The sequence below is a fragment of the Sinohyriopsis cumingii genome, chromosome 12, assembly GCF_028554795.1.
Source record: "Sinohyriopsis cumingii isolate HCF-2022 chromosome 12, ASM2855479v2, whole genome shotgun sequence".
In the NCBI taxonomy this organism is placed as follows: Eukaryota; Metazoa; Mollusca; class Bivalvia; order Unionida; family Unionidae; genus Sinohyriopsis; species Sinohyriopsis cumingii.
The window spans coordinates 102915994-102988082 of NC_142972.1; the positions used below are offsets into that span (position 1 = coordinate 102915994).

A 72089-nucleotide genomic window follows, 5' to 3' on the forward strand; every position below is an offset into this window, starting at 1 on the left:
CTAAACCTATTCCTTAGGGCCAGCCTAAACTCTTAATTCACTTTTGGATCTTTCAGCTTGGCCACATCGAAGCGCTGATTCCTGGAGACCCCTATCCTAACTTTCCTAAGCTTCAAAGTCACCTTGGCCAAAAAAAGACTATGGTCGCTGCTGATGTCAGCGTGCCGCATCACTCGCACGCCCTGCAGGGAATGTTTCCATCGGCCGTTGATGATGATGTGGTCGATCTGGTTCTGAGTTCTGCCGTCTGGTGACGTCCATGTGAGCTTGTGGATGTCCTTGTGCTCGAACAGGGTCCCTTCTATGACCAAGTCGTTCTCTTCACAAAAGTTGACCAGTCTTTCCCCGTTGTCGGCCATCACACCTACTCCATGGCGCCCCATGGTCCTCTCTCTGTCTTTATTGTCGCAGCCGACCCTAGCGTTGATGTCGTCAAGTAGCAACAGTACGTCATGTCGAGTGATGTCCTCTAAAACGGCTTGAAGAGCGTCCTAGAAGGTGTCTTTGTCCTCTTCTTCCGCGTCATCTATTGGTGCATAGGCCACAACTGCAGACAGCTTGGCGTACTTGGAGTTCATCCTGACGTACAGCAGGCGCTCGTTGACTGGCTTCCACTGTAGAACGGTATTGGTCTTGTTCTTGCTGATAATGATGGCGACCAACTCCCGGTGGTCATTGTCCTTCCTTCCGGACCAGATGATGACTTCTCTGGAGTTCAACTTCTGCTTGCAGGCACCAGTCCATCGTGCTTCTATTTACACCCATGAGGGTCAAGATGTAGTGATTCAACTCGCTCACTGCTTGTGCCAATGTTCCAGTTTGGTAAAGCGTTCGCACGTTCCAGCATCCAACTCTGATCCATGCTTTTGGCGTCAGAAGTTCCGCTATCGGGATGGGGACGTCCTTGCGGTTTTGTTCTCCATCCGTCATAAAGCCAGTTGCCTGGTCTGCTTCGCTCCCAGCGCCGGTTGTCGTTTGTTCCCTTGATGCTGTTTCCGTAGCAAGAGTTCTTTTAAAGGGTTGGGGTTGCTAGCCCCACGCCCAACCCTCCAAATTCGGTGAAATGCTCTCCACAAGAAATATATCAAAACATATGAATTTATCTAAATGTTCAAAGCATCGTAAGTGCACATGCACGACTGATTAAGTTATACATTCTGTTCACTTAAAGTTTCTCTGCAAAAAATGACAGTCGAATCTCTCCGTATCATTTCGGCTATTTCTACGATTGGATTGCCTGTATGAATGATCAAGAAGGTGAGAATGAAAAAATAGTTCCATGCATTCGAGACTTCTTGGTCAATTCTTGATTCGTTAATAACCGAGGTGGTCACAATGACAAGATCAGCATGCAATCGGAACATTCTTCACTTTTTCCGTCAACTTAAGAAAGAAACTTCGGATTTACTTCGTTGTCATTTAGAACTATACTCTGAACTAACTTCGTTCACATGGAATAAAATAATGGTGAAAAGATAAAAAGTCACAATCTAAACATTCTCCACATTTTACTCTAGTAACACTCCACCTGATGAGGAATCGCCAAATACATCAAACTGGGGTGGGGTCGTAACAACATTGCCCTACACCCGTCACTCAGGACAGAAAAAACAAAACAAAAAAGATACAAATAGTTGAAAAATTAGTGCTTTATTATTATCGACTGAGTTTAGAATTCGAACAAATATCCAGCGACCTTGTAATGAGGATTTAGCCTCTTTCTATTGCACTACTTTAAATAATCTCGACCCAAACTGTTGAATGACTTATCATTATATCTTTGTATATGTCACCCTTGTCCCAGAAGAAATTATTCGTGTGACATCGGTGTGTGTGTTTTTCGATATATATATATATATATATATATATATATATATATATATATATATATATATATATATATATATATATATATATATATATATATATATATATATATATATATATATATATATTTATATAGTATATATATATGTATGTATATATATATGTGTGTATATATATATATATATATATATATATATATATATATATATATATATATATATATATATATATATATATGTATATGTATATATATATGTATATGTATATATATATGTATATATGTATATGTATATGTGTGTATATATATATATGTATATATGTATATGTATATATATATGTATATATGTATATGTATATGTATATATATATGTATATATATATATCTATATATCTATCTATCTCTATATATATCTATATATATATATATATATATATATATATATATATATATATATATATATATATATATATATATATATATATATATATATATATATATATATATATATATATATATATATATATATATATATATATATATATATATATATATATATATATAGATATAGATAGATATATATAGGTATATATCTAAAGCATCTGAATCCAAGGTGCAGTTGGACCATCTGAAGATCTGCTCACCACTGTAAAGAAACACATATTAAGATGGCACCTCATCTTGGCTATGAAAGACAATCTTACTACTCAAATTAAAAGGAAAGAGAAAACGAAGCAGACGGAACCAAGACGGAAATATAACCTCAATGATTGGACAAGCAAGGACTTTGTAAAGTTCCAAAGAGCAGTATAGAACAGGGCAAAATGGAGAGTGATTGTCGCAAAGTCGTCAGTGGCATCCTTACAGCTAGTTAGGTTACGGGAGTAATGAATGCAAAAAGATGATTAAATGAATTCTCTATATTGTTGGAAAGTGGTCAAGAATTACGACATGTTCAAAAGATGTTTGTTTATAATATCATGTAAATATGTTGGCGGTATGTGGGATTTTTTTCATCTATGTGTATGGACCCATCTGTCTTACCTATTCATGATAAAACATATCAAAAGCTTCGCTTATTAAAATTAAATTTATGTGCTAATTTGCGGTGATCACGTTTGTGATCTATGTAATTAAGCAAATAGAGGACTCGTCGTTTCATTATTTTATTTACGAGAGAGAGAGAGAGAGAGAGAAAAACAAAGTGGTGATTCCATTATAAAATGACACAAGAAACAACTTGCTTTATCTACCGCTATAAAACTATTAAAACTGCTTTTCTTAAACGACATCACATTACGTTTTATTAAAGCCATTTCATCTCATTCACAGCACCAGTAAATTATATTGTATTATTATGGAACGCCAGAGATGTTTTACGATGAGAATATTTATTATACGCTGTGCTTTTGTACTTATATGATGTGCAAACTTCTTTATATGCTGTGCTTTTGTACTTATATGATGTGCAAACTTCATTATATGCTGTACATTTATACTTATATGATGTACAAACTTCATTATATGCTGTGCATTTGTACTTATATGATGTGCAAACTTCTTTATATGCTGTGCATTTGTACTTATATGATGTGCAAATTTCTTTATATGCTTTGCTTTTGTACTTATATGATGTGCAAACTTCATTATATGTTGTGCTTTTGTACTTATATGATGTGCAAACTTCATTATATGCTGTGCTTTTGTACTTATATGATGTGCAAACTTCTTTATATACTGTGCAAACTTCATTATATGCTGTGCTTTTGTGCTTATATGATGTGCAAACTTCATTATATGCTGTGCTTTCTTCCTTATATGATGTGCAAACTTCTGTATATGAAACTTCATTATAATGAGATGGCCGATAGCTGCCGCCAGAATACAACATCAAAGTAACATGAATCTGTCATCAACTTGTTATTAGCAAGTGTGAATTTCATTCATGTCAAAATTAATTGCTTTTAGACTCCCAGCTAAGTGTCCAGCTAGAATGCCCCTATTTTAGTTCCCTGTGTTTGAAAGCTAGCTTTAAATATGGGATTTATATATCGTATTGTAGCTGATATTTTGTACCAAAATAAGATTAGCTGACCGTTATTGTGATGTGTTTGACCGACAGGCACTCCACATACATTGTCTGAATAGTGTTGTGATTTTTTTTATACAAGAATACTTAGGTTTATCTTGAAGACACGGAGTATGTAATATAATCAAGAATTCCAAGAGGAAGAAATGATAAGAATTCTATATTATTTGTATTCAGTATTTTGTAATATCACATATTCAGTGTATCACATACCTACACATACTAATGTGAGCCTCAGTTTTATATATATATATATATATATATATATATATATATATATATATATATATATATATATATATATATATATATATATATATATATATATATATATATATATATATATATATATAATTGTAGAAATTACATAGCTTTATACCACAGTAATTTGTTTTCCATATATTATCATATAAATTAATGTGAATGCGTCAATATCCATACTCATGCTGTAAATCACTATTCTGATTTGACACCTGATCATATTTGCACAAACAAGCTCTAGTTTTAGACGAGAAAACTCCTACGTACGCAATGTTATTAGCAATGTTATCAGCTTGAACAGGAGCTTAATGTTAATTTTTTTGTTGACATTTCGAAAAAAACAAGAAAAAGGAAAGTAAAATTAATTTTTTGAAAATATATGCAGTAGAGCCCATTTAATTAATTGGTAAAACAGCTCCCGTGAGCACGCTGTTGTGTTATATGTAAAACAATTTCTCTCACAAATTCACAGTTCACGCTTTTCTTTGCTTACTGCCTTAACATAACTACCGGACATGCCATATGCGTCCCTGACACACAGTAACGACAAGATACAAGATTAGATATACTTGAAAAATGTACACGCAGGCAGGCCTTCCCGTAAACCGTTGAGCTTAAATAAATGACCGAACACTCAAATCAGAAAACATATTTTGAAAATGCAAATAAAAATGTCGAGATTGAAATATTCGTTAAGTATATCGAGCGTGTTATTCAGCAATTTGTAGAAGAACGCAATAAGACCTATTATCAAGCATGTAACTTTGATTTAGTCTTCACGGAACGTCTTCAAACATACTGAATCACCTGTAATTCAAATTTCAACACTCAAGGTAATCCTAATTTGAAAATTTTGATAAATCACCTACTCACCTACTCACTAAATCGCTTTTAATATTCATTGATATTCATGCATCCGTGAAAAAATACGGGTATCATTATCACTCTCCATTCTACTGTACAAGAAATATCGATATGTTGCCTTTCTATAACAATAATCCGTCTTCAGGGATAAAATCACGTGCGAGCTCATAATGCGTTGGAAGATGACCTTAATGAATTGGAAGATGATCTTAATGCATTGGAAGATGATCTTAATGCGTTGGAAGATGACCTTAATGAGTTGGAAGATGACCTTAATGCGTTGGAAGATGACCTTAATGAGTTGGAAGATGACCTTAATGCGTTGGAAGATGATCTTAATGCGTCGAAAGATGATCTTAATGCGTTAAAAGATGATCTTAATGCGTTCGAAGATGACCTTAATGCGTTGGAAGATGACCTTGATGGGATGGAAGATGATCTTAATGCGTTGGAAGATGATCTTAATGCGTTGGAAGATGATCTTAATGCTATGAAAGATGACCTTAATGAGTTGGAAGATGATCTTAATGCGTTGCAAAATGATCTTAATGCGTTAAAAGATGAAAAAGGAATAAAAAAGATGATTTTTAGTCTAATTCAAAAACAACTCTCATTTAGTTATATTTAGATGACTAAGTTCTCGTTGTTTTATATGCGGCTTGGTGGGGTAGAGGTAGAGGTGGGTTGGGGTGGGTTATCAGTATATACCAAAGTAGATAAAGAATAACGATCGATCTGATTGATTTATTAACATCGACGAATATTACATTTCTGTCCGAATACATTCAAGGAACACTAGTAGGAAAAATTGGTTTACGTCTGTCGTAGTCACATTTCGCTCAGTTTGGAGCCTAACTCTTTATGATACTGGCATACATTTCCACTGCTTTGCTCTTCTGTTGCTTTATATATTTCTTTTTCCACATCAACCATACTGCGCATGGCGTTAATTGCATCTTATTCTAGTGTATATAATCTGGTTAGAGCAAGGTAGTTTCATATGGATATTTTACTTATTGAAAGTTTGTAAAAGAAATTATATACATTCTGTTTTCTTTGTTTTATTAGGATGAATTACCCGTTTGATATTTTCTTTTGCATCATGAATGTCAGGTATTTTACCTAATCGATATGAACATATCAAATGAATGATGCTGTGTTTGATATGAGCATACCGAATGAATGATGCTGCGTTTGATATGAACATACCGAATGAATGACGGTGTGTTTGATATGAACATACAGAATGAACGATGTTGCTGTTTAAAGAACAATTTTAAGATAAAAATCAAGTGCTGAGGAATGTTAGGCAAGACCCATGTTTGCAACACAGTTGTATAAAATAATAACAAATAAAATAACAGTTTATTTTAACATTGCATTGACTACAGATGATAACTGTAGATTTATTACTTTCACTGTGATTCGCTGTAACAAAATCTAAATTGACAGTCTTCATACCGTTGAGACCACAATTACGTACACAGATATACACACATGACTAAACGCAGCGTAAAATTATGAAGCAATAGTGATTTCTGTGGTAAAATTAATGTTGTATTGCAAGTATTTATGAATGTGTAGGCATATTATTTTCGAAATTGTATTGAACATTGGATTTACTTCTTGGTTAATGAAAATAATATAATATACAATACCTGTTATTTTATTTTCTTCTTCTGAGCAATGTAGACTCTTTGGTTACCTCCCTTATGACGGTTCGTTTACAATAGTAAATCAACAAAAATGAATAATTCAGCCTGTGTTGAAACCTTGCAGGATTTAACTCTGTGAAGTCTCAATATGGCCCACACTCGAATGATTTTAACACATAGTGATTCATCTAGGAAATTTGTATTTCAATCACGAAGAAGAAAAACTTTTAGTGTTTCAATTAATGATCAACTAGACTAATTCATTCAATCCTGGATGGTCTGTTTTTCTGCACCTCCACCCATCAAACATTGTTAGGCAACCTTTCTTTTATAATATACCTCCATATCGGATGATTATTATTTTTTACTTTACCTCTTCCTCAGCTATTCCAACGTTTTCTTACTACAGTGATATAATTTTAAAGGCCCGTTCCCTACAAAATTCTTCATTTACTTCACCACACCAAAGTAAGCAATTAAAGTCGCATACTTTAAAATGGTAATTGCAGTGAATGTAATTAATTCGAAATATAATGTTAATTCACTTTCAGTTTTCATATTAATTCTCGTATGAACTATTACACGAGGATATTAATTTGGAGTGAAATGATTTATTGATTCATCATGTTTCAAGAAGTTTTACTACATCGAAACAGATGCATGTTGATACAAAAACTGAAGGGTCAGAACAAAACAATACTAAATACAGGCTTAATTAACATTCAGCAGTCAATTATTAATCATTTAATACTTTTAGTCATTAAATCTGAATTCATTAGAGCTGTAACAAAGACTATTAACAAACCCACTCCCCTTATATAATTAACCCAGAACGTCAAACTTGCATGGTTTAAAATTAGCCCCTGTACCAAATGTGTGCTGTATTGTTTATCATTTCAGCTCAGTCAAATGCAGGTTACATTTATCAACATTCAGGAGATAATCAAAACTGAGCTGAAATGAAAAAACAATATAGCAGTCTCTGAGCTTGCTGACTGTATAATGTGAGGCCTCTCAGAAATTATTCTGATGTATGTTGTTAATTTAACTTCAGTGGGTGCCAAATGTTATTAATATAGTTCATGAAAAGTCTTTGACAGGTGTCTTTGGAAATAAAAGACACTAGTCAGTACCAATTAACCAACAGGAGTATTTCGTTTAAAGAGTGATCAGTATCAATCTTGACAATACAAAAGAAATCTGGCATTAACACAAGTGTCTTTTATGATCTCCGGTTTACTTGGTAATTACAGGGGACCAATAAATATTTGCTGCTCTGCAAATAATTAATTTGATACAAAATAAGTGTCCTCAGTTTCACAAATTGGCCTTTCTGACATGTAATGAATGTCACAGATTTCAGGTTGATTTGATACAAGTTAAGTAAATGAATAAAGTATGTGTTCACAAATCTTTTAGTTGTGGGTATACATAAATTGTTCAAACGTTATAGTTTTGAAAATGATTGGTGTAGTCGTTAAAATGAGCTTGCAATTCATCTCCAGTTAATCAAGCACAAAACGCAAGCCTGCTTAAGTTGGTAGAGTAGCTCTACAGCAAAGATTTACATTGTCTAATCATATAGTTGTAAGGTGCCAACAAAGATTAAGACACCAAAAGTTAAAATAAATAGAACTCAATTTCCTTAAAATATCCCGTATTTTATTTGTGTTTGTTTCGGTTTTTTAATTATGTTGGTATATCATGTTTGGGAAAAGTTAATTTCTCCAAGGCATGTTCCCAGAACAAGCTGACTAGCCTGACTTGTCCAGTGTTTAAATCCCTGACTGGAACTGGCAAAATAGAATTCTCCATGGAGAAAAATGGAACGTCATGATGCAATTCATGATTAAAAGAATGGAGCATAAGGAACAAAAGTGGAACAATGGATCTGTTTAACACAGATCATGCTGACTTCAGGTGCAACCAGTGCATAGTGTATTCTGTTTTGGTCACTCTAGTGGTAACGTTTCAAATAACTTGGAACAAACTTATTTTGAACCTGTTTAGCAAACTTGATATACATGTATTTGATCTAATGATGGAATACAATGTTTGTTGCATTCTATAAGTTCTATGGACTAGTATTTTAACAAACATTTGGAACTATGTTTTTTGGTTACAATTAGAATAAGATTGGTACCTTAGAAAAACTACCAAGAATGCCATGCAACTAAGTTACCTATTACTATTACATGTAATTGAATGCACAAAGAATGCCAAGTAACGAAGTTTTAAGTGAGGTTAATATACATGATGTGTGTAAATAGGAATTTAATTTACTGCATGCTTTGTTTGAAGAGTGTTTTTGAACACATTATGGGGCATCAAGTGTAAAGCTGTACCGATGTCAGTTATTGCCGATCATGCAGATGCCGCGTATAACCGATTATAAAATTGCCGATACCGATTATGAGACCTATTATTTCATTTATTGGTTGTTGTATAATAATGTCTGGTTCATAAACATACACCTATTAGTGTAATGCAAGCATATATTTTGCCGTGTGGTCGTTTATGCGGCAAGTGAATTTGAACTTCTAATAAAAAACAAACATAAACCGGATAAGAACTACCTTGATATTTTAAAAAAACAACGATTCCACAAACATAAAACTTAAAAAAACTTTAAAACTATCACCTATAAAACTTATGGTTTGCCAATTCAAGATATGAATGAATGAAAATGTATTAAGGAAGTCTTTTAGCTTACATTCATTGACGCAGGTCGCCATAACTAGATTTAAAACATGACTAAAACTACTAATAATGATATCCCAATAATAATTAAAATTAATAATACACATGCCTTAAGACTGAAGTTAGACGCCCCTGAACGCTAACTGCAGCTAATACTGAAAGCCTAGTTGAGGTAGGCTGTATCTAAGCAACAGTAACATTTCTCCCTTCTCGCCAAGTAACGATCCTCGACGATCCGAACAAATCTGGCCTGCGCCACTAAACAGCTGGTGCAGACAAACAGCGTCTAGCTAATTTGGCCAAGATGTGGAAATGAAACCTGTGAGCGTTCCACCAGCCGTATATGTCTTATTCTTGTGGAAACATAGGGCTGGCCAGATACAATTCAAGCATTGGGTCAACGGCGTCATACAAGTGGGTTGTTTCATTGACGGTACGGACAGGTTCGTCACATTCCACATACAACAAATCCCAGAGAATCGACCTGGATAGCCCAGTTGCGCTTGTTTCATTTCCAGTCTCTCTTTGTTTGGTCGGGGGATCCTCCTGCTTATCTGCTGACGCAATTATGATGCATTCTGTCACAAGTAATTCTTCGCTGAATAGGCGATGTTTGAATCCCATGAATCGCTTCATGCTCTCGAGCCAGCAACATTCACGGCATTTTCAGCATAGGAATAATGACGGATACTGATGTTTGGCTATCACTTAAGTATGTGGTAATGTCCGCGAATGGTTCTAACGTGTCCACAATATTGTTAATCAAGATCCATTGTTTGGGCTGTTACACTAGGCAAGCCATAGATAGTAGCGTAAGCCCCCAAGACTTGTTTTTGTTCATATAACGAAACCAACATATTGTATTTAGAATTTCAGCGTGTCTGGACATCCTGGATGACTTTCTTATGGACAACGCCAAATATTTCCTGCTGATCTGCGAGATGCTGTTGTACCAGGATGTAGTACCGGAATTTGCTGACTATGGATCGCGAGATCGCCAAAATATATATGACAGTTTGTAGCAACAGCATTCAATCACTGACAACGATCTGCAGCGTGTGTGCAAAACAGCTGATGCTCTCGATTTCAGCCAGACGCATTGCTTTAACCATATTTGCACCTCCGTCACGCAGAAGAAAATGGATCTGAGTTTTGAGAATGATGTAGTCCTCGCATAATTTGTCCAGTTTGCTCGCCAAATATTCTCCTGTGTGTGATTCATCGAGAGGCGTTGCTGCTAAAATAAACTGTTTCCGCTGCAAGTCTTCCGTCAGGCAGTGTGCCGAAAGACTCTGCAAGCCTACGCCGGTGGATGGGTCTGACCACGCATTATAAGTCAAACTAAGGTCAGATTGGGCAGAAACTAAATCAAGCACCTTGCTTTGTATCGCCTTATGCATGTCAGGTATTAAAGATATGGAAAAGTACTTCCGACTTGGAATTTTATAGCGCGGTTCTGCCTTGTCTATCAGACTTCGAAATCCAATGTCTTCAACAACGGAAAATGGTTGCACATGGACTGCCATGACCTCTGCAATAGCTTTGTGCCAACTAATAACTCTCAGATCGTCAAATGCAAATGGCTGTTTCCGGTCCAGTATGGCGTCAATAATCAGAGTACGAGGAGTTGCTTCAGCTGCTGAGGTTGAATGTGCAGCATCCTTTTCGTTTTGATCTACCAGAAACAGGCCATTTTCAACGATGCGCTTGCAGCGCAAGTGCTAGACAAGATTTGATGTCATATAGTTTTTAGAATCTTTTCCGCCTCTGGAAATGCATGATTTGCAAAGTGTGCAATTTTTTTTGGACTTGTCAACTGCACTTACTTGAAAGTAATTCCAGACTGAACTTGAGTGTTTCAAGTTCGACATTATGCATAGGCTTTGTAGTATATTTAATAGTGTACAATCGATAGTAAATATTAATAATCCTATCGATTCGCGCCCTTGAAACAATATTGTAAATCAAGAAAGTTACTATGAAGTTGTCCACGTGGCTGGATGGATGCAAGCTCCACGGTGCGAGTCGCGCGCTGAAGAAGCTCAGCAGCTAGGGGATCCAGGGGTAACGTCGCTGGCTCTGCCATGCTAATATTAATGCTGCATAATATTTGTATGTCAGCGTTCCGCTGCTTCAGCGAGCGACAGCTATTCGTTGGTTAGCAACATTGCATGACTGGCTAAAGAACAGATTAACTATAGTGAGTCATAGTTTCGCAGTCGTTGAAAATTTCGCTAGCTATCTAATCTGGCTAGCTATCTGCTAATGTGTATGCTGGAAGTTCAACAGCCACACGAGGCCTCACTGCCTGGTTGGCTGTTGTGACTGGGATGAGTGCATGAATGGCATTGATAATTTGTGTGGAGACAATCAGCGGTAGTTTACAGCTGGTGTGTTAAAAAGTATTTACTTTTAAGATTATATTGTCTTTCAATTAAACCCCAAATCAAATGTTTATTCTGTAATTTTCACTATTTAATTCTAATTTAAAATTGAAGCAATGTCAAGATGAATGTTATGACTGAATTTATATTTTGGAAAGTTGTTTACATCGGTACCGATTATTTCTGCCGATACCGATTATAACGATTGTTCTAATAATCGGCCCGATTATAATTTTACTTGCACAAGGAAACTGCTCTATTTATTCTGCTTTGATGATAACACTGTACTATCTTCTAAACTTTAGGGAAGATATGAAATGGGTAATACAATATTTTAAACGGATTCAAGAGCATGGTCATTAAAATGAGTTCTTTACCTTAGGTAATGGAACAGCCTGAAATGGCCTGAAAGGCAGAATAGAAACATAGACATATCATTGCCATATTGCTTCTGTCCATGTGTGTTTGAGTATTGGGAACAGATAATGTCAATATCTGAGAAAGTTGCCAGTAGCTTCCTGTGGGTCAGTTGTTCCTACCGGTTATTTTCTCTTCTTCTTAGTTCTTCCGCCACCAGGGATGCTGGGTGTTTTATAGAATGGCCTATCGTGTGCTGGGAATTGGCATTAAACCCTCCAGAATGAACAAAATCATTGAGATGTAAAACAGGTAATCTGTTCAAACGTATATTTCCTTTTTTTTTTTGGGGGGGGGCATGGATGACATATGAACAGACTTTATAATTTGTTAAATTACATGCCACCTAATCCAAAATAAATATTTCTGAATAAAACCTGCTTTATAAATTCTGTTAAAATTTCTAATTAAACATTTACAATGTTAGTACTTTGAGTACATGAAGCGTAGCAACACCTTTTAGCATACATGCTTATTGTTTTCTGGTTTCAGTAATAATAATAATAATAATAATAGCATGTATGAATTAATAGCCATTTCAAATTTAGTCAAAGAGGTTGTGAGCTTGCAACTGCGAAACTATACTCTTCAGGACTATGTATATCAAGTTGTCCGTCTATTATAAATAGCATTTATTTAAAACTGCATTCACCGTTGACGAATTCAATTTTTCCAAAATAAAATACAATACTCTGAGGGAACAAGGTTTGGTTTAAATTTTGTAAGTTTAAAGAGATTTTCTTTTTGAATCATCTGCAGTATTTGTTCATCTCTGTGCTAAGAACAACATACATTTTCAGCTTCGTCTTTTCGGTTTGCCATATAAGGCCACTGCATCCTTTTTAGAAACGTAAACATAGCTTATTAAATATGGCGAATGACGCCTCGTAGAATATCCTAATATGGTATAGCAGGCATTAGACTGGTCCCCTGTCGTACTTGTACGTGTGACTAAACACTATAGGAATACTGTATACATACGAATAGTGCAAGACGTTGTACCATACGGTATGGATTTTGTTTAAATTTGACTTTCAAATGGCGATTATTCTGTTTATTTTGTTTGATTAGTTGATAAATATTCCTTGCAACAATCCGTGTAGAGTCGCTCCATAAACATCAATGCTATGAAAACTACGTCAAAATACGTGGGAATGATGGACGCTGTGCCCCAATACGGTGAACCGGTCTAAAGCGGATTCAATGTCGCGTGCAAGACGATATGAATGAAAGCGCCACCTTCTGCTAAAAAATGTGGTTTACGCTACAAGTATAATGATGCGAGTTAAGTAGCCTGCCGCCATTATGATAGTCAGTGGAGATTTTAAAATTTTATATCAATATTTTGTGATGACAAGCAAGTTATGCAACATTGAAAAACTATTAATCAATAGACTTGGGTACACATATATTAGTAATGAATTTTAAAATCAACAAATTATATTTTATTTATACTTAACATGAGTAAAGATGCTGACGTTGCCGTACACGTAAATCAGAAGAATAAAAAGTGAGTTATTTATTCCACTTTTTTTCTTTTTACATCTTTAAAACATGTTTATCTTAACATGTTTGTCTTAAAGCTATATGTGCAACATTTATAATGCATATTCAAATCCTTCATGACTGTAAATAAATAAAGTAGTGTTACGTCTGTTTGCTACAGTTCTTTCAGACATAACATATTCTGGGTTCTCCTGGTATTGGATTGAGGTGATATGAATGCTGCATTTTGTGTTTGGTGTTTGTATTGATATTTCTGTACAATGAAAGGCTAGAATGACAGGGGAGATTATAGAGAAGAATGAAGAAATGTGTGTTGTAAATAAATACAGAATAAATTATGTTTTACTTTTTATTGTGTTCTCTTATTTCCTTTTTCTAATACTCACATGATCACAATTACATTGACATACACAATAAAAAAATTTCTTCATGACCATACATTTTCTATACAACATACGCCAAACAAGATTTGTTTTTAATACACAAGTTTTCATGCATACTTTAAGAAACCATAATTTTAGCATAAATACTTTAATAAACTAAATTTGATATAATGAATATTATGTTTTTATAACATCAAAATATAGTTATATTGGTGGTTAATTGTACAAACCCTATTTATAGAAATTCTGTAAAATAAAACCTTTAAATGAAGTCTGGGCAATTCCGAATTTTTAGACAAATCCGAAATTTGTATAAATCAAAATATGGGCAAATCCGATATTTGTATAAATCAAAATCTGAGCAAATCCTAATTTTGGACAAATCCGAAATTTGTATAAATCAAAATCTGGGCAAATCTGAACTTTGGACAAATCCGAAATGTGTATACATCAGAACCTGGGCAAAGCCGAATTTTGGACAAATAAGGATTTTTATAAATTAAAATCCGCAAATGTTATATTGTAATAACATAACACTTTCAGAGATGATTTTTATCTGAATAAAGTAGTCATGACTGATACAAATTTGGATTTAGAATTTTGGTCCGAAGGGAGACAGACAGTTGTGACTTCAATCCTGTCAGTCTCTCGTCTGTAACGACGGGGACCTTATTTATACTCTCTATACTCTTGGAGAACCTCGGATGTTTACACAAACATAGACAACGGGGACACTCGATGTTCTCCGACACGGGCTAGAAACGAGAACTCTACCTCCTCGCGCTCAGCAGCCTAAAGTACTGCGAACAATGGCGCCATTACAAACCTAGCGGAACACGTTCCGGGAGAAAATATTTGATTAAAATACACGCTAAACAAGTAAGGCAAAATAAAATATTGTCATCTAATAATACATAATTTAAAAAAATAGTTACTCGAAACATAGTGACGAGTCGAAATAATCATCACAATGGATGAAATGGTGTGTCGGTTGATCTCATTCAAAGTCGACATGTGCTTTCATCGAGGGACCGTCTCAAGGAAACGTAATTATTGGAAACAAGATACATATACGCAACATTGTACTAAACATATAGATAAAATAAAATTGTGAGACTGGTATAGCAGTGTGTAGTTTTCGTTGTCGTTTGATGTAAAAGTTAAGTTAAAATAAAATCATTCATACTCCAGTCTGTACACTGTTATCACATTGTTTCCAAGACTTGTGGTGTACATAATTCCATGCTGGTCATCATAGAATATTCTAATTGGCCTTGATGACACTGTGAGTATGGTCACTAGCTGACCGCTGTCTGTCAGCTGATGAATGTTGGTCGAGTTCGAGTCACACACGTAAATGAAATTCCTCTTATCCACCATTATCCAGTCCGGTGTAAAACCAAGATGTTGATACAGAAATTTGCGTGTGTGTGGATTAAAAATATCATATGCATACACACCAGTTGTAGTAGTGGATTCAGAAATCCCACACGAGATGTAGACAGTGTTGTCTTTTACGGCCAAGTAACTAAGGCCAAAGCCCCTTTCACAGACCTTGTGAGATGATTCTATGCTTCCATCTGTAAGGTTTACAACACACCAGTACAACATGCTGTCGTTCCATTTCACACCGCTGACAACGAGTTTGTCTGTAGAATTCAATTTTGCCACTGAATGACATTCATATGATTCTAATCCTGTCATTACATCTATTGTTTTGACCCATTTTCCGTCATCTGCAGATTTCAATGACAGGATTAAAATCCTACTATCTACCAGACACACAGCAACTTGTGTCTTGCTAATAAGACAAACACCCGTGTGATAGTGCACCAGTTTGTAGAGTTTGGCCAGCAGTTTGCCGTCAGGAAGACTGAAAAGCTGGAGATCACAAGTATCACGGTCTAAGACCAGAAAAGTGTCTTCTGTCACCAAAACGCAACTGTAGTTGGGTTTACGGCCGTCTGTGGAGAAAAAAAGTGAATACATCAGAAAACACACACACACACACACACACGCACATATATATATATATATATATATATATATATATATATATATATATATATATATATATATATATATATATATATATATATATATATATATATATATATATTTCTGACCTAAAATAATCGTCTAGTGTCCTAAATTTAGCCACCACCACCATTATCGTAATATTCATATTATTTGTAATTTATTACTATTACAGTTCGTTCCACAAAGTACCTCATTCATGTCACACGAAGTATTTAAAAAGAATTAGGTATTTGTAGCTACACTGAATGACGACGATCTGAATATGTACCGAGGTACAGAAAGGAAAATTCAGATATGAAACGTGGAACGAACTATAACTAAAATGATAAACATTATCTTGCTCAGAATAAAGTAGGACTAAAGGGGTAGCGGTAATTTTAAATGAATTTCAAGTAATTCCTGATTTCTGCCATGTGTGATAAATGGCCAAGTATCAATACAAACTACATATGGTGATAGACCAGAGTCTATCTTCACCCTCCCAAAAAAAACGTTATCCCACTCCAATAATAATGGACGCTGTTGTTCATGCATCGCAAATTGAACAGTATTGAGATCCCCACCATATAACCATATATACGCATACTGTTCATAGAAAGACAAAATAATATATGCAACCGAAATAGCCCTTACCCCAGTAGATTTAGCCCCTGGGTCATTGCTTGGAAATTCCAGTTACATGTGTTCAAAACACCCATGCCCAATTGCATTTAAAGAAAAAAAAACTTATCGGCTTTCTTCATAACTTTGGCATTAGCCTTTATTTAATGTTTGTAAGTGAACATCACATTATATTAAATGAATCCTCCATATGACCACTGGAAACTTTGAGACATCATGTGTTTTGTATTCAATTCAGTCACGCCCAGCAATACTCAGTATAACTACTATTATCTCACATAAAGTGCACGCATGCTATGAACACTTTTACTTGGCTTGAGCAAGTAGGCAGTACCATCATCAGGTAATGTAAGCTCCGCTTATCCATTATTTCCTTTTTATATCTTTTGGTTTTAAATGTAGATTGAACCCAGTAATATGAAGATTTATTTAAGAAAGTCTATTTCTTGCATTTTGTCTATTTTCGTGCACAGAATGATAATCTGTAATAGTAGATCATGCGTCGGTAACACTTTGATATTAATAACTATATTCTTACATTTTATAGTTTGTCTACATTATATGTGCTGTAGTGAGAAGATATAAATTAACTGTTGTACCGATGGATGGTACCAGGTGGCTGAATGGTCAAGAGTGTAATCCTTTACCCATCACTGTCATATCATCTCAGGTTCAACCATTGTAGTTATATGAGAAAGAGTGCAATTAGCTTCCTGTGTTGTTTTTTTTTGTTCTTATCGCAGTTTACCCTTATTTTCGTCTACCCGTTATAATGGTCAACAGGTACAGTCTATCATATGATGAAAAAATTCGGCAAACTAACATCTCTTTCAAGGAAATTTAAGAGTTTGTGTCTCATTATATTTCCTCGATGTTACTTATTTAAAAAAAAATAACTTTTTTGACGAATTTCACCCTTCCTAATCTCCAGTCCATACTGTTTTAAAAATAACTTAGTGCTCCAGATAACATGTTCTAGATATAATTATATTGCCAACTATAATCAAATATAGGAACATGCTACTTTCGTACATGCTTTGTTTCTTATTCTTAGACAAGTGAATAAAATGTTTTTTCCCCCCACTTTTCCTCAGTCAAATCATAGACGTTTACTGAACAAATACTGTCATTTATCATCACCATCCTTCTATTCCAGTAATAATGTAATATGCTTGTTAGAAGTAATTAGGACTTAGTAAGCCTGTGAAAGGGAGATAACCTTTTGCCAATTTTGATACATTCACATTGAGAAATTCTGTATGTGTTTTTTGATGATGCTTATTTTTCTCCATAAGATGAAAAATATTTTCATTAAGTAGTACATCAGTCCTATTAGTATAAATCAAGGTAGCAGTTAATACTCTTGACGACCATTTGGTCTATTAAATAAATTATATCTTACTATATATTTTATTACCTAATTATATAATACAAAATAATTGATATATCAACAGAGACTTTTTACCATATATGGTATTTATTATTTGTTTTGGTCATTTCATACGTCTGTATACGTTTTTGCTTTCAGTAATACCATGAACCTTACAGTTGTTTGGCCCTATTAAACACTTTCTATTATTGGATGTTTTTGTTTGCATTTAATTTTAAGTGAGATATCAACACAAACAGACAATTCATTTTTAGTCAAACCAGGCCAGATCATATATTTAGATATACTGAATAGATCCTACGATATTTTTAGCTGCATGTGACACTGTTATTGCTCTTTGATAAATGCAGCACATTCTATAGTGACTTCAGCAATTTAGATCGCATTTTTCTTATACGGTGGATTTATTGCAGAAGCTTTTTCTAAAGTCAGTGGTTGAATAAGCCAAGAATTATTTTCTTACGGCGATGGAACACGGCTCTGACGATGTTAAAAGGTTGAACATCGCACATGTTACTGCATACTGATGACGTCACAATAAAGATCATCTGAGCCGAGAAGTAGACTGGTACTCTTCCGTACTCTTACATTTTGTACACCAGTCTTGGGTTTAATTACAAGGTAATTGGTATAATTAAGTAATTAGTCGCAATTATAATGTAACTGCAATTGAACATCACCTATATCATGCAGTTTCTAATTGCAATTGAACGTCTAGACTTGCATAATTTCTCAATTACAAGTAAATTACAAAAGCAAAGATTATTGTGGTTTCTATTCCAAACAAATTATACAAATTTAAAAAATATACATACTTAGCTGCCAGGTGTTAACCTGATAGTATTGCGTTTATTATAGCATAAGCAATAAGCTAAGTTTGAGATAAGAAAACTGTACATAAGTGATTTTACTTACTTTACTGTGGGATTCAGACCTAAGTTCCGTTACAACATCAGTGGTGTAACTGAGTAATTAATTACAATTAAATATTATATGAATCATAACTTAAAATCGTAATTATGGTCTAATCGTAATTATGGTCTAATCGTAATTATGGTCTAATCGTAATTATGGTCTAATTGAATTGAACAGTCATGACATTGAGTACTTTAAATTGTTTGCATCTGTGATATTGATTTTTAACATTGCTTTAACAATGGTTCATTCATAATACTATGATGTTTGCATTGCGTCAATTTATAGTGATATTTAGCACCTGGGCATCATGCTGCAGACATGCAGCGGATATATGTCATCATGTCCCTCCCAGTCACCTTATCCTCACACCAGGACAACCAGTCCTAACACTAACCAGTTAAAGTTTAGTCCCAAGCGATGCTTCTTCTAGTGTGACTTTTATAAGTCTTTGGTGTGACTCAGCCAGGGTTCGAACCCACTACCTCCCGCATCTGAGGCAGACATTCTAACCATTTAGGCCACCGGCATAGCCAATTGAATTTTAATTGACATCTGCAAGGACATCGTAATTTAATTTGTAGTGGAACCCAAGTCTGTTGTGACTTTACAACCATTTCATAGAATGAAACATGCACTGAACATTTTTGGTGAACTATTTCTAGCATTAGAATTACCAACAATCAAACTTGGCTTGATTTTCCCCATTATATTACTTCTGCATAAGTTAGGGATTCTATAATCTATATTTCTGTGCAATATATTAACATAATTATCATTTGTATAGCGGATAATAGCTACCAAAATAACAAATAAACAGTGTCATGAAAAGATCTAAAGTTATTCACCTTTGCTTAAGTTTTGTTGAGATGTTCCAACATGAATTTTCTGAATGTTCTTGGTCTTAACCATTATATCCGCCAGCTTTCTCAGTGATTGAGCACTTTTACATGTCATATCAACACTCATCATATTATTAAGTCACGTGATGCATCTTAGAATTTTTATTGTTTGATTTTCAGAAGATGCCATTGCCTCTTGCATGTGTCATTGAACTTTGGTTCATCTTTCCTTCAAATTATATCACAGGGTACCCTTTACGTTTAGACCTACTTAAACCAGACATTGAATTATCATGATTTTGGGTATTATTATAATAAAGAAGTCAGTAGCTGTGACCAATATTGCGATAAGAAAGGAAAGTTATTTTGTATTGACACATTATGTCATACATCTTGAAATTTGGGTGACACAGTTGATGCGTTTGATGTTTTTATTCATGTGTAGTTATTTACTACAATATTGCTGCCCTCTTACTCAAATGTTTATCCTTGCATATTGATAATTTGCATATTGTATCAACATTTAGTAGCTGTATTTGTTACATAGTTTCATCTGATTTAACCTTGTAGTTTACAAAGCTGTTTAGTGTTTAACTTGTACGAGAATAGATCTGGAAAAATTCCATTTTTCTATCCCACTTACCAGACAAGTAAAAACTAAATTTCACTTACCTAGAAACACAATTAACATGCCTGATGAAACAATCATTGTGTATTATAGAGGCATTATGTAACATAACACATAATTATCATTTTAGTGCCTCATTGTTTTAATGCCATTATTAAATTTATGTATCTTTGTTAGGTATTTGTTCCCAAATGTTTCAGCCTGAAGGCAATAATTCTACATGATTTCAATCTGAAGTGGTTGTAACACCGAATTCTTGAAATGTGTCACATTATAACAATCACTTACAAAAATTTGTTTGCACTCTTGAAAGCAATAATGCTATCAGTGACAAAATTGTGATGAGAAATAAATCACATGCTATTTCAGATGATGAGCAGTTTCATCAGTGTATTATCTCTTGTCCTTGTATCATTCTATTTCAGATTTCTAATGGAAAACATATTTAAGGGAGGTGCTCTTACATGGAGACAAGACAAGAACAGTTTAATTTATCTTTTATTCTACCATGTTGTTTAATTAATTTCTTGAGGAATATAAAACCCATACCAAATTCTATTTACATATTCTTCTTGATATGAAAGTTACTAATTACATTGTTCATGTCATAACTTCAAATTTTAATAAGTAAAAAGGATGAGAAACATTTCAGAAAATTAATAGCTGAATTATTCAGCTATTCTGAATAATATGTTCATAACCTTAGAATGTAACCTGTTATGTATATTTAATTGATATTTGTTTATTGCCTTTTCTTAATGATTATATATACAGAAAGTAATTTTAAAGTGATCGAAGAAAATGTTCAGTTCCATATCATATAAAGCTTGTTTAAAAGTTTATTTCCAATGCTTTGTTTACAGGGGTCCCCATGAGTAAATCAAGGGGGTCCCGCCAAAATTCTTCCAAATTGGGCCCCACGTTTGCTAAGGCTGGCACTGACTTAGTTTAAAACCACAGAAACATCACAAACCAGAATAACGAAGTGCCAGTGACTATCATTTAAACTTTAACATCAACAAAAGCAAATTTTCTGAAATGACCTTCAGTTTGCAACACTATGTTGCACAAATAATCACATTATATTTGAGAATACCACTATACAATGTAAATGGCCTAGAGGTTATGTTCAAGATATAATGTGAAATGCAAAGTGTAACTCACACGATATAACAATCATTTTCTACCACAATTTATACATAAGGTTCATTCTGGATGTATGGGTTGACATTATAAATTACTAAAGCTAAGTGGCTGAGCATCCTTAGACACAGTGGAAGATCCAGGTTAAACTTCTGGTAGTAGCCAGACTACCTCTGTCTGGCTAATGACTTGCATTTCACTAGCTTATTAAACACTTGTACATTTTATGTTGCAGAGGTCAAATACAATATCTGATATTTTATTCTAGATTTATTGCAGCATATGACCATACCGTGCTAAAGGTTGATTTACTGTACATGTGGGTTTGGATGTGATACACAGATCGGACATGGAGAGGTTACTAGATTGCCATTATGATGTTCAAGGTTCATAACAACATAACTAAATATGTTATAGAGATCTTGTACTTATTATTCCATCAGCAAGAATTATACATAGTATGTGCCATGCAAATCAAAGTATATATGGCATTTCTGGCAATATCAGGGGGAAGTCAGATAGTCATACACCAGCAGATCAAATACTGGAACAGCTTGTCAAGAGGTCGAACCAGATGCTTAAAGGACTGGGACCTATGATCAGAAGAAAACCATCCTGGCCAGATCTAAAGCAATATACATCATGGACAAATTTCCGATAATTTTGACAGTGTATCTGATGTAGAGGTGAGGGTTTGATGCCACGTTGTTTGTCACATTTAGACAGTTATTTAATGTACACAAAAAATACACAGGCACCAGCAGATTCAGTAAACAGACTCAAATTCACGTCCTAATCAGACTATTGCATAAGTGAGATGGGATTTTGAACTGGAAAGTAATATTCAATCAGGAAACCTACACCCTGGAATTGTCAGGAAACCATTTTATCACATAATCGGTACATGTTACAAAATAGTGTGTGTAGTTGAATATTTTCTATATGATAGCATGTTAACATATCACTTTGTGATTCCAAATAAGTCCATATAATATTTCCACAATATTCTTTTTACTGATTGGCTGAATCCATGGGAATTTTCTTTATCCCGTTTTCTGAAATGTCTTTTTTACTATTACTACATATCAACATTTTGTGTGTTATTTCTTTTTAAATAAAACAATGCATAAGGGAGATTTGGCCAAATAAAACGGCTATGTCTGTCCGAATTTGGACAATTTACCTCAAGCGGGCTTGTTACAAGTAAAATTAAAGTTATATGTCAATGAAAAGGGGGCTGGGTGACGTATAACATGAACCCCACCCTATGGCGAACATGGTTTAAATGTTAACTTGTAGGAGTAAATAAACTCACCTCTGTTTAGAAAAGAATGTGGATGTATGCTGGTCTCTCAACTGAGAATTTTATTCAACCATATGATTTTTTACGTAGTGAAAAGCTTAAAGGAGCTAATGTTTCTTCTTATTTGATGCAATTCTGACTTCAAATAAAATATGTTTAAGTCTAATATACCGTTCCAAATCCAAAAATGCAAATAACTGGTCACAAATACATTACTATAAATCTGGAATTTCTGAATCAAATAATCATCCCTTCAAGTGAATACCCAACAACTGGAAACATTGTTAAACAATCTGTTCAAATTTCATGAAACTGGCTGGGCTAACCTAAACTAACTATGTGACATCACACAGGAATTTCCATGCTGTCTGTTGATGCTGTATGTGTCAAATGTTCAACTGATTTTAAAGTACAGTTAATCTTTGAATTTTAATTTGTAGTAGCAAATCTACTTAAAAATGTTACAGGTTATAGAACATTATTCATGAACTGGCATCTGGCACTATTTGTTACTTGTGATAAATGGAAAGTGAAATATCTGAGCTAGTATTACAGAGATTTGTTTTCTCTTTTAACTATTTCCAAGAAAATAAAAATTGTGGTACTCATATGTGTAATGATATACGAGTAAATCATGATACTCATTGAATAAAAGCCGGCCAAGATTCAAAAAGCTGGATATTATATACCTGTTTTATAAATTAAACATCAAATCACTACCCATTTGAGACTCTTGATATCTGCCATTGTAAAACCGCATGCATGATAGGGGCAAATACATAGCAGTAGGAGATGCCCGCTTTAAACTTAAGCTGAATAGAATCCATTACAATTGTCTGTCATTATTCCCAGTTAGTGATGTGTCACGTACAGTCATGTTATGATGCTAAAATCATCGTGGACCAACCACAATGCGGCCACAAATTTTGTAATAGTTACCATTTTGTACTTCCACAGTTATTAATCAATGGAGACTGTACAATAATTAGATAGTAATTTCCATCACATGCACAAAAGTGAAATGTTGTATCAGTGGGGATTTAGTTAAGTAAGTAACCTGGACAGCATTTCTTAACTTGTTTCGCCAGCTTTAGTATAGGCAAGGCACAGACTTTACTCATTCCTTATATATAGTCATAGCATACTTCATCTTCATCTATTGTAATGTTAGGGCATAACGTTGTACATGTTTCAATACATTTTCCTAACGCTGCAGCAAATTGTTGTCATTGTTTTTACAAAAGAATAATTGAATAATTAACCATTCCCCTTTTGTGTCTACAAAACCCTTATTCTCTAATCTGAGAATCTTCAATAATTTATTGAATTAAAATCAAATCCCAAACTAGAGGGTTTGGGTCATTCGCATCATTTATAATTTGAACACATGCCCAGCTTTCCTTTGTGCTGTTGGTAAGCTTATAGTCAATAGCAAAATAACATTGCATCAAGTAGGGCGACAGGTGATACATTTACTTGATTGATCTGAATATCGTATTATTATTTCCTACAAGTAATGCATTAAATGAATCGGCAATGTACCTGAGTATGGTACGGTAGGTGTGATATAAAATATTTATGTTACATGTTGAATTAAATCATGTCAGTTTTACCAGATACATCAGCTTTTACATATTCCTTAAAAGTTATATCCATGGTATTTAATTTTGCCCTGTTAAAAAATTCATCCCAATTGCATTTTTCTAGGTACATCCTTTTGACAAAGGTCACAGCATACAAATTCAGCAGCCTCATATGGACTGTGGCAATAATGATTCAAACATTGGTTTCTGCAGCCACTTTCTAGTGTTTGATATCTTCTCAGGTCCTTTTCGAGTATTTCAAAAGAAAGTCATTGTTTTCCTAAAATGTAGTAGTTTAAGCTTTAAGGCCACCCTTCCCAAATTGAGCAATCTATACAACTCAGAAGTGAAAACATATTTTCTTTACTCTCCAGATAGTTCATGGATCTTGACTTTGATAACACGAAACATTGTACACAATGTATAACTTCTTACTTGATGACATATGGATTAAAAGCTACCTTCGCTAGCATATATATATATATGCAAAATCATGCACACATAAGAACCCAGTATTGGATTCACGCTTGAAAGACAATATTTCATATACTACAGGCAAGTGTAAGCAAGTGACATGTTAGTAATGGTTATATTTGTGTATATACATTAAAATAAGTAACTTGGAATTATTGCTGTCTATATTCATTTATTCATACGAGGTTCAGTCATTGCTATAATCTAATTCTGAGTGTGTTTGAATTGTAATTTTATTTAAACATTAAGAGACATTTTGTTAAATTTAGAAAACACTCAGGACATGTATATGGTCAAATGATTATGACAGTGAAAGACGCATAGGATTCCATTCCATGTGCTGCTTTGGTAATGAAGGCAAGTACGATTTGTATCAAATTGCCAACCTTTTTCTTTATTAATCTCTCAAAATTATACTGACACTGACAAGAATATTAGGTTTATACTAATGTTTAGATTTGTCTTAACCAAATATTGCAAACAGTATTCACTATGGAAGCAAATGAAATTAAATTATAGATTTTAATTTTTCCCAAGCTAACCATCGAGACGAAAGCGTGCATCAACGTCAAAAGCAACGACCTTTCCGGAAAACTTCCCGCTGCAGATCATGTCGATCACGTCTCCAGCTACAAGTCGTATTTTAACACCTTACCTACCACCGGGATCATCACCACCGGAGGTCAAAGACGTCCCTAAACTGAAATCACTCAATGATGGATTCTCAATCAACGTTTCTGGACTCTATGAAGAGAAAGCGGACGATAAGCGCAGTTCGTGGCGTATCCCATGAAACGGTGTAAATTTGGAACTTTGAAACGAAACAGAATTCACTCCCGCTTATAACCATGCCGATACAGACTCTTGTTAATCTTCCATGTTACGTTGGGTAAACGACCATGCGACTTCATCGATGTGACTGAAATCATCACTGTGATAAACGATCTACAATCTGTGTTTCATCATCGCGTTGATGCTCTTTAGATTCGTAGCTCACACAAAATGAACATTCAGACGTATTCCGAGTTTGATGGTCGTGCGTCTGCGTCGTTCTGCATCCAAGCTAGGTTTAACAATACGTTGCAGTAGTTCTTTATCGACTCTTTACTGAAGAACGTGGGCATAATCGTAAATAAATCACTTGTCGATGTATCGGTACACATTTTCGGTTTGTCGATGTGGCGGCAGTGCAGTGGACAGCTTTGCTGACGTCATGCGTAATTTTATCGCGTTGCCGTTAAATGGCTTGCGAAGCACTTTTGGGTAGCTTTTTCTCGATGTCGGCTAGTTGCGATTGCTTCATGATCTCGTGCTGAAGTCGAATTAGGTTTGAGGGTTTGTCGGTTTTTCCAGTTACAGTTTTGTACTTGTTTCATAGTTGTTTCAAGTACTGCTCCTACGTGATGATTTCTCGTCTCGTCAGCTCTTTGTACTAGCTCACGAGCAGTTTTCGGCAACACCTTTAGAGATCAACTCATGCAGACAGGCATTCGATCTTGGATAGGGCACGTTTATTTAGTCAATAGATCGACCGAGTAATTATCATGAGAGGACGAGCAATATCCTGTCTTAGGACAAAATCTTTCCATTTATCTGCCACTAGTTTGTGAAGAATTGTATGCTCGATTCGTACAGTCACGTTTGTTTACCTATCCAAATATATAGCCCCGTCGACTGGTTTTTAATTGCTTGTTACTTTTACCTGGTCGGAGACACATTATATATATATATATATATATATATATATATATATATATATATATATATATATATATATATATATATATATATATATTTATGCCTTGGTGTAACTATTTGATCTTCGCAGAGGTATTTTATGGTAAGCAATTAAAGAAACAGTTAGCTTGACAATATATATATTGTCAAGCTGGCAAGGAAGAGTCGACAGACTATATATATAGTCTGTCGACTCTCGTGTTCAGCCCGTTATACACTCCAACTCGTCTAAAATTATGCAATATTGTTGTAGAGGGAGGTGATGACATGGAAAGACCTCTAGTCACTTGGCCAGTCAATGATACATTTCTGAATATCACACCACTAGTTTTATTATATTTGTTAGACAATGCCACATTAAGATCTGCTGACGAGAGGGCCTGAGAAGGTGGAAAGGCCTGTCCTATTGGAGATGGTAAACCATTAAGAATATTTCCTCGCATATAAATATTTCCCGCCATTTCTACTCCAGTCAACGACAGTTTGGTCTCTGCCTATCTGTGGACGTACGATCATCGAGCGGCGTTGGCATTCGGGGGTGGGTACCTTACATCGTCGAGATTGGTGATGCTGTCACCGTTTATGTTGAGATTACCCTGCATGGAATCCCATACGTGATTGACCTTTTCATCCAACGCATCCTAGCTGGCAGTATCGCCGCTTCCCGTCCCTAACAGCGGTCTAAAGGAACTGTAAGACATGGTTTGCAGATGTTATCGACTCACGTGAATTATATAGAAAACGAACGCGTACCATCATAACTTCCTGATGCCTGATTGCCATTACACGATTAAGGATTCGACCGGTCGTGGTAAAACAAATCTTATCATGAACAGGCTCCTGAACAATATGCTGAACTATGACCGAGTGATCATTTACACTTTAAATCCTCACCAGGACCAATACAGGACACTGTGTGAGTTTGGCGATTCGTTTGCAGAACACTTTGTTTTCAGAGATTCTGACCGCGACGATGTTTTTACCTTCGTGGATCTGGATCAAATACAACCCGTAGAAGAACTTGCTTCTAACACGCATTAGATCATCGTATTTTACGATATTAAGACAGACCGCCAGAATATGAACCACGAAACAAGCGCTGCAATAGCATTTATCTCACTCAGTTGTACTATGATGTACCAGTAGCACTGGGTGTTTTTTTTATTGTTTTCCGATCCGGATAATCTAGACATCAAAGCGATTGCGAGAGACCATTGCAGCGGCATCACCTCGAACGAATTCAAAGACTGCTACAACGCTGCGACGTCTGGGTCCTAACATAACTGTATGACGTTTCATAGCGACGCTGAAAGAATTCATGAACGATATTGAAATGACTTTAATGAATTTTACTTATCTGGTTAGTGCATCGTCATCATAAAACAGCGTTTTCTTTAGATAACAAAGTTGTCGCACCATGTCGTTCGGAAAGATCACTAATCAATTTCAACGTGTATCAAGCAGCGGTCGTAGTTGCGTTTGCGCGTAATCGAGAACACAATATGGCAGCAGTTATTTCAATGAGATATGGGCGGGGAATGGTTCAAGCCTATTCTCACTAAACTCGTCGAAGCGAAAACGACGTACGATGTAAAGAAATATCAGCTGCCAGACACGTACAGAACGACTCAGCGATCATAGCAACGATTGCTGAAGGTGTTAGTGCCAGAAGAAGGTGCAAATGCGGCTGTATAAAAACCTAAAGCTAAAACAATTAGAAAAAAGCAGAGAGTGAAGAAACTAAAAAGAAGAAAGCTAGTTTTGCTGAAAGGAAAAAGGAAGATAAACTTATGGCATCGAAGTTAACAGAGATGCATGAAGACGAAGAAGATACCAAAATAAAGGGGGTGGAAACAATTTTTAAGCAAAACGAGTTTGAAGATGATATCCGTGATGAACCTGTGAACAAAATTACGAGTGATATTGGTTATTCCGAACCAGATTAGACGTTAGAATGGCTAGTTAATTTTCCTGAAAAACCCCACCAGTTATGGCAAAATTAGTAAGAAGGCAAGCAAATGTTGATGAAGCTTATTTGGCCATTTTAGCAGCACGTAGCGTACTGAGAAAAGTAAACAATACTTATGTCACAGTTATTAAAAACCTCAAGGTTAAAAATGAAGATGAGGAGAAAGTAATCAAAATGATTGAAATGGGTGATGAATTACAAATATCAAGAAAGGCCTTCATGGTAACCTTGAATTTAGAAAAAATAAGTTTAGATCTTTTCTTGAACAACTTTCTCCACAGACAAAAGCAACAACAGAAGCCGGCACATACATCTTAACCGGTACAAAAAACCACAGGAATGTCTGATGAGTGGATTTACATCAAGGATTAGGGGGCAATGGGGAGGTCTTGAAACTGAAAATAATGGAGTTTCTAGCAACCACAGTGGAAATGGAAACGATGGCGGTGGCGGCAACCAATACTACAAATATCCAGCTGAGATCGTCTCTCGATTAAAGTTGCTTATCGCAACTAAGGGTTCGAATTAAAAAGAAAAATAATTTCCCCGGGTTTCCTCACTGGTTATACAGACTATTTAATAACGACAGTCAATATCTTAGGCATTGTTCAAAGAATCTTTAACTTCTTTTGACCGCTCCGGATGCTTGAGGTCGTGGGTTCGGTACGATATTGAGTCATACCAAAGATTTACAACAATGGTAATAACAGCTGCCACACTACAGACATCGTAGCAATATTATTGAAAAATTGTTAAAGCTACGTTAAAAATCCAAATCAGACACACACACATTAACTTTCTTTTGTTACGTATATCTGATTTATTTCATATTTATTTTGTATTTAACTTGGGCTTTTTCACACTGATATCAAGTTCTTAGGTTGTAGACAAATTTTGAGTTATAATTTTCTTTAGATCAGTTCGATTTCAAGAGGATTAGTTCTTTTTTCTCTGGAAATATTTGAAGAGTGCTCATATAGAATTTTTGGAAAGACATTGCTTAAACATTTTATGCGGATTTCAAACACCGGAATATTATTGACTTTGGAATCATAAAGAACTATAATATCACCACTATACTGACTACAGTATACGTCATCGCCTTCCAATTTGGATATTCGTTAGGACTCAAAACATGAATCCATTATAACATTTCATTAGTAGGACTTTGTAATTTAATTCATGGATTATTTTTGGATTATTTTTTTATTTGATTTTTAGAACCGTGATTTTTTCTTTCCATTTTTTAAAGATTTATTCAAGGGAAATACATTATTTGTTAAGTTGTACAACGCTTTAAGAGGCCGACTACGAGATCTGAATGATATTTCTACTGAGCAGCATCTTTGGCGTGTGCAGCGATATCCGAATGTGCTTCAGAGGCATCAAGCACACGCTGGCATTGGAAAGAGATGCTCTAGCACAGTACATGTACAAATGAGTATTTCCTGTTGATGGCGAATTCAGTATGACACGGTTCTCGCTGTGGATGCCCAAAATCACTCCATTGACGGTTCATATGCTATAATTGAACTTCCCGTTTCTTAGATTCACCGGCAGCAGAAGAAACGTATCGATGTGGCGGCTACGCACAAGCGACCCATATTGAACAGGCTTAAAGCGTCGGCGCGAACAGGACCTGACAGCCTCATGCTGACTCATAGTCAAGCCAAATTAGTAGTTAAACATGCGGATGCACTAAAAGGAATCGTTCTTAACTTGTCGGCTTCACAGCTGTCCAAACAAGGATGATTCATCGGAATCCTGTTAGCAGGCATCGCTGGATCGTTACTTCCAGGATTATTCGGTATCGGAAGAGGACTCCAAATTCCTGGAAGCACGCACGGTAATGGACTATCCAGCAAAGGCAAGAGACAAGCAAAGTCATTAACACGGAAAAACAAGGTACCCTCAGCTGTCCTACATCGAACTCGAAAAAGAATTGACACTCGTCGGTGTATTATCGAAGGATCAGATTCATGAACACATTACACCTGACGTGAGCTGCGTAATTCACCTAAACAATTATTATGATGGACATGGCACACATTGTGTTGCTCTAATCGACGATCTACGTTACGGTGACGTCGATTATTTCGAATCCTTTGGTTTACCTCCACCCGATGAAGTCCTGCGTTACCTCCAACACGCCCTATACAGGAGCCGTATACAATTCGTTGCAGCTTCAAGACGTGGATGATAGTACGTGTGCATGGTACTGCACCGGTTACATCCAGCGTAGGTACTAAGGAACATCACCAATCGAAATGATTTTACAGCGTGGAAAGATATATTTCTGAAACAGCACTGTTGCCAAAATAGTGTACACTATAGCATAACACAGCTAACATGGATTCGTGGTGCCTTAAGTGCAGAAACAGAACGGAGAGCATCGACCCCGTCGAGGTGGTCAGGAAGAATCATCACTTCATGATCAGATCGAGGTTTACAGTATATGTTTTAAACTAATCACACATCGTTACTGTTACGTTGACGCAGTCAGCATCTGTGACTTTGACACGAGCTGCGAAGATTTTCGCGTGGAAAGAAATATGTGTTTGCGAGACTATAAATGCTTTGGTGATAGATCAATTCTCGGTTCCGCCGTAGACGTTCATGCGCTGATCGGAAAACTTGCAAGACCCTATGGCAGATAGACGATGCCAGGACATGAATATACAGGACATGGAATCCCTTAGAATAGCAGCTGGATGAAAACGACCAGCCGCTGCCCGGTCAAGAGCCCTACAACGGCGTCGATGCCAACTTCTCTGTTACAGAGATTATCCGGATGACAAAGTTGGATGCGATCGAGTCCTGCTGAGGGACGTAAAATAACTCAAGACTAAAACTATCTGAGAGAGTGTAGACCGATGTCTTGTGCGGGGCATCATAGGATCGAAACATAAGTTAGGTATAGGCACACCAGGAAAATAGTAAATTGAAGATCTATCGGAACTGAAAGTTCTCGCAGAAGAACTACATAAAACAACGCGCAAGCATTATCCACGATGCAAAGTTATCGCTGTCTTCACAGAGAGATGACAGCACGTACTACGATCATTTCATATATCTCATGATGAACATATATATATTCAGCAAGTACTCAGTGGTAGTTCCTCTGAGGAAAAAAAGGGAAATTGTATCGTTGACGTGTTTGATAGCATTGTAGGTGCACGAAAGCCCAATAAACAATGATTAGATCACGGTAGTGAATTTTATAACAAAATCGGCTCAGATTGACTTAAAAAATGATATTATATTGTACAGCACACACAATAAAATCAAAGCGTCTGTCGTAGAGTGGTTTAACAGACCACTCAAAAATCGCATGTGGAAGCGTTTTATCAGCTTAAACACTAATCGATACTTAGATTTGTTGCCATAAATCGTTCACCAATACAATCACACATGGCAATGCAGCATCAAAAATGACTCTCACGGAAGCAAATTAGGCTGACAAAAAACAACAGGTCACGGACGCCGTATTTGTGAGATCCAAATTCAAATTAAGTGACCACGTCAGAATTAGCAGACAAAAAAATACGACATTCAAAATTCGATACACCCTTAACTGGACCGAAGAAATCTTCGACGTCGATACCTTTCAAAAAACCACTACTGTCACTTACACGTTTAAAGATTCCTCGGGAGAGCCCATACAGGGTTCTTTTTACGAGCAGGAATTTCAAAACAAAATTTAAAAAACAAATTTCAGAGTAAAAAAGTCATCTGCACCACATATACACAGTCATCGCTTGTCAAATGATTTGGCTATCCTGAACAATTCAACTGGTGGATTCCAACGGCATCGCTGACTACAATGTGTCATCAGACGCCAAAGCCTCCGAAATAATCTTACCATACGACTCGCCTATGCTCTTCCCAGATACCATATTGCACTTCGCCGCATGCTCGTAGATATCCATCCTCTGAAACATATGCTTGACTAAATACTCAAATTTTATAAATTGCACACTGCCCTACAACTGCACACGAGTGACTCTATTCAGCAACTCGTAAAAATGATATCGCTGCAATAACTACGTCTTACCCACTCATCGCTCTCGTACTTGTCTTCGCTCTCCTCACAATATAGTATCTATGAAACGTAACCCAGATCTTTATTCGCACACGCTATGAGCTCATCCGCACGCTAAAGCGTCTGTAGTTATTGCATCGAGATCATTTTTACCAGTTGCTGAATAGAGTGACTCGAGTTCAGTTGTAGGGCCATGTGCAACACCCTCCTCTTCAAACATATCCGGTATTGGAATACTACTGCGAATCTCCTCACTAGCGCCTAGTCGATCGACGCTCCAAAGATAACATGGAAGAGACAGCTTCACTATACTAAAAGCACATCTTTAATATATTGCAATGCAACCAGTCCAAAAACACCATATGGAACCCCAGAGTGGTCCATAATCCCCATATGCAAAAAAGTGGTCCAGACTCGCATAACAGATTAATATATATACTAGACTACTCTTTATTACATCGTGACCAAGTGGTAAAGAACCCCCATTTCTATATACTAATAATGTGGCTATTTCAAAGGAAGATGTTTATCTCCAACATTTTTCCTTAACACTGCCCTCATTGCCTGGCGAACACATTTCTTTCTGTTGACGTACTTAATTCACAATGATTTTAATCTAGCATTTATCTCCAGCAATACACAATAATTACTAATATAGTAAGATTATCAACATTAGTTAATTTTAAGATTAAAATATTTATGTTTGCTATAATATGTACATAACCGTTGCATAAATCGTACTCATAATTAGGTCTCCACCCAAGCAAAAAAACAAAAAACAAATTGGTTTTGAGCTCTCCATGCATTATTCTGGCTTTAACTTGTAAGCAAGCTATTTAAAATAACTTTAAAATTATTCAAACCCAGACTGGATATTTATATATCTTTTTGTGGGTTCAAAGACATGATTTGCTACTGGTAACTTACCTTATTTTTAAATTATTTGTATATGTATATATATATATATATTTTGTGTGGACATTTATGTAAAAGTCTTGTAAGAAACATTAAGAAAAAAAATTATTTTTGGTTTATAACTTATAACTTCACAGAAAATACAACTGCACAATCGCTAGTGTCTACATTTCCTGTGTCATGCGTGTCTATATATCAGAGGTAGGTGCACCTCATTAAGGCAGAACAATGTTGTACTGCAGTATGAGACATATATAACATAGTTTAATCACTTCGACCTACGTTTCCTAATTTGTGATTATTCAAAGTTTCCTTTTCCTTAGTTCAATTTCGTAGATGATTTCTCGGTTGTGCTATGAAATAAAATTTTTTTGCCTTCAACTTGAAATCAACATCATACTAATTCCTGCAGATTACTATGAATAATTTGCACTCTTAGAACTGTTTAGTTTAGGTCAGTGAAATTTGGATATCATCATGTTTACAATAAATGGCAATAACATTCTTGCACAATTACTGGTTTTATTATTAATATCTGCTTTCATATATCTGTCACTAAAATTAATTATCTGTATAAAAAAACATAACCTAATGTATACAACAAAGAAAATATGTCAAGCATTAATTTTTTTCTCTCGCTTTTTTGGAATGTTTTACATGTCCCTTCGTAAAACAATCAGCACGTATGTTCTTTATTTTCAGATTTCGTAAGGGTGCTCGTACACGCATAAAACAAACGAAAATTACTGCTACGTAAAACATCTTGTGTGCTGCCATACAAATGTGTGATTTTCTCCACTGACATTTTATTTTATACTTCCATAGCATAGCTGTTCTTCGATAAGCATGCTCAGTGGAATTACGAGCAAAGGATGTGAAGCGTAACGTACACTACGTTAATTGACAGATTGAATTCTAAACTCTAATAAGAACAAATAACTGGAACCTTACATCTATGCGTTGGGTATCGAACTAATTGAAGAAGAACGTCATAAAAAATGTTATCATCATCGTCGTCATCGTCATTATTATCAAATTATTTATCAAAATAATCATCACAACTATAACAGTTCTTATATCATTACCACCAAATTGTTATCATCATTATCATTGTTAATATAATCGTGTACGATGCACGTTACTTCGATTATTTCTGTAATGTTGTTGTTGTGATGACTACGGTAATCACGAGGATGATTCCTGCTATTTTTCTTCCTGATGTTGATGTTATTAATTGTAGCCTTCCTGTGTTTTCTTTTTTTTTGGGCGGGGGGCTTCTTCCCCACTAACTGAAGTTTTATGTATTATGCGGATGGAAAGTGTTTCAGTAATGTTTTATTAGAAGAAGACTTGATTTATGCACCATTATTTGAAATACAAATAATCTGAGCGAGAAGCAATGTTCCACTTCTCTTTCTTCTTCAGTATAATCATATTTGTTTGCGTCCAGTAAACGATATTGTGTAACAAATTAAATGAGATTGAACTTTCTGTTTTCAAAACCGTATGTATGTTTTGCCAGATATTTGATTTGGTGTGATTTGGTGTTTTAACGCATAGCAAACACAAGGTTATTTATGCTGAAACCATTGGGATAAAGTGTCTTCCCTATGAATAAACAAGCAGATATATTGTGATTGATCTTCGTTTCCATCTGTCTGTCATTCGTTTGATCTTGTAACCGGCATTGTTGCAAAGATTAAGAGTGGATTATTATACTGAGTATCATGTTTTGAGAGGATGAAAGGAATTCTTCGGATCGTGGATGCCCGGGAATGAGGAGAGTGTGATGGGGAGTGCAGGTAGGTAATCCGAATTCCATCTACATGGACTGATGGAAGTTATTTAACACGAACGCAACGGGGGTAAAGTGTCTTGCCCAAGAACATACTATCAGATATATTATGATTGAAGGTGGTTGGGTAATTTGTATTCCGGCGAATAAATATAAAAAAAATCTTCCGTCGTATACTCATTCACACAGGTGTCACACAAAAGATGAGCTTATGGCTTTTTTCTTAATCGTTCGAAATTTTCTGAAGAAATATGTTGTAAAACGCGAAAGATTTTCTTACGCTCAAAACCTATCACTATATTTTCTGTACACTTGTGTTAGTTTGTGAAATGGAATTATCTGGTTACATACATTTCCTTAATTAACGATATTGCTGCTGATACCATTTTCTATTTTTGTTTCTTTTCCTGATTTTTTTTTAGTTTGAAAAGAAAGTATTGTTTTCCCTATCAATTTATTTCAGAAATAAAATATTTAACTTTTCACCGTAATTAGCAAGATATGTGGTATAAATGACGTTGCTAATAATTAAAGAAGATTTGAAATTGTATAAAATTGACGTTTTAAGTATTCGAACCATTGTTTCAGAATTGTCATTGTGTCATATTTTACAAGTACCAGTACTTCTTATTTTACATGTACCAGTCTTTCTTATTTTATGGCTAGGGAGGGTGAGTTTTTTCTAACATATGTAACCATAGCTGTATTTATATATAATGCTCACAATCACCTGATACTTTGATTGAAAGGTGCTAAGCACAGTCATTTATAATGTGATAATGACCGGTGGAGATTGTAGTTCCCAAAATATGTTCTCAATTTTGTCTCCTCATCCAGCACCATACAGGATATTAAAAATGGACTGGGAAGGAATATATATATATATATATATATATATATATATATATATATATATATATATATATATATATATATATATATATATATATATATATATATATAATTAACAGTCCGTGATCGTTTAAGATTTTTAAATAATTCGGTCTTTTTGACGTAACTTTTAAATCATGCATCGAGAATTGTCTAGACCTTTGTCTGCTCAAATTTCGCACTATTCCTGAACCACGAATGTTTTAAAAGAAAGACTCGAGTTCCTAGATAACTTGATTTGTTGAAAAAAGGTTGCTGAACTTCTTCATTCCATACAAGAGCATTTCCGAATCACACGTATTTTTTAATACAAATATAAATCCATAAGATGTTGCTACCCATAGGACTAATAAATCCATACTATGTCCCTACCCGTAAGACCAATTAATCCATGCCACGTTCCTACACATAAGGCCAATCAATCAATACCATGTCCCTACCCATATCTCTCCTTCTGACATTGATCAGTGATCTTTTTAATAAAATACAATGGATACTTTCTAGTTTCTAGACACAAATAATACTCTTCATTTTGCATATAGAATAGTGAAAAATAAATTGAAACATCATGCTCATTATGAAAATGACTCATAACAATATTGGGCACATTAAATTATTTTTAATAGCTAGTGTAAATATTTCACAAGTTTGTCATAAATCAACAACCTCAGTAAGAGTGTAATCAAACATAAATGTGTTAGAATCTAACATTCACGAGATTAAAATTTTGAATTTACAAATTTAAACCAAAAATATACCATTCAATGTTCTAAAAACATAAAGATTTACATAGTTATTAAGTGATGATAACATAGAAATAATCAGCTTCACAACTGGTAACAAAATTGTTAAAGTGAAAAAAGCATCGCCAACCCTGATAGCACTATTAACATTGAAATACACATCATTAACCTTGACAGCACGATTATTCATATTGAAATAAAAAGCGTCAACCCTGATAGCAAGATTATGAACATTGAAAAAATGAGCGTCAACCCTGATAGCAAGATTGTTAACATTGAAAAAATGAGCGTCAACCCTGATAGCAAGATTGTTAACATTGAAATGAAAAGCGTCAACCCTGATAGCAAGATTGTTAACATTGAAAAAATGAGCGTCAACCCTGATAGCAAGATTGTTAACATTGAAATGAAAAGCGTCAACCCTGATAGCAAGATTGTTAACATTGAAAAAATGAGCGTCAACCCTGATAGCAAGATTGTTAACATTGAAATGAAAAGCGTCAACCCTGATAGCGTGATTGTTAACATTGAAATGAAAAGCGTCAACCCTGATAGAAAGATTGTTAACATTGAAATACGAAATGTCAATCTTGATGATACGATTGATAGAATTGTACTGCATGAGAAAGGAATAAATTCCATTCATGATACATATTAATAGACATACTGTAATTGGCATTAAGCTGGTGAAACAAAAATGCTACTTCTAAATGCTACTTTTATGTGTCTAATGATTATGGTGGATCATGTTATACGTGTATACGTTATATTCAATGTATCTATCACATACCTGCCGTTTCTAGTTCGATAGTCCTATCTTTGACCAACCTGCAAGCAGCATATTGGGATACTGATGCGGCCATCGTGTCGTTTTGATTTAATGTGGCTCTAGACGAAGTGAACTGTCAACGTTACGCACTGCCAATGTTAAGATTCGTCTGCAAAAGACAGAGAACAAACTTGCAGCGCAACTCCAAGTACGTAACAACAATTTAATTTAAAAATAGTTGTTGATATATTAGTTAGTATGTGTAAAAGAAAAATGTCAGGCATCAAATAAATATGTACTATTAAGTACAACAAAGATAAGTCTATATTATTTAAGCACATTCAAATCGAAATGCCATGTATGATTGCTTCGCAAACATAGCGGGAAAGAGTATTCAACCAGGATTAATAATGTAATAATATTGTTAATCTACTTTATGATTATGTTTAGCAAAGAACCAGCTGCTGAGAAAAATGTGAACGACTGAGAAGAATTACAACAGCACATTACAATGCATAGTATGCACTCGCTCTAGTTCTTCTGGTCGAATACCAAATTCATGGGATGGATCTTCGTATGTTGTTTGCCGTCCTCGATGCGGTTTGTCAATCAGTCATAGTCAGCATAGAGTAAATCGCTCTAATAAATAATCCCCGGAAACATACAAGTACAATTTATTGCAGTAAATAATACCCGTAAACATAAAAGTAAATCACTCTAATAAATAATTATGCTGTTCCCACTCTTAAATTTATATGGGTCATTTCAACAATGTATATATCATGGCAATATTGATGTCTTGTTTCACCGACACGGTCCAATTTGATGCTTTCACATTTAATTTTGAGTGGGTCATTTCAATATGTGTGTGTGCGTGCGTGCGTGCGTGTGTGAATATCTATAATATCATACTTAATTTTGTACTGGTCATTTGAAGCTCTCCTCATGATTAAAACTTACCCTCGACTGTGTGCAGTCGAGTTCAATTAAATCAGTGTGATTTCCTTTAGATATCATATCCTGTGTTAAGTTTAGTTTATCTTAGTTTGAGTTTCTCTGGCATATATCACGTGTTGGTTGCTAATATTATATTTCAACTTATATTAGATCGAGTTCCTCTAAAATCCTCTATCCCGTGTTGGATACAAATGTTTTAGTTCAATTTATCTTTATTTGAGTTCTTCTCACATTTTCTATTATGGTGGTGGATATTAATATTTTGTCCAGGTATGTAAAGTTTCCAACTTCTGGATCTCATTGGTTGAGACCAGTCATAGGAAACTTAGACTAAATTTATACATTTGTGGCAAGCAACACAGAGATTACAACGTACATACAATTTTACTCATGCGTACACAATCTTTTCACAGATCTGGGACGATACCATTTGTATCAGTAAGTAAAGCTAGCTATCATATTTCTTTAATTGTTTCTAGTCGCCAGACGTCATACACGATATTGACTAGAAACTGTACCACATTGCTACCAATAAAATCTGTCGTACTCGATAGTCACTAAAACTGTACCAGACTGCTACCAATAAAGTATGTCGTACTCGATATTCCCTAGAAACTGTACAACATTGCTGCCAATGAAATCTGTCGTAAACGATATTAACCAGAGAGCTTCTTAGAATCACTACCGTCCTTCATTTAAATCATTAGCAAAACGATTGGAAGGTTATAGATCTGTTTAAAGTCTGAACTGAACCATAATATATATATATATATATATATATATATATATATATATATATATATATATATATATATATATATATATATATACATATACATATATATATATATATATATATATATATATATATATATATATATATATATTATACGGTAATATAAAGAAGACTGATACTTACAAAATGTATATAAATCCCTCCAAATGTAAGCTTTCTGAATTATAAGGTATGTCACGTTCGACAAAATGTATTTTCTCTTCCTTCACTTGCAAAGTTGTGACGCTTTAAGCAAATCCGTCAATCACTGCAGTGAATTTCTGAAGCTTGTGTGAACGAGCAAGGTAACGAAGTGGTTAGACCGGTTATAAATAGGTTACACCATGCGTGGCTGACTGTGATGCAAACTATAAGTTCAGGGATATTTCAAGGATCAAATGAATTGTATAGTTATGTGTCTGCCTCGTTGATGTGCCTTGTCAAATAAACGTAGACAGTTAAACTAAGATAACATGAATAATAAACAAGGATCACGTTATGAGAACAAACAGTTTATTTCTTTGAATTATTTACCCGAATGCTTGCATCTATCGAAATATCTACCTATCCATCCGTCCGTCCGTCCATCCATCCATCCATCCATTCATCCATCCATCTATCCATCCATCCATCCATCCATCCATCCATCCATCCATTTGCAGATATTACTACCATGAATTGAAATCCTCCTCCGTGTCAAATTTATTTTCATTCTCTTACTAATCCTACCACCATCATCACTACAGCCATGACTAATAGTAATGCAACTACCACTACAACAAGTGCCGCTATTGGTACCACAACAGTCAAATCAGCATTCAGCATTTCATAAAACAATACTATCAGAAACTCCACTACTGTTAATGCTACGTGTATAGCTTTTACTCCTAAATTAACTTTATGTTATTTTTATGCAACATCACTGGCGCTCTCGCTATTAAAACCCCGCTGATAGTCATGCAAGCGCCACTGTTTCTTTTGTGCAGTTGACACCAACACAGACTCTACACATCAATGATGATGCATTAACAAAATCTTAAAACGATTGATAAAATCCACGAATGCAATCAACAGAGTTGCTGCCCCTGCTTTATTTTTTTTAACTAATATGGACTATTACAGCGTGGTCAGTTTAGATCCTTACTGCCTGTGGTAGTGACTGACGCTAGCTTGGTAATGATGAGTGTCGTGATGATGTTCATGACAACGTTAATAATGATATTATTCCCACTCCACTATTTCTGCATTTGTGTACCTATGTAGCACAACACAATTGTTCTCTTTTAGTGATTTGAGATCAGCATGAATGTATAGCCTAGCAAAGAAGACCTGTCCTGTCCATTAGATATTTAATTGGCAAGTAAAATCGTAAAGTCCCAAGTCTGAGGGCGTTGTCTATAGGAGGCGTTGTCGTTACAGAAGGTCTACATAATCACAGACAATGCTTGACAAGTAGGTCATCCAATTTCATAGTATGGAGAGAAAGTTAATTCCTGGGGAATAATTATACTGAAAGTGATTCGCATTACCTTTCCAACGTAAAGACGAATATATTAAAGTGTGCCTCCCATTGGATTTTGAAGTCAAGCCTGGATCAAATACACCTTATAAAGTTAAACCCTGAAGTCCAAACATGAATAGAACACACCGCATAACTTATTACTCTGAAATCCAAGCCTGTATCGAATAAACCTTATAACATTAGACACTGATGTCCAAACCTGAATCAAATACATCTCATATCGTTGGACTTTGAAATCCGAGCCTGTATCGAATAAACCTTCTAACTTTAGACCCTGAAGTAAAAACCTGAATCAAGTACACTTCATAACAATGGACTCTGATGTCCAAGCCTGGATCGAATAAACGTTATAACCTTAGACCCTGAAGTCCAAACCTGAATCAAATACACTTCATAACATTGGTGTCTGGACATTTTGCATTGTTCGACAACGCATATCTGATTCAGTGTCAGAATTGCCGAATAGATCAAACATCAGACTTGACAAAAACATGAACTCAAAAAAGCGAGATTTTCCTAGTGGAGCATTGTCATTGATCAAATTTATCTTTGACTAAAACATGTAGATAAAACGAAAAGAGAACGTATATTATCCTACTGCAAATGAACTCATTGATTAAACGTGTGTCCCTTGGGTTATACATTTTTGCCGGTAAAATCTGTCGTGGATGGGTAAGTGGGTTCTATGATAATTTGGCTTGGGATATTAGACTCGTGTCTCGAAAGGTTCAGGCAGTATACATCAAGTTATACTATCATACCACATTTAATTTATTATTCCACAGGCAGTACACATCAATTTATACTGCAATACCACACTTAATGTAATATACCACAGGCAGTACACATCAATTTATACTGAAATACCACAATTTAATGTAATATACTACAGGCAATACATATCAATTTATACTACCATATCACATTTGAATTTAATATACCACAGGCTGATCAAATCCCTTTATACTACCATATCACATTTGAATTTAATATACCACAGGCTGATCAAATCCCTTTATACTACCATATCACATTTGAATTTAATATACCACAGGCTGATCACATCCCTTTATACTACCATATCACATTTAATTTAATATTCCACACCACTACACATCAATGTATACTACCATAACACATTTAATTTAATAACAACATGCAGTACACATCAATTTATACTACAATATCACATTTAATTTAATACAAACAGGAAGTACACATCGACTTATACTACCATATCACTTTTAATTTCATATAAACAGGCAGTACATATCAATTTATAATACCATATCACATTTAATTTAATATTCTACAGCAGTACATATCAATTTATACTACCATATCGCTTTTAATTTAATATACCCATTTATATGGGTACTTGGATAATAAGAGCCGTTTTGGCATGTTGACCGCAACTCTGCTAGCGACACTTGCCTTCAGGAGTTAGGTATGTATCGTGGTTATGGATTGTATTATCTTGTTTTCTTTCATGTACATACATGGTTGCATATAATTACATTTCCTTTGATGCATGACTGAGTACCTTTGGAGATACGTGATGAGGTTGTAATGTTGTTACCTCTCAAAGAAAGATGTTGCTAACACTTTAGCACATAACCCTATATAACTAACCAAATAAGAAGCATCATTTTTACTATAGATCACACACACAAGCGCACACACATACACGCACACACACAGAGTGACACACACACACACACACACACACACACACACACATATATATATATATATATATATATATATATATATATATATATATATATATATATCTTTATCCAACATTAACCTATCCCGCCTAACATATAAAGTATATGGTTAGAAAATTATTGCGACAAACCAAAGTAAAGGAAGCAGTCACTTTTATCAATTAGTCCATATCGTTGTGCAAATGTTAATGTATAATCGAATTTAGTCTGGATTATAATCGTGAGATAGCAAAGGGTGGTTTATATTTTGATGGGTAACAAATGCACTATGAGAACATCTTGTTTCCTTCTTAAATATACTTAGCCATACTACAAATTGTTTCCAAATATGAAACTTAAACATTTGAACACATTTAAATATATTCCGACCATGCTGGAAACAAAATAGTGAATTTAATTTAGTTTAGCGTAAATTGTAAAATAGTTCTATATTTTTTCTCAAATTTGCCAACTACCACACTGTCGTTATATAATGATATACATATATGCTGTAACCCGGCTGTATGTATGAATATATATATATATATATATATATATATATATATATATATATATATATATATATATATATATATATATATCACGTGTTTGTGTAGGGTAATGCGTACATCACAATCGCACTTATAACTTTAGTCAATACCATCTTACGTATGGTTATAAGTAAATCTGTACAGAGTTTTAGTCACGAGCATTCGGGTACCAGGTGCCAGTACAGCACGAGCGCACGTGCAATTATTTAATGATACCACGGTGTGTGTGGCACAGAAGGTACAATACAATGCACAAATACTAATTTGATAGTTAACACAGTACGATCTTTACTTGCATAATAAATGAACATAATCTCCCTAGAATAGATACGTACCCTTGATTTTGAAACGCGACGAGGATAGAAGGCACAACATAACGATATCTCAATATGTGCCAGGGCCAGTAACGCCAACAGAAAATCAATAAAATACACAGCAATATAATATTTGTTATAGCTACTTCTTGAAATGTGTGTGCAATGTGGGTTTTTAACGTGGCTTTAACAATATTTCAGCGATATATCTATTCTGTCTGCATTGTGGTAGTTTATATTGATGTCTAGCACTGGGAGATCATGCCTCAGACATGTAGCATCATGTCCCACCCATACACATTATCCTGACAACATCCCAACCAGTCCTTTGAAAAAGTCCTTAAACTAACCTGTTAGGTCTGCGTGCATGGTGAGACAGATGGTAGTACTATTTTTATAAGTCTTTGGTATGACTCGCCCGGGGTTTGTAAAAGCGACCTCCCGCATCCAAAGCGGACGCTCTAACAACTAGGCTACTGGAGCTGTCTTTCTAGAAAATAGACAATTATAGATCATATGCGTGTATTTAAGAAATTGCTACTTTATAATTCGTTTTCAAACATGTAAACACAGGAAGTAATGAAAAACAAAATCATTTGAGATATGAATTTCAGCACTGTTTTATACACATGCAATAGCATCATTTCTATCCTTCGTTACAAATATTGAAACTGACAAAAGATACCACAACAAAGACAGGCAGATAGCCGAAAACTGGGTTCATCAAAGACAAATATCATCTGTGTTGTGGGCTGATTTCTGAGAAAACGTACGGTTGTTAGAGTCTTAGTAGGCATGATTGTCAAACAAATTTGGATTTACCTAAATACATGAATGGTTATTTCATATGGGACATTGTATCACCATATTACAGATATCTAATGTTAATATGGAATAAGGTTTGGAACATTACATGGTCTTGTTTTAGGTAATATTCGCAAGAGAAAAATATGTCTTGTGTACTTTCTTTAATTAAGCACAAATATAGAGATGATCCAATTAAGTACTATTTAAATGTTTGTCATTACTTGAGACGAAATTTGTATTAAGTCGAAGAGGAAAAGAATGCTATTTCATTCTACCCATAAACAGTGTCTGGGAACATGATTGTCATGATTGTTAAATGACCTTTTTATTAATGGAATCGCCTTAACGAGTCTTGAGAGATAATGTGTTTGTCTGTCGCATGACTGAAGGAGGAAACAGTTGTACTAAAGACTTTTACTCCAGCTTAAATAAACAAACACAAGATGGTTAAGCTAACGCAGAAATATACAAAATAACTACATAAATGTCAATTAACAATCTGCATATATATATATATATATATATATATATATATATATATATATATATATAACACCCATGCGCAAGCACTACTGAGAAACGAACGATACACGATAGTCAAATGGTCAATGTCGTCGCAAAAACAGAGGGCGCCCCTGCATTGCAAGGGAAGATTACGACTTAGAGCTCAACATATTTCAAAGTGGCAGAATACGTAGGAGTTAACTAACTCTTTTAGGCTTCTCGTAATATTAAGCGGCAAATTATTATCATGAGGTCGGCCTGCCACTGACCATGGCGATGTCCGCAGTACCACCGTCAAAATACCCAGTGTCCTTTTTTATAGAACAGTGTAACCTTTTCGACAGGGTGACGATTGGTGATATTTGCCCAAGTACGCACGTATCATGACTTGAGACTTTCTTTGTGCCACAGTGTAAACATTTACAATATATTCAAGTCGAAGAAAATATACAGAGAGGGAAGACTTCAAAATGTCACTGACTCTGATGGTTTTACGTACATCCGCTATTGTGAGGTGGGAATTTGTTGCAACAATAATCAACGTCACGGCTAGGAAGAGCCAACGTACAGTGAGAATTCATAAACTGACTCATCGTTTCGCGACTGAGATGTGTTTTATAATATTGCTGGCGAGGGCGTTCAAAAGAATGCTTGGTTGATCAATGTGAACAATGTTCAAACTTTTTGTCATAATTTTTGAAAGTCACAGGTATTCTACATTTGTTGCTGCATTCAATTAAAATTTTGCTATAATGTTAAAGTTTGTATGAAGTTTAATTGTCGATATGCTTATAGTTCCTGGCTTTCCTGTCTATTCTGCATAGGCAGAAAATATGTTTTATATTTGTAAATGCAATGTTACAGCTTTGTATTAAAATGTGTGTGATTTGGATTTTTTTATCGTAGCATTAATAATTTTGCACTCGTATCGATTTATGCGGTGTGGCACTTTCTAGTGATGTCTAGCACTGGGTAATCATGCCGTAGACATGTAGCATGATGTCCCACCCAATCACACATTATCCTGACACCAGGCCGGCCAGTCCTAACACTAACCTCTTCATGCTGAGCGCCTAGCGAGGCAGCTGAGAATACCGTTTTTAGAAGTCTTTGGTGTGACCCGGCCAGGGTTAGGGTCCAGCATCGCTATTTAACTTCGACTAAAAACAAGATACATGAACAACGACGACCAATTTATGCGTGAGAGATGGTGTCTATGGAGGACAGTTTATGCTTAAATGACGTTCATCGGTTGGAACGAAATTTTATTACTCATCATGAAGAAGGATTATACAATTTTTCAAATAACTTAACGCCAAAAATTCGTTTATTAAACATTTTCTTAAAACGATTCGTCAGTGTACAACACTCTCTCTCTCTCTCTCTCTCGCTCTCTCTCTGACAAAGGGTTCACGATTTAATAAAACCACATCTAAAATACTTTCAAGGCCCTCTAATTGCTCTTTGGTATGAGATTCTGATGAATTGAACTGAATTAATTAAAAATTTAAATACAAATTTCAACCTATTAAGCCTACTTGCGTTGGATGCTCTTCGAAACAAATGTATGTGCTTACTGATGATGGTATTTTGGTTTGGCGTCGCTAATGTCCTGGTCGAATGGAATAGCGATCCTGAAAGGGGCACGGGAAATATTACAGTCGTCGGCCAGGGGCGATCTTGATGGTGGGAAATGGGGGATCGCAAGGGTCGGTTGCCGCCTCCCTTGTGAGAACAAATATGCCGCTTCAGTGAGAAGACTTATAGCCAGGGCCGGCTTTAGGCATAAACAGAACAAGCTACAGATTAGGGATCCAGTCTGAAGAGGGCGCTCAGTAAATCAGAATTTCTTGTATGTAATTTGCTACAGTTTTGTATTATAATTTATATCTAAGTAATAATCTAACCCGTGATTTCTTGAATATGTTCACTATTATTATCCCTGCAATATGTTTTATATAAATTACATAATTAACTTTTTAACAATTAGCAAAACAATTGCCAGGTTCATTTGTTTCACAGCCCTATTCTCTGTTAACACTTACCAAATAGGGACTATAAAGCTTCTCATAGATGATGCCCGTTAAGGTCACTAGCAGACAATATTCTGCCCATTTTATCTGGACGATGGGCAATCTGCCAGTTTCTCATATATGCGATCACCGCAGTTTACCATTTTTAACAAGGCACACTGAATCAAAGTCAACATATAAATCACAAATAGAGATACTACCAGAAAGCCTGATTTACATTATGTTTATGCATGTAATTTTCGTGAATGCATCTTGAGGTTCGATGAGTTTATTTCAACTTCCAAACACCTATTCGACTCAACGGTCAATCTGCCAATAGACCACAACTATGGCTTCTTTTCATAAGGTTATGGTGAACAAAAGTATTCATTCACGTTTCAAGTTTACTTTATGGAATCATGTACTATTGTGTTTCTTATATAATTTGACTGAAATCATTTAGTTGAATTATTCATTTGAATGACATGGTGCTTATGGATTAAAACAAACTTTTGGGATTATTGTGAATTAATTTAAAGACATTCTGGATTATATCTTTCTGATACAGTAAAACCATTGGCACACCGATCTATTCAAGTCTTTTGATACATCTGTGTATTCACTTTTTGGAAATCATTCGAAACGATATATACTATTGGACTTGTGACGGAACACCTATCATTATTTCGAATTTAATTCATAATATTATACGTTCCGCATATATTTTCACTTTGCAACTTAAGGAAATAAAGTTTTGCTTTTTTAAATTTTACTAAACGTGTTGGTTAAGCGTCTTTTTCTTAATTAAAGATGATATAATCGTAACACAGTACTTTCAATACGGTGAAAATGATATAAATTCTCGGGGTGTTTCCGACTTTTATTAACATTTGCGAAATACCATGCATTTGCTTGGTCGGGAAATACAAACATCATTTCTCCCGACATTTTTTCGATTTCCCGGTAGCGTGGTAACCCTCTAGATAATTGAGGAATCAGTTTTAATTTATGAGAACTAATGATAGAGAATTCCTTTCCGAGGCTATAGAGAAGTTAATACAGTATGACAGACGAAATGTACCAGAAGGGATTTAGAAGCTGTTTGTTAGAACATGCTCATGTATCTCTACCGTCGGTATGATAGAACGATTAATGCTGCCTGTACTATACTATATACTTAAGATGTTTCAATCATAATATCACATATATTTGCATCTTATTTACGACTTATATCTCCTTTCAAGAAATAAGGTATATGAAATGGTTGATACAGTATCGTGCACGAGAGAGAGAGAGAGAGAGAGAGAGAGAGAGAGAAGGTGTTGTGGGGTGGGTGTAAGTGCATCCTCAGCAATACCCTAATTGCGAACTTCAATACCTAAAGTCACAAGTGAATAAATCGTACGGGTGAATACATTTGACGCATTTATCCCTTGACTTGTGTGCACACAGCCACATACATTATGCATTTGAAATATTTACCTTAACAAACGACACCACTCAACAAGAAACATTGCATTGAGAAGGATTCCATTATCGTCTTCTTTTCTTACTGCTATCAGCTCTGGCTTTTTTATTTTTGAGGGAATGTCAATTTAATTTCCATCAGTAAACATTTGTTAATCCACGCGAAACGGATGGGAGCGTGATAACAAGATGGATTTTGTTGAGTCCACACCTTTATTCACCATTAAGATGCTGGCTACACCTTTTCACAGTCAAACAGACGAGAGCTGAAAGCGATAATTTGTTTTTTGGACGGTGAGAAGAAAGAAACAAATCAATATGGCACAGTTTAATTTTTAGGATATCATGGCTAATGGCTAGGTCGTGTGTTTCAAAATTGTAATGTGTTGATGAAATTATCGCCATTTGTGGGGTACATAACTTAAAATAAAATCAGAAACAAAGAAGCTGATTGTATACAAAGTGTTTTCTAAAATCGAATTTGTAGTTTCTTCTTTGTAAAAGAGAAAAAAGTAATGTTTGATTTTATTTAGTGTGTATGAATTAAAATATGTAATTTAAGGTACTCGGATTCTGATTTTTAATACAACGCTCATTAGTGAGGATTTCCAGAACCAGTCAAATGGCTGATTCATATGAAACTAGGCAGTTGTGATAATCCACGCATATTACTTTAGAGTAATATGGCATCTACTACAGGAAGAGAACGTTGTTCACAAATGCAATCACATATTTCCAAAGCGGCAACACTTGTATACTAAAGGGCAACATGATAATACTAGACATGTATTGTTTGATCACAAGACCCAAAAACTGACATAATCTTAACCAAAGCGTGAAGGACAGACGAGAGTAACAAATAGTAGGAATTAAAAAAGACGAGCAAGCTGTTCGTTTATGCTTAAAAGAGTGGCGTTTAAAATAAAATGAATTTGTGCAAAAAGTACAGTACAGCTTACTTAATTGGTAAAACAGCTATATGGGCTGTAATTAACTCCTGTGACAATACACTATTGTGTTTGCTGTATTTTAATTGTTCACAAATTCATAGTCTATTCCTTTTGTGTGAGCTTACTGGCTTAACAGCGTACGTTGCGTTCCTGACAAACAGAGAAGAGAAGATACATGGTTAACTCTGCTTACACGAATGTACATGAAGGCTGGCGTTCCTGTAGACCACCACGTACTCAGTGCGAAAATCGTTGAACTGAAACAACTAACCGAACATTCTAATCTGAACATATCTTTTGCCTAATATGAAAAGATAAAAGTAGGTAATGACATTTATATTCGTGTATGTACCATGCGGGGTTAGCAGCAAGTTTTTAGAAAATAAATCAAAATATAAACAATGTAATGTTGAATTAGTCTACAAGGCAGCAACTTAAAACCTGCTAAATCACTTGCAATCAATTCAAACTACTACTCACAAGGTAACCATAATGTCAAAATTTCGATAACTCAAATTACTCACAACATCGCTATATATATTGATTGTCGTTCATGCATTAGTGGAAAGATAAGAGTAATACCAGAAGTTACTACATACCATGTTATAAATACTGATCATGACCTAACTCGCGAAGCCTTAGTGTAACAATATCACCCCCCTTAAACTGTACAAGTAATAACGATATACTGCTATTATTTAGCGATAATCCCCATTAGTGGCTAAAATAATGCGTCGGAAGATGATCATACTGTGTTGGAAGATGGAAAGGGAACAAAATAAGCTACATGCAGATGATTTTTGGTCTGAAGTTTGAAAACGATCTCATTTCACTAGATTTAGATGACTAAGTTCTCGTTGCTGTCAGTGCCTCTTGACGGGCTCGAGGTGGGGTCGGTGATCAATAATACCAAAGTTGACAAAGAATGAAGATCGATCTGATATATTTATTAACATTGGCGAATATTCCAATCCTGTACGAATACATTCAAGGAAAATTTTAATAGGAAAACTTGGTATTTGCCTCTCATAGCCACATTTTACGCAGTTTAACGCCAACTGTTTATGATGTTGACATGTATTTCCACTGCTTTATTGTCATGCAGCCTTCTTTTTTCTTTTTTCACGACAAGCATACTGCGCATGGCTTTACTTGCATTATAGTTATGTAAATTCGTATGCCTTCAATATCACGTGTCTGATTGTCGTATTTAATGTCTGCGCCTCAGCAAAGCTCTCATAGACAGCATGGAGACTCCGCATACAAAGTTCCTTCTTGTCCTAGGGATTCTAATCTGTTTAAAGCAAGGTAGGTGCGAGTGGAAATTGTACCTATTGCAATTTTGTGAAAGAAAATATAAGCAAACTGTTTTCTTTCTTTTATAAAAATACATCAACGACTTAATAAATTATATTGCCTCATACATATCAGAGAGGGATAAGTAAGTATATTTGCTCCTGAAAATGTTTTCCATTTTCTTTTGTTATTTCCTTTCCTTATCCCTCTCTTCTCTCTTTTATTTCAAAGACTTCCGCCATTATGATCTTTTCTCTTTTCTAATTACATTAGTAGTGCATGGGGTACATTAGGGACGATGGGACCATAATGTTCAAATAATGGGTTTGTACCATAGACACAATGTGAATTTAACATGGGGAAATTTAACATGTGTTGAACTATAGCGGGACAATGAGTTTTAGAAGTGCACAGTAATACTCAATATTTAAAATTATGTAACAATACTCAGCAAGAAATAATATATAATAATACTCAGCAATAAATACTATATAATAATATTCAGCAGTAAATAATATAAAATAATATTCGGCAATAAATAATATATAATAATACCAAGCGATTAATAATATAATAATACTAAGCAATAAATAATATATAATAATATTCTGCAATAAATAATATATAAGAATGCTCAACAATAAATAATACATAATACATCTCAGCAATAAAAAATATAAAATAATGCTCAGCAATAAGTACTATATAATAATGCTCAGCAATAAAAATAATCTATAATAATACTTAGCAATAAATACTATATAATAATATTTAGAAAAAACTAATATATAATAATACTCGGCAATAGGCACTATATAGTAATGCTCAGCAACAATTAATCATTAATAATACTCAGCAATAAATACTATATAATAAATCTCAGCAATAACTAATATATACTAATACTCAGGAATAACTAACATATAATAATACTTAGCAAGAATTAATATATATAATAATACTCAGCAATAAATAATCTATAATAATGCTAAGCAATAAATACTATGGAATAATACTCAGCAGTAAATAATATACAATAATACTCAACAATAAATAATATATAATTATAATAAGCAATAAATAGTATATAATAATACTCAGCGATACATACTATACAATAATATTCAGCAATATATAGTATATAATAGCACTCAGCAGTAAATAATATATAATAATACTCAGCAATAAATATAATATAAAAATACTCAGACATAAATAATATATAACAATAGTCAGACATAAATAATATATAATAATACTAATGATTTAGAAGCATGCAATAATGTTCAACATTAAAAATTATATGATCATAATTGATATTTTTAAAGATATAATAAAGATATAAAAATATCATTTTAAAGTTTATAAAAAAATCAACATTAAACGTATCCTCAGCATTTAAGACTATACAATAATGATCAACGTCAAAAATATATGATAGTACTCAACATGAAAACGTATATGACAATACTAGGCATTTTAAGGTGTGTAATAAAATTCAAAATTCTTAAAGTATATACTAGAACTTAACATCAAGAGTATATAATAATGGCCAACAATTAAGCGTATATATTGATTAACAGTTAAAAGTATATAACAGTACACAATATTGAAAAGTCCATAATCATACTCAATGCTGAAACATAGATGCTAACATAGAATAAAAACCAATAGTATTGTTTGTCTTATTACTTTACAGCCAGTGCAATCAATTGTTACAATTGCTCTCTTGAGGATAAATGCAACGATCCATTTAAATCTTCCTGAGTATCTACGATTCCCTGCTCTGGGCCCTGTTACAAGACCAAAGTTTCGAATTCCAATGTACAAGGTTTGTCAATATTCTTCAGTTGATACCCCCCCCCCCCCACACACACACACACACACACACACCTGACGCCGACTATACGGATTAATCGCTCGCATGAAATACTTCAGTGACCCGAAAATTTCTTTATTACAATTAAAATATATTAAAATTCGAAACTAAATTTTAATGATGCGAACATAGAACAGACTGGAATGAATCAGCATGAATGAGAAACAAACAACATTATACCAAACAATTATAATGACAATGGTGGTAAGAATAGCTAAAAAAGCATTTGAAATACAAGCATTATAAATGTATTGAACACAGAGGTAGACGCAAAAAGAGGGAATGATTAATATTATTCATTTCTTTTCCATCATATAACTGACCTACTTTCCTTAAAATCACTGAAGTTGTAAAATAGATGAGAAACTAAGATATTAAATTTAACTTTCATCTTGCAGCGGTTATTAGAGGGTGTGAAACAATACTTCTTCAGACCAACAATAAATGTACAGACGTTACAGTATACGGGATCACTTCAAATGTGTGTTGGTGTAACGAAAACCTCTGCAATTATGCACTTCCGGTGGGGAGCTCCATCATCGTAATGACAGCATTGATTGTTATCTACATTGCTCTTCACGAATGAAAAGAAATTAACTGCATGTGTGTTGTTTTTTGTCCTTGTTATGAAATATTATTAATTTTCTATATCCACATATATCTTTAATCATGTGTGTTTACAGAACTTTTTTGTGTAGTTAAAGGCTGACCGTCGAAACCAGTCGCTGGTATGTGGCAGGTAGCATACATTTCATAGGAATTATGATTAGTCAAGTAGGTTTGACCCTCATATTCAAACATTTTAAGCAAGGTGCAATAGCAATACACCCAATGATCAATCACGAGGTCAAATCACGACGAGAATATGCTTTCTTGACCAAAGCTAAATTCGGACGGTAGGAAAGGTGGAACCCATTTAACTTTATATTGTAGTCTCCACATTTAAATATTTTCTCTTAATTGCATTTTAATTACACACACTCTGGTTTTCAAATTAGAAATAAACATGACACATGGAAATTAAATACTACTTGTTATATATTTATTGCTACTACCATAGTAGTTTCAACCACTGTTCTTTAACGCGACAATGTGTTTAAACGTCATTTTAAGTTTATACTGAAGGTTTCAGTGAAAACCTAACTTGTTACGCTATATAATTTGGCAAGGAAATATTCAGTGTATATTTTGTTATTTGACAGTGACATCAGTATTCACAATACATCATTTTGACTCTGGTTCTCATATTTGGTTTAGAAATGTGAGAAGATGAAGCCTTCGTTATGTTTTGGTGTGGGATAGCAACATTCCACTCTCAAAAACAAACGTTTGGTTCAGACACTCAGCAAAATTTCATGTATCAGACAAAATCTGACCCAGTGGTGTAATTTTCCCGTCCTAGACAAACGCATATGATCGATTAGTTTACTGTTCGTAAACTATTTATTACATTAATTTACGGAAATCACCTTTGCGCGTAAAAGATATTTAATTAAGAAAGAGCTACTGGTGCAACTAAAAAATACGTGTTTATTCTTTATAGACCAGCTTCCACTCTATTTTAACTTTCACTCCATTTTGACGGTAGAATGTGGCATCCAATATTACGTACTACAAAAAGACAGAAAATACAATTGTTGAGAATAATATTGGATTATATCATCGAATCATATTATAGATGTCATCATTAAATTCATATAAATTTCAGCTTTCCACAGATTGTATCTTAAACTGATATTAAACATTTATAATATCGTGCTATGATGTGCTGTTTTGCTTTGGGGGCGCTCACCAGTTATTATTTACTTTTGAGAGAGTGATTTATATATGGTGAAGTTGTTTTCATTTAAAACATGCACAGTGGAGAGAATGTTGACATAACTCTATTCATCTTTAATAAAATTTAGCCGACATTTCTTTAGATCTTGTACGTTTGGAAATTTTACGTGATCTGAGCACACTGCTAGCTAAAAAATAACTGCTCCCTTGTGCTATAAAAATCAGCCTGAATTAGTCTAAAGTACACTATCCGCAGCAGCTATTAAAATACGGAAGTTAATGTTGCCAGACAAAACAATATCAGGTTCTGAAAGTACAACTAATGCGTTACCAAATATATAAAATGTAAAATAAGTTGTCGGCTCTTTTTTTATGCAATTTACCTTTGAAGCTCAGGACGTGAAAATGACCAAGTGAAGCTAGCACCGTTTTGAAAGGTGAAAATCTGGAGTAAGACAAAGTTGTTTACTCTATAACCCATATTACACCCATCAATCAAAACCACAAATAAACTGAATTAAAGGCTCTTTGAACTTTACCTAAGATTTTAAATAGGCAGTATAACCATGAGGAAATCCCCGGAAATTCTTTTTATTTAAAATTCTAAATGCAAAATATGAAACAGTAGAGAGTCACCTTAAGCATTTAAGCATTTAATATATTTCAATTATCCTCAAATTGTATCGAGTAGTCATAGATTTGGATATTCATAGATTTTATCTTTGTCATATAACACATTTAGGACATCGTCGGGTTAAATCGATGGTCTTATTAAACATTTTAGATGTCGTCGGATTTTATCATTAAATAATATGTTTTGGATTTCATTGGATTATGTCAGTCGATTATATGCAATTTATAAAAAAAGATATATTAAAGCAATGCATATAAAATATATTAATAAATAATGTGATGTTCTAATGCACAGTAAAGTGAATTCGTAGTCTGATTTGTGTGGATGTTTCTTTGGTGCATTATTTGATTGAAAAGCTAAGAGGATTTTACAATAAAAATCTTTGCATGAATCCCCTCTTCCTCGCCCTCCCTCCCCCTATCCTCCTCTACTTCTTCTCTTATAAAATATTATAAACATTGCTCAATGTTCCATTTTAAATACAAAACTACTTTGGTTTTCATGTAAAAATTGAAGGAAATACATTTTATTGTTATCTGAAAATGAATATACTTTTTAGTGTAAAATATAGAGAAAAGTTACATTTTATGTATAATATATAACATTATTTAACTATCAAGATAAAGTATAATAATTACTCCAGGTTCATTTGATATACGGTAATAAAAATACATTAAAATAATCAAGTTAGTTACCGTACGTGTAGGTAAAAATATCATATTTTGCAAAGTATATTCAAACTGAACCTTTTCATGCCAGAAATATGTTAACTTTTCATTCACATTAATGCTCATGTAAACATATTAACATTTTTTATCATAATGATACTCTATAAGGTAAACCATATAAAATAGTATGCACTTTTCTTCAAAAAAGAAGCTTTTTGATGCAAATATACCTGATTATTGTTCGTGTAACGTATGAGGTAGAACTTATTCTGTGTGAAAATTACTTAATTTCATGTAAATATACAAAACTATCAGAAATGATACATTTCCTTATTTGTGTCTAAATGAGTTATTTTCAATGTATAATATGGTAATTACAATTATGTAGTGTTGTGCCGAAGAGTGAGTTTAATCTCCTAAACTTTGATTTCTGGGGCAAGTTTTGTTTATAATAAATATAATAGTTTTTATTTTCTACTTTAATATGGTATATATTTGATCGTGTGGTACATATTTGATCGTGTGGTATATATTTGATCGTGTGGTATATATTTGATCGTGGTATATATTTCATCGTGTGGTATATATTTGATCGTAGGTTACCAAAACTAAACATTTTAAAAGAATACTATACTCTGTATAGTTCACACTCCTATATATAATAACATGACGTATTAATAACATAAAAACTGTAAACACAATCCGATCACTTGACATAAAATCCCATTAATAAACTGTAAACTGAGTTACATGCTATGGCATTCAGGTCATAAAAGTAAAGGAATATAATCAGTATCAGGTGTTATGACATCCCGTTTATAAAACGTAAACAACGACACGTGCTATGACATATCATTCATAAATATCGATGAATGTTAACAAAGTCACGTTATGTTCCGTCATAATAAATCGATCATATAATTGTATTTATATGTTAACTATGCATTTGAAACGGATATGCGTGCTATATAGTACATCTCTGATCCACATGAAAAATAATGTTTCGACCAACGTTAAGACTAGCAGAATGAACTAAACGTAACAATCTTTCATCCTGGATAGTGGGACTGTATTAACCTTAACGTGTTCTACTAAAATCTTAGGGAACTGCTGTCTTAAAATTCTTTATCTTGTACTAACGGGAAAATATTTCTCAGTCTATCAAACGGTTACTGTGCAAAATGTCTTCTAAGATTATAATTAGATTAATGGGATTTTTTCATTATACTTTTACAGATGTATCATAATAATTGTATGTCTCCTCTAAACGATATAGTCCATACATTTCGGAAGGTTGCAGTGCTTGTATGACAAGATCTTTGCATGGATTTGCTTCTTCAACAGAACATAAAGCAGAGCCTGAATATTGTCTTATAGGTCAAGACATGATGTTCACCGCAATACGTGTGGGATACTCGATTGTGCACGTCAGCATTTTGGAAGAACGTTCAATATGATAAACGAAAAGAAGACACCGAGTTGACAGACTTTCTATGGTAAAGTAGGGTCACATAAGTCAGCAACATGTACGCTTCAAAGTTTCTAGAAATTTAAAACAAAATATTATAAGGAGAACTTACAGTTATTCAGGCAGAAGCAGAAACAAATTTGTACATACACCTTCTCAATTGGTATCAAACCCATGTTGTTGTCATTGACGAATCAAAATCGAAAAACATTTGTACGCTATAAACCCTATTAAGTATTTTTCTTTTGAGAAGGAAATTTTCATTTTCCACATGTTAATCCACATTAAATAACTGAAGAACTGAACGAATAGTATGCCAATAAGTGGGACGCTTTCATAATGGTTGGACCATGTAGTGGGTTTCGTTGTACTCTGTTGGATGTTTATCAAAACAAGTCTGACATCAGCATGTTTGAATAAAATCATTGAATGTGATATTTTATTAGTCAAGACATGAGTTACTATAACACAATGAACAGTTTAAAGAGCAATTGTGTTTTCGTTCGTTTTGATAAGGCACTAATATTCATGGCAAATATACGTTATGGAGAAAAACATAATGGTGTTGATTGAATAAACGTTTTGATTTTGTTTTGTGAAAGACATCATGTCCTTCTTGGAAACCAACAATGCTAATCGAGACAAGAACCAATTCCGCTAATATACCATAAAAGATTTTTTATACCTCTGAAAGCACACAAGAAGAAATCTCAAGTTCCTGATAACGATACACATTAAGAGAACATACCATACGTAACGTGAACATTTTGCAATTGCAAACTTCCTATTGCGGAAGTGATAAACATGTCTCAAATTTGATTATGGTAGAAAACACAATGTAGACATTACACGAACAAATATGTACCATGTAGTTCTTATGATGAACGTTGTCAGCTACAAATGTCAGGGCACCAAGCCATATCAATAGCAGCCTTTAAAAAAATATTTTAAGTGGAGGTTCAGAGGATCGTAGTTTTGGGGTAATTTTCCATGAAAACATAGCCACTGTGACAAGTGAAGATTCCGATCAACAAGATTGGGTATTTCTATCTTTAAGTTTAGCATTAATTTAAGAGGAATCTCTTGTTTAAAATGTTGGTTTGAATTACAAAGTGCTCATTGACTCTTAGGACTAAGAAACTATTTTAGGATTATTGTGACTTCATTGAAAGACATTTTTGGATTATATAATTGCGGTACAGCGATTCTGTTGGCACGTATACTCAACCAAGAATATTGCCACATTAGCACATTCAATACCTGGATTCATTTGGAACACTCTATACTTCTGGACTAGTGATATAACTTGTTTGACCAGAGCTGAAAAGGGGAGGTTGGACAAATATACTAATTATTGTAATAAATTACTCAATAAATAAAATATCTTATTTTTAGGCGCCTCAAACAAATGGCTTTAGTGAACATATTTTCCTATTTCTAGAAGTTAACATTTCAGCGTACTTGTACATGGATGGCTTATTCCAGAAGAACATTAGAATTAGCTTTACACACGCAAGATATTGTACACTGAACATACACAAATAAAATGGTATACATCTTCAGTATCATAGTTGTCACAGAACCTGCAATATCGTTCCGTTCTATCGATTCTGTACCTTACATATATTCCAATTTCAACCCTCATAGTATGGGAAGGCACACGGAGTTTTTCAAAGCTGGTCGATATGTTCATCATCCAGAAAAATCCACACTTCTCCAAAACTATTAGATACTATTATCCGAGTCTATCTGACTGTCTGTCAATATATATATATATATATATATATATATATATATATATATATATATATATATATATATATATATATATATATATATATATATATATATATATATATATATCTATATATATATATATATATATATATATGTATGTATAAGATGTCAGAGTACTTTTCATATACTTAATGCTCGCAAAGAAAAGTTTTAACAGTTTACGATAGAGTGCAAAATGAGTAATGTAATGTACACATTTGGTAAACAGTCATTATCACTAGATGTATTATGTACATGCCTTTACACTAGACATGTTATGCCCATGTTTACTCAGGATTTTAGTTTAAGGAGCGTCTTGTTTAGATCCAGACGGAGGTTTTCCGTAGCAATGCTAATGTTATGATATACAAGTAAAATATGAATAAATAGGGATTTTATGTCTAATTATTTCCTGTTTTAGATTTGTCTGTTGAAACCTCACTTCATTGTGATCAGAGTTTACACTTCAATTTTTGAAATCAGATATAATTCGAGAATAATTCAAATTTCATGAATGAAACATATTTTTTGCAATATGACTGGATGTAAACGGTCACGTGGTACTGATGTGGAATGTTTGACACCGATACATTCTGGAACTACTTTCTGTTTCCAATATAAATAAACATTGCAGACACGTCATTGTGAAACGAGTTTTTCATCTTTTACATTTTTAATGCTGCAAATAAATATAATTTTTACCTTTTTTATACTTTTTTAATGTTCGTCTGCTACATAGTTGAGCAAAATGGCCGATTACGGCAAATATCTTTCACAATAATATACCAATATGAAACGGAAAAATATTGAAGTCCACGGTTTTTCCATAAGATTATTAAAATAGATGCGAAAAAATGTTGTAATCCTAGATTAAACTTTGTTCACCTTAAATTAATTTTTATTGATTATTTTTTGTTGTTGTTATAGATACGCCGTTTCAGACAATTTAGTACAAGCTAGTTTATCAATACTCTTATTTCTTAAAGAATTTACATATTTCACCTTGAACTAGTGGTTAAAACACCAGCCTTGGATGCGGGAGGTCGCGGGTTCCAACCTGGGCCGAGTCATACCAAAGACTGGTACTAACATATACCTTCATTGACTGTCAATATTAAGAGTTTAGCGATAGGACTATTGTCAGGATATTATTACTAGGTGAGACATGATGCTAAATGTCAGGGGCATGATACCCCAGTGCTAGACATCACCACAAGCGATCAAAATGCAGACTTCGTAACAATATGTCTGAAATTGCTTTAAAGCAACATTACACACACACACACACACACACACACACATATATATATATATATATATATATATATATATATATATATATATATATATATATATATATATATATATGTGTGTGTGTGTGTGTGTGTGTGTGTGTATAATCTGTACGTTTTATATCTTATCGTATTGTATTTCATATCTAAGTTGATTTGAAAGGGTTTAACATCCTAAATTTACGTATTTCGAACCTTATCTTTATTTGGCAACGTATAGCTGATATTGTACTGACACGCCATAAAATGCTACATATATACATACACGCATGCACGTACGCACGCACCCACACACAAACACAAACATACCTACCTACCTACATACCTACACACATACACACATACATACACACAACATACATACATACATACATACACACACACACCATACATACATAAACACACACCATACATACATACATACATAATATATACACAAACACACACACATACAAACACACATACATACATACATACATACCAAGAAACAAACTCGATGCAACTTGGATGGACACAGGTGGCTACAACATTGCGGATGGTTTTAAATTTTAATGAGAAAAACTATAATTTCAATAATTAAAGTGAAGGGTCTCATTGTCAACCAGGGTAAATAAAGAAATAAATGTGATGTGATTTGATTTTGATTTTTAACGTAGCTTTAACAATTTTTCAGTCATATCGATATGATGTCTACATTATGCCAGTTTATAGTGATGTCTAGCACTGGAACATCATGCCGCAGACATGTAGCATGATGTCCTACCCAGTCACATTATCCTGACATCAGGCCGTTAATGTCCTAACACTAACCTCTTAATGCTGAACTCCAAGCGAGGCAGCTGTTAGTAGAATTTTTGTAAGTCTCTGGTATGACTCGGCCAGGAATCGAACCCACGACCTCCCGCATCTGAGGCGGTAATAAATAAATAAATAAATACAGAGAGTCGTTACAGAGGCAATGGTGAATCATTTGGAAAACTCAGGAATTTTCCGTTTGCTGCTCTTCATGACCCGTATAAGTTTAAAGTTAATTTACTACATGGTGTGAGGGATTGAAACTGTTCGATGTGTTGTTCTTAGTAGCAAACGCAAGATACAAAAATGCTTGTGTATTTGATAAAGGTCCACATCTCCGAAGAGGTGATTCGGTTATATTCGTTGTAAATAAATGTTGATTTAGTGAACTGTAATTTGTTCTAATTCAAGCATGAATAATTTGAAATTTCCTTCCACCTAAATGAAAGTGTCTGAGAACCAACTGAGAATACAATTGTCGGGAGTATTATGTATGCGTTTGATGTTGTTAATGGAGTCTATTGGACGAGCCTCAATAGATACTCTATTTCATTATCTGCAAGTAGAAGAAAGAAATGTGTTGTAACAAAGACTATCTAGGCTGTACCAGTTGTAAATTGTTTAGATCACGTAAGTCATAGCTAGTAATATCACTAACAGCTGCTGGAGTCAGAGATGCTAAGATAGGGAGGGGTTCGTCAAGATGTAATTATATACAAGAGTGTACGCTTGTGTTTTCGTCAGCTTGATTCAATTGTTCCTACCCTATTTCTCGGCGTAGTGCTTCAGTAAATATTTTTTATTGTTGCACCAACCACAATTCCGGCTGCCCCTTTAGCAATTTTGCGAGTAATGTGCAGTTGTCCCAAAGCAAATTATCATATTTCATAATTGATCGTATATAAAATACATATAATTTCGAAATATATGCTGTAAATTTGGAATTTGTGTTTACGTATTACATTAATTCTTGACAATGCCGTTTCAATTACACAGTACATTTGTTTGTTCCACTTTTGAGGGGAAAACCCCTACTCCAATATGTTTGTGAGCATCAGCTTCCTTAATTCTATAGTTGGGCATACATAGTGTTGAATGGAAGGGATTATTACTGTTCCTATAAACAGTGTCATGGATTCTGTTTTAGATGGGTTAAATATACAAGTTATGTCCTTGATAATGACAAAATGTTTGGAAGTCATAGTTAAGATTATGAGCAGGTATAAAGGATTTTCTACGATTAGAAAGAAACGTTTATAAGCTGCAAATAAATATATACTGAAGTGAAAATATTATACAATTTCGTTTTTGCATATTGAGAAAGAGAAGGGAAATAACCAGATTCCTTGGCGCACACCAGTTTTACATCTCCACTCTGAAAACCCAGAGGTATCGCACGTTGTCTTTAAGATATCTAGAGGATAGTTTCATAATGCTACCTGTCATACCAGTAGCTTAAAATTCGTGAACGATAAATTGAGGCTGAACTCGGTTAAAAGCACTCTAATATATATCTGGGGCAAAAGAGATCGTGTGTGTGTGTGTGTGTGTGTGTGTGTGATTTGGATTCATAACGTAGCTTTAACCATTTTTCAGTCATGAAGAATGATGTGTGCATAATACATGCTAGATGAATGGTTGATGTGTACTTGATGCGCGCTTGATTTATGCTTGATGTGAATTTGATGTGTGACTGATGTGTTATCGATGTGAGCTTGATATGGACTTCATGTGAGCTTGATGTGTGCTTTTATGTGTACATGATGTATGCTTGATGTGTGTACAATGTTTGGTGGATGTGTGCTCTATTTGTTCACGATGTGCACATGACATGTGCTTGAAGTGTACATGATGTGTGATTGATGTGTACATGATGTGTGCTTGATGTGTGCATGATGTGTGCATGACGTGTGTTTTATGTGTACGATGTGCCAATGATGTGTGCTTGAGGTATACATATGTGCATGACGTGTGCTTGATGCGTGCTTAATGTGTGCACTATGTGCGCATGACGTGTGCTTGAGGCGCACATTATGTGTGCATGACTTGTGTTTTATTTGAGCATGATGTGTGCTTGATGAGTGCTTGCTTTGTACATGATGTGTGATTGATGTGTGGTTTATGTGTGCACGATGTGCACATGATGTGTGCTTAGGGTGTACATTATGTGTGCATGCCTTTGCTTGTCGTGCAAATGATGTGTGCTTGATGTGTAATTTATATTTGCACTATGTGCACATGATGTGTCCTGAGGTGTACATGATGTGTGTTTGATATGTACATGATGTTTTATTGAAGTGCACATAATGTGTGATTGAGGTACATGATGTGTGCTTGAGTTACATGATGTGTGCTTGAGGGACACGATGTGTGCTTGAGGTATATGATGTGTGCTTGATGTCTACGTGATGTGTGCTTGATGTGCACATGATGTTTGATTGATGTGTATTTAATGTGTGTTTGATATGTGCTTGATGTGTGCTTGATTTGCACATGATGTTTGATGTGTACAGGATGCGTGCATGATGTGTACATGATGTGTACATAATGTGTGTTTGATGCTAGAAAATTCAGAAAGTGATATGTCTTGGATTTTAAATTAGTAGCAGAACGAATGTATTGATATGAAAATCTATGTATATTTTGGTACTTCTAAAGTCCTTTTCTTTCCCGTTACATATATTTTTGCAAGTTAAAGAATCAATAATACTCTAAATTAGCAACCGAGACATGAATTTAATTTTCCAGATTCATTGTTAAAGGAATCGAAAGATGCATTATTATATGAAATTCCGACTTTAGTATTACATGACATTCGGCTTTAATCATTATTATGAAATTTAAACTTTATCATTATATGAAATTCAGACTTTTTGCGATTTCAGAGATTTTAGACGTTTCACATCAAAATAACATTTTCAGACTTCTAAATGCAAACAATATAGATATTGCAAGTGTTGAAAAAGTGTGTCAGAGCCATTGACCTTTCAAGTCACATGCCATAGACTCTCACAATTATAAATATTAGAGGATGCATTTCTCAATTCTTTAGAGCAAATGATAGACAATTCGTTTGGGTCTGTATTGACATTGATAGGGCATGGCACAAATAATGCACTACATTGGAGTGCGACGCTGGTTGTTATTAAATCTTCCGACATCTCTACAATCGGTATGATATAAAGATTAACGCTACATGTGTTTTATTAATTCCACGTGTACTCTATTAATTATACCTGCACTCACCTGCACTCTATTAATTATACCTTTTATGTGCTATATATTTAAGAGATTTCAATCATATTATCATATATTTTACATATTATTTAGGATACATGACCTTTTTCATGCAATTAGGTACAGAACTTGAAGGTACTATAAATGATTTGTTTTTACATTTATGAAAAATAATCGTACAAGTAGATAAAGTTAACGCATTTATCCATTGCCCCCGTGCTTCACATCCACATGCATTATGCATTTGATATATTAAACTTATTAAACAACGCTAATGCAGGCACGTACAAATGAATGCAAGCTCGCACATACATACATACATACATACATACATGCATGCATGCATGCATGCATGCATACATACATGCATACGTTTCTTTTTCCGACATCGCAAAATCTATTCCTTCAATTAAATTATATTTTTCCCGAAATTAAGTTCTACGTTTTGAATATGCAAACTAAAATGTGAATTGTTTTAAAAATATTTGATATTGTATTTCATTAATTAGATCATTTATCGTTTTAAAACAGTTCGCCAAATTCATTGTCGCTCATATGTTAGCAATGAATATAACTATTGGCCGTCGTTTGATCCTATCAACTTTGTAGTCTTCCTCACATCTCTGTTTTGTTAATGAAATGAGTTATGCATATTTGAAATTTATTTTTCTGCTTTTCTACGCACAAAGGATAAGGACATCTTTTTCTGAAAAGGACTTCATCTATTATTGATTCAGCAAAGTTCATTTGTATCATTCGATATAAGTGCTCGTACATGTCAATACAGTTACTGCTGCCAAACAGTTAAAAGCATATTCATTAGTTCAAGATAATTATAAAATTATTACAAATAGGCCTATGTTTTTTTATACCTTTATGCCATTACTAGTATGTATCTGGTAGGGAGTCACCATCGCAATGGTACTATTATTGTGACTTGCCAGCCAACAATTCCGAACACACTTATTCATATTGCAGAGGCAAATCATATTTTATTGTACGAATTGTCTAATTTTGGGTATCGAAGGTTTTCAGTTTGGAAAGGGAATACGAAAGGATGATAAATATTATTCTCATTTTAGCTGATATTTCAATGTATTCAAAGATTTCAGTTTGGTTGTAATTTTGGCAGTACAATTTGAATTTATCCCGCAAAGGCCATGACACGGTGCAATAGGGTGTTGCAGCAGTAACAATTTTGAGGACCTTTTGAACGGGTAAATATTAAATATACTTTTGGAGGGTGATTATGTTGGTTGTGGTGGTGGTCCAAAGACGACATCATATGCAGGATTAGACAGAATAAAGGACACCTTTGTAGTCCACTGAAGAGGCAGTTTTATTTGTCTGAGGTAATGTGAGGTTTCATTTGCCTTGTCATGGCCAGACAAAATATAAGTCAAAGAATGCATATCGAATGTACCATCCGTTAAGATTTCAAGGCTGATCCGTACGCAGTCGAATGTAACATCTTCCGTTAAGATTTCAAGACTGATCTGTACACAGTCGAATGTAACATATTCCGGAGATTTCAAAAGTGATCCTTACACAGTCGAATGTAACATCTTCCGTTAAGATTTCAAGAGTGATCCGAACACAGTCGAATGTAACGTTTTCCGTTGAGATTTCAAGGCTGATCCGTACACAGTCGAATGCAACATCTTCCGTTACAATTTCAGGGCTGATCCGTACACTGTCGAATGTAACGTTTTCCGTTAAGATGTCAAGGCTGATCCGCACACAGTCGAATGTAATGTCTTCCGTTACGATTTCAAGACTGATCCGTACACAATCGAATGTAACATCTTCCGTTAAGAGTTCTAGGCTGATCCATACACAATCGAGCCATAGCCAGATTTAGAGAGTACACAAATCCTGCATAGCCCGAGTAAGACCGTCAAGGAGTTTTTACATTTCCTCCTGATGTATCTAATTGGTAAAGGATTTGTAGTTTAGCCATAACTACCTAACCTCCTTCACAACAGGGACAACATAACAGTCAACATAGAGTTTTCGATCGTGACGAAATCTTTGTAATCTGCAGAAGTGCATCGCACCAGTTTTACATGGATTCCAGTGTGTACATTGGAGGAAGAAAACGGGATGACCCCGGAATCAACATCGACCCACGGGAAGCTACTGGCAAGCCTTTTTACGTACACGCTTCCTCCAAACCAGAGACTCAAGCCTTCGCGGACAGAGGTGAGATGTGAATGAGCTGTTAAGGCATACGCCTTATGCCACACGTCTATATGAGAATTTCATGTAGTCCTTTCAATGAAGCGCTGTTAATTTTAGACTGATTCATTCTGTGATCACACCTAATTTATCGAGTGTATCTCTTTTTGTGATCATACAGAACTGGCTGAGTGTGTTCACCAAATAGTAAATAGCACCCGACTGCATTGTTCAGGATTTATTGTCATTCATTAAAAGCACGCGATCATAGTTCATGAGTCAAATTTCCTGGGTAGCAGTATATCCATATTAATATTGTCGCCTTTAATATAATTCCGCGACTAAGTCATCAACAATCACACGATCAAGTATCAAAATCGCAACGAAGGTAGTGGCAGCGTCATTGCGTTTGTGTAGGGATTTAGAAGCTCAAAATTCAAGCAAAAAGTTGGTATAAAATTGTTGTTAAATTGCTGTTATAGACATATCAACTGATTCCATTATCATTCGGGGCCGGGGTGGCCAAGTGGTCCAAGGCGTCCGCTCTTATAAATCACTCAAACATTTCACCTCAGTCCGGCGCGGCCAACGTGAATATGTGAGAAAGCTTGCCATTAGCTTTCCGTGGGTAGGTGATTCTTCCAGTAGGTTTACCGGGGTCTCCCTCGATCAAATATGCCATGTATAGCCTATCGTGTACTGAAAAAATATTGTTATAACCACAATAAGAAAAACAATGCAATCATTCCTCCGTGGCCGAGTGGTCAAAGGCGCATGCCTTTACCGATCGCGCTCACAACTTACTTCTGTCGGCATGAGTTAGAGCCAATATAGCTTCCTGGGGGTCGTTGGAGCTTCACGGTCTTTCCATGTGCGTCCGTATTACACATACTGGCCGCTACATATAGACTATCATGTGCTGAGAAATGGTGTTAAACTCCACAACACCACAATACGAAGACTAATTACTGTATTCAATGATTTTACTAATATAATATGATATAATATAATATAATATAATATAATATAATATAATATAATATAATATAATATAATATAATATAAAGCAAGCAGTTTCTTCTAAGGAAAGATAATGCGACTAATGAGCTCAGTACAAAAATGCAAACATAAATGTTTTTATCTTTTGATGCAATGCTGGAAATTTAATTAACGTATGAAAAAATTAAATAAAAAGATTAGGCACATTGCTTTTATGTTACATATTTCTTAATACACTTCAATTTGCGTGTTCCACAGTTTCATTGGCCTGTACATCAAGTCATCTACATGCTAAGAAGTTCTGACATATGAAATGTTTAGCATAATATCAAATTAACCTTGTTGCATAAAGTAACGTTGCATAGAGAAAAAAATCAAATACAAGTATATGTTGACTTTTTTGCTATATGATTCAAATCTCATCTAGAATATAAAGGCTCAGATATGTTAAAATATAGAACAGAAATTTACAGATCCATATTAAACGTTTGTCATCTGATAGTGTAAATACTCAATCCATATAACACTTGCGCTATTATTTGTGTCTATGTAATTACTCATATCCATATTTCACTTGTCATCTGTGTGTAATTACTCATACACATATTAAACGTTTCTCCTCCGTTTGTGTAATTACTCATATCCATATTATGGTTATGTCAGCTGTGTGTAATTACTCATAACTATTTTACGCTTCAGTCATCTGTGTGTGTAATTACACATATATGTGTTAAACGTTTGTCATCTGTTTGTGTAATTACAGAGGATTAGAAGCAAAAGAAAATGAAACAATTTTGCTAACAACATAAACACAATTAGAGACAACACGTACATATGATTTAGTTCACATCTATGATACAAAACCACAACTGATCATCTTAGGAACATTAGGTTTTTTGGTCCTGTCCTTGTTTGCGCGCTTGTGTGTGTAATATCAGTTGCAAGTAACCGATTTTATTTGTTTACATTGCAGAGGTGATCAAACAAATGTTGGAGGTGGAAATGAATTTATACGTGATACCAAAGTTTGCAGTTGATATGAAAGAAAATAACAATGTTCCTATCATTAAGAAAAATAACGGATAGCCAATATTGGTGACTGTAGTTATAAATGTGAATACTTCTTCTCTATAGATATTACTTCTGCCTCACAACTAAAATGCGAGTATGTTATAAATCTGTGGCATCTTACAAGGACATGTGTGTTAGTCATGACGTGAATCAAACATACTAATGACATTACCTTCTCGAAATCTACCTAGGAAATCTTTACTCAGATAAAAGAAACTCCTTAACTAGGTAAGTCAATTTAAACGTTTTAAAATGTTTGGTGTATTATTTTGATATACTAATGGAATGTATTACTGACGCAAAAAATGGTACATGAAGCGATGATACGATGATTATGTTAGTCAATTGCGGCTATATTTGTAAATGTTTTAATCTTGCTGTATTTGGTAGTAATCGTTCTTCCACGAAACTAACATAAATTGTGAATTTTCCTTAAAATGTAAAAATTACACTTTTAAACCAATGGAAGAATGTCTGACGGGATACAACATGAAAGTGAAAAAGAAAATACATAAAAAGACACCCCCCAAAAAAAACCAACAAAAACAAAATCGTCGTGAAGATGCATGTGCGAAATATTAACATTTCAAAACAGTATACGATATACGGTATATCGATCCAATCACTTAGTAATTTTCGCCAAATCAATGTTAGTCTCACAACTTCCAATTTCAAATATAAACATGCTGACAAATATTAAGATATGAGTTTTCTGAGTTGCATTTTTACAGTTGATTATCTTCGGAATTATACACTCATGCAACTCCCTGTCGAGCAACACTGTAAATTATTATTGAAAAGATAAGATGAAATGTTTATGTTAAATTAATTTTCATAATCACTATCCAACTTGAAAGTCTCATCATCAAGTTTGAATAAACATATAATTAATATACTAATAATATTGGGCAAATATAAATGTTTTCTGCGGAGGAATACATGCACCAATAGGTAAGATAAAAGTAGAAGAAGAACAAAACAACAGTGAGCACTGAAGTACATATGCTCTTACACAAATATTAGTTTCCGGTCCTGATGACTCTGAAAATATGAAGGTCCTTCTTCTGGTAACACGTTAGGAGGAACTTATCACCATTTGCATCAAAACACATTGCCGTAGGATTCTTAGGGATTCCATTTGTGATAAATGTGCTGATCACACCGTCTGACGAAATCTGAGCAATATTATGAGAAGTGACTCCCACCACATATATATTGTCATCACCATCCACAGCAACACTCAAAGGTTCCTTCAAACTATTATGTTTGGAAGTAAAATATTTCTTCCCATCCAGACCAAAGCAATGAACAGTATTGTCTGTAAGCACAGATATGTACAGGCGTGTTTTGGATGCGTTTAGTGCTAGATAGGTCTGGCTTGTATCTTTACCTTCAAACTCGTGGTAGACGTTTTCTGTTCCCTCTACAGTAATACGACTCCAGTAATACATCTTGTCATCGCCACATGGTCCCGACACGATCATTTCCTCCTGGTTGAGAGAGGCTATCCCATAACATTTATGTTTGGTTGCGATACTAAATGTTGGTGATATGCTTGTGTCAGTCACAACTAAAAACTGTATTCTTTTCTGGTAAGGTATCGTTACAGCCACTACACCTTCCCCTGCAACGCAAATGTTTACTGGCTTTTCCGGTAAAGTGCAGCTTGTAACGTATATAAATGAGGTGTCAAGTAGAATACATCTACTGTTGTCAAAATCTACTAGTATAACATAGTTATGATTTATAAAAGTCAAATCTGTATAACGTGGACGTTTTGCATCTAGAGATTTCACTTCAATGATATCTACTTTTTTCACATCTAGGTTTCTGAGGGGTTTACCAGTTGTCATGTCTGCATATTCCCTTTTCCATTTAAGCTCAGCAATTTCACCAGAGGGTATGGAAGAAACAGCCTTTACTAGCGGATTGATCTTTAAGTGAAAAGTCAAGATATCATTTTTTGAATATTGTTTTTCAATTGTTGTCATTGTGAACGAATGTTGTTCAGTGATCTTCTTGGCCAGCAGAAACATCTGGGATCGTGTAGCAAATTTGCCAACTGAATCAACAATAGCATTGTTAGTCCTAACCGCCGTCAATTGCGATAGGCAACCATGTATTATTTTCTCTCCTGTCATCTCTTCTTCCTTGCGAATTCTTTCTCCTTCCATGCTTACTCTTTGTTCCAGATCTTCCAGAGAATCATTTATGGCGCGTTTCAATGTCCTTATTTCATGGGTCAGTTTATTTATCTGTGACTCAAGTTCACCCAGGTTTGTTTTCTTAATCTTGATAAATCCTTTAAGTTGATCCTCAAGTTGTTTCATTTGTTTCTTCACCTGATTGAGGGTCTCAGTAATGGTTGGTGTTTCGTTTGCCAATGTTAGCAATTCTGGACAATTCATGTGACTATCCACATAACATTTGGAGCAGAGTTGGGAATCATGCCTTTTGCAATAAAAGACGGCAATGTTATTCACGTGATATTGGCATGCAAACAGATAATCGCGATGAAGGAACACGCTATGGTTATTTCCTAGCTCCGTAAGATTTAGAATAGTGTGACCACTCTTCAGGTTTTTTGTTTTGTGAGTTTTCGAACATTTTTTGCATAAAGCCTCCTTACATTCAACACAAAATTCTTCAGCTAGAGATACACAAGTATCTTCCTCTGCCTGGCATGTATCACAACCAAGATCTACTTTCACTTTTGACTTTATCAAAACGGAAAGTAGAAGTGTATCGCGCGGAAAATAATATACCCATTTGTCAATGGGAATTTCGTTTGTTGACCGAATTACTGTTCCACATATTGGGCAGCAAAACTCCTTCTCGGTTTCCTTCACAAACGCAGTGCTGCATATATGAGATTGTAGACACTTATGGCAAAATGAATGGTAGCATGTTAGTTGTCTTGGAGATCTAAATAACTTCAGACAAAGTGGACACTGATGACCATTCAACTCAGCGACTTCACTCTCTTGGATATCACGTATTGTTATAGAATTGTTGCTTACTGATGCCATATTCAACGTCTGTAAAGATATAATATCTAAGTGGATATGCTAACTTTAGAATCGTTAACAACACACAACAGCTATGAACTATCACAATGATCTACTTAAATCACTGTGAGAGAACGAAGTCTTACAATCAGGTATACATGTCTCAATCTCGAGTCTGCTCGATGCGTTATCTCATATAGAGAGAGGTTTAAAGATCATTGTTATTTGCACATTATCTAAGTTTGACGACTTCAGTATTCTTAATAAACATGTATTACTGATAACACAAGTTCGCGAGCAGTAGTGAAACATTAGGGCACTGTTAGACCGTTTTTAGTTGCCCTTCATGCCACACGTGCATACAAAGTTCAAATGACTTAGCATCGTTAAACTTGGATGATGTAGTAGAATGTAATAATTAAACGATGTTGAGAGAAATAAGGCAACTTTTTGACGGGTGGAACCCAAGGAACTTTTTCGAAACATTTATTTGCAAAAATCCTTGACTTTCGTTAAATTCGTTCATCCTGAAGAAATTATTTTGTAAAATACATGTG

General features: G+C 34.5%; 3 protein-coding genes and 1 long non-coding RNA gene across 5 annotated transcripts; 1 reads left to right on the forward strand and 3 right to left on the reverse strand.

Moving 5' to 3' along the window:
• Nucleotides 1–10425: 10425 nt before the first annotated feature.
• On the reverse strand, nucleotides 10426–11265 carry LOC149787136 (zinc finger BED domain-containing protein 4-like). The gene is made up of 2 exons (XM_089976052.1): nucleotides 11221–11265; nucleotides 10426–11115 (listed from the first exon to the last, which is right to left on the reverse strand). The coding sequence occupies exons 1-2, from the start codon at nucleotides 11263–11265 to the stop codon at nucleotides 10426–10428; spliced, it is 735 nt and encodes a 244-aa protein (XP_089832178.1).
• A 2771-nt stretch (nucleotides 11266–14036) lies between these two features.
• Nucleotides 14037–39882, reverse strand: LOC149787137 (uncharacterized). Of its 2 annotated transcripts, XR_016425261.1 has the most exons (4): nucleotides 39761–39882; nucleotides 37906–38053; nucleotides 19051–19099; nucleotides 14037–16048 (listed from the first exon to the last, which is right to left on the reverse strand). XR_016425261.1 is itself a non-coding variant. In XM_089978345.1 (3 exons), exons 2-3 carry the CDS (start codon nucleotides 37976–37978, stop codon nucleotides 15261–15263), a joined length of 861 nt encoding a protein of 286 aa, XP_089834471.1. In that variant the 5' UTR covers nucleotides 37979–38053; nucleotides 39761–39882; the 3' UTR covers nucleotides 14037–15260. The 2 variants fall into 2 exon arrangements, 1 of the variants encoding a protein (XP_089834471.1); XM_089978345.1 differs by lacking the exon at nucleotides 19051–19099.
• A 10808-nt stretch (nucleotides 39883–50690) lies between these two features.
• Nucleotides 50691–53229, forward strand: LOC149787138 (uncharacterized). The gene is made up of 3 exons (XR_016425262.1): nucleotides 50691–50760; nucleotides 52448–52579; nucleotides 53026–53229. It is a non-coding gene; the product is annotated as an uncharacterized LOC149787138 (long non-coding RNA).
• A 14287-nt stretch (nucleotides 53230–67516) lies between these two features.
• Nucleotides 67517–71678, reverse strand: LOC149787139 (uncharacterized). The gene has a single exon (XM_089977646.1). The coding sequence runs from the start codon at nucleotides 71551–71553 to the stop codon at nucleotides 69544–69546; it is 2010 nt and encodes a 669-aa protein (XP_089833772.1). The 5' UTR covers nucleotides 71554–71678; the 3' UTR covers nucleotides 67517–69543.
• Between the last annotated feature and the right edge of the window lie 411 nt (nucleotides 71679–72089).

Coding starts and splice junctions, on each gene's coding strand:
- LOC149787139 (XM_089977646.1), bottom strand. CDS start 71,553: ATGGCATCAGTAAGCAACAATTCTATAACAATACGTGATATCCAAGAG.
- LOC149787137 (XM_089978345.1), bottom strand. CDS start 37,978: ATGGCCGCATCAGTATCCCAATATGCTGCTTGCAGGTTGGTCAAAGAT. Junction 16,049..37,905: donor TATCGAACTAGAAACGGCAG/GTATGTGATAGA, acceptor TTTTCTCCACAG/ACGGCCGTAAACCCAACTAC.
- LOC149787136 (XM_089976052.1), bottom strand. CDS start 11,265: ATGTCGAACTTGAAACACTCAAGTTCAGTCTGGAATTACTTTCAA. Junction 11,116..11,220: donor CAGTCTGGAATTACTTTCAA/GTAAGTGCAGTT, acceptor AATCTTGTCTAG/CACTTGCGCTGCAAGCGCAT.